Source organism: Ziziphus jujuba, chromosome 12 (assembly GCF_031755915.1).
Source record: "Ziziphus jujuba cultivar Dongzao chromosome 12, ASM3175591v1".
Lineage (NCBI taxonomy): Eukaryota > Viridiplantae > Streptophyta > Magnoliopsida > Rosales > Rhamnaceae > Ziziphus > Ziziphus jujuba.
Genome location: NC_083390.1, coordinates 21,522,188 through 21,582,408, shown reverse-complemented (window position 1 = coordinate 21,582,408; position 60,221 = coordinate 21,522,188). Strand labels below are relative to the sequence as shown.

At 31.6% G+C, this 60,221-nt stretch overlaps 3 protein-coding genes, 1 long non-coding RNA gene and 1 other non-coding gene across 5 annotated transcripts; 1 reads left to right on the top strand and 4 right to left on the bottom strand.

Annotated features, from left to right (window-relative positions):
• Positions 1-328: 328 nt before the first annotated feature.
• LOC107406627 (uncharacterized) lies at positions 329-10,831 on the top strand. Its single transcript, XR_009635102.1, has 3 exons — positions 329-1,150; positions 9,883-10,046; positions 10,442-10,831. It is a non-coding gene; the product is annotated as an uncharacterized LOC107406627 (long non-coding RNA).
• Positions 10,832-11,219: 388 nt separating this feature from the next.
• On the bottom strand, positions 11,220-11,293 carry TRNAN-GUU (transfer RNA asparagine (anticodon GUU)). The gene has a single exon. It is a non-coding gene; the product is annotated as a tRNA-Asn (tRNA).
• Positions 11,294-34,730: 23,437 nt separating this feature from the next.
• On the bottom strand, positions 34,731-36,405 carry LOC107413339 (uncharacterized). The gene is made up of 3 exons (XM_025072056.3): positions 35,472-36,405; positions 35,248-35,302; positions 34,731-35,084 (listed from the first exon to the last, which is right to left on the bottom strand). The coding sequence occupies exons 1-3, from the start codon at positions 36,229-36,231 to the stop codon at positions 34,844-34,846; spliced, it is 1,056 nt and encodes a 351-aa protein (XP_024927824.2). The 5' UTR covers positions 36,232-36,405; the 3' UTR covers positions 34,731-34,843.
• A 4,599-nt stretch (positions 36,406-41,004) lies between these two features.
• Positions 41,005-43,039, bottom strand: LOC107413316 (uncharacterized). The gene is made up of 3 exons (XM_016021228.4): positions 41,829-43,039; positions 41,597-41,659; positions 41,005-41,448 (listed from the first exon to the last, which is right to left on the bottom strand). The coding sequence occupies exons 1-3, from the start codon at positions 42,568-42,570 to the stop codon at positions 41,192-41,194; spliced, it is 1,062 nt and encodes a 353-aa protein (XP_015876714.2). The 5' UTR covers positions 42,571-43,039; the 3' UTR covers positions 41,005-41,191.
• Positions 43,040-47,959: 4,920 nt separating this feature from the next.
• Positions 47,960-49,116, bottom strand: LOC107413314 (E3 ubiquitin-protein ligase RHA2A). Its single transcript, XM_048463014.2, has one exon. It carries the CDS (start codon positions 48,804-48,806, stop codon positions 48,300-48,302), a length of 507 nt encoding a protein of 168 aa, XP_048318971.1. The 5' UTR covers positions 48,807-49,116; the 3' UTR covers positions 47,960-48,299.
• Between the last annotated feature and the right edge of the window lie 11,105 nt (positions 49,117-60,221).

Here is a 60,221-nt window from a genome sequence, read left to right as displayed (position 1 = left end):
TATTTTTTTGTGGATATTCAAAATAATATATACAACTTGAATAATTAATATTAATAATATAATAAATTAAATAGATGAACTTTTTTTAAACAAATTATTACAAAAAAATTATAATTTGGATAACTTAGAATAATTGAAAAATCGGTAAGTTAATAAAAAATTACATTTATTTTAATTAATTGCTATTAAAAAAACAAATAGTCCAATTTTATTGCCACTAAATACAAGATTTAATTTTTGTTCTGTTCGATTGGAATCTCAATTTCAAATTTAAAGTCAATACCAGTTCAGTCTTATCAAACGGGTTAAGAAAAAGTAGCACAGGATTATTTAAAACAACGAAGCATACGGATTTTAGGCCCAGTGGAATAACGTGGCGTGGAAGCAACGCGGATAGACTTTAAAGTAAAGGAGTAGCCGTTGCCGTTGGATGTTTTGGAAAATGTGAAAAGTCGTGTGGACCTGATTTTTTTTTTCTTTTCTTTCTACTTTTGTCAGTCATTAAAAATATATTAATAAATAAATGCAAAAAAAGTTAATGCGACGCGTCTTTATCATGTGGAAGAATCTTTTTTCAAATCGAGGAGCGTCACGTGATAACGCGTCCTTTGCTTTTTATTTTTTATTTGAAATTCAAAAAAAGAATAATAAAGATATATTTATATAATTGTGGATGTGAAAGAAGAACTACTACTACACAGAGAGATTTTTTTATGAGGCTGAGAAAATTATTGGCGTGAGAGACTTGGTAGAAATCTGGGTTTGTTTGGACACAGATTTAGGACTATTCTTCTTCCGAGTCCGCCCATGCCAATAATTTCCTCCGTCTTTTTCTTTCCTTTTTTTCACCAAAATTTAGACTCAATTAATTTCTCTTTTCCCTTCCTCCACCATCTGGTGTATTTCTTTTCTCACTAAAAGGATGGAAGAGGGAAAGGCTTAAGAGTGTGGGTGGAAGTGATAGGTATGGGGGGTTAGGACAGAGAGAAATACTCTCTTCTCCCCAATTTATTTTTTTTAATTGGGGGGAAGGGAATGAATTCTTTCCTACCCCTCCCATACCATTCATTTCCATCCTTTCCTTCCTTTCCCTTCCCTTCTCTCGCTATTGTGTTTTTTTGTTTTGGGTGTGTTTTTTTCTCCCAATCTGGTAAGTAAACCTTTCTCTTAATTTTATTAACAAATGTTCAACGTTATTGTATGTTTGATTTATTTTTTTATTTTTTTAAATCTACAGTGTGTTTTTCTTGCCACTATAATTAGTGTTATATTGCACTTTCTTTAATTTTAGATTTATGTTTGTTTGCATTTTCATTCTGTTTATTTTTTTTTCCATTTTGAATACGAATAAAAAGGAAAAAAAGTGTTATGTATTAATTAATTAACACCTGCTCTAAGATTTAATTAGGCAACTAGATTGTTTTTGTCTTTGGTGAACTTTGTGCTATATATTAAGAAGGGCGGGGAACAATTCGAACCCACAATCGTCTGATTAGAAGTCAGACGCCTTAAGATCATTACTTTTGTCTCTTCTTTTTTACACCAAAATGTAATTACACAATGTAAATGCAGAATTGTCACTAAGATTTGTGGATAATGACAAATATATGTCATTAGTGGAATGAAAGTTGTTATTATCTATGGAAAGTACGCCCGGTGGGATTCAACCTACAATTGCAATCGCCTGACTAGATGTAACACGTCTTCAGACCATTAGGCCACGGCGCGTTCTACTTTTTTCTTTTCTTTTTGACAATAAAATGTAAATACACAACTGCCACTGACATTTGTGGATAATAAGAAATATGTCACTAATGGAATGAAAGTTTTTTTAACATTTCATGCTTGTAATTGTAGTGATGAACTAGACTGTTTTTCTTTTTTTTCTTTTTTTGGGGAAATAATAGTGATAAACGAGCTACAAATAATTTTTTTAAAATGATCAAAATGTCTGTAGCTAGATTCTTATTATAGTTCTATTACAGAAAGTGCTTAGTAATGATTCTTATTGCGTTTATGATAAATATCTTATATTGACTACGCCGTTGCGTGTCATAATTTTTTGATGTCTCAAATACATATGTTCAGTATATTTTTCAAGATAGCAGCATTATTAAATTATTAAATAAATGGAGCAAAATTTGTAGGTAATCTAATAACTTTTTTTTTAAGAAAAATTTTTTTGTTATATACTAAACGTTTGTCATTCATTGCTGTTAATACTAAATAATAAATTTTATGATTTTTTCTACACAAATTATTGTCGAGGCGTTGAAACTTGTTCTTATTTAATTAAAAAAATATAAAAAATTAATAATGCTGTAACATTAATAAAAGGATCATTCATTGTTGTTAATATTAGATAATAAATATCCAGTAGACATATTAGGAAAAAAGGTCCAGGAGTGTTCTTTCAATTTGAGTTTCTGAATTCTCATTCTTTTCTCCAATAGTTTTTTATTTTTTATTTTTATTTTTTATTTTTATTTATAAAATATAACCAAAATGTTTTTCTGCATACTGGTTTGCTTTATCTTTGTTATAGAATTTATGTATTTTGGATATCATTATATATAACATGCTCATATAACCCAACAATGGATTAGATATGGGAATGGAGCTTAAGGTTTACCTATCATATGGAGCCCGAGGTTTATCCGGAGATAGTTGAATGGGGTTGTGTTCTGTAGGGTTATCTCTGTGTCTCTTAGGCTTGTGTGGAAATTTCAATTATCTCCAAGATTTTAAATTTTTTAAATGGACGTTGAAATTATTAATAATGCTAAGAAAAAATCCATTAGAACAGGAGATGAGTAGATGATAGATGTATAAAAAATTCATAGAATGAGGAGATGAGTAGTTGAAAGATATATAAAAATTTATAGAAGTGGATCGGTATCTTCCACCTCTAAAGATTTTTGGAAAAGGAAAACAAATCTTGCAGATAGACTTATTAGATTTTTTTTTGGAAAGCAATATATGATTGAACAAAATGATAATGTTAAAAAACATTATTGCAGCTATGCTAGCGGATAGTTTGCTGATCAACATTATTATTCAATCTACAAAGAGATTTTAGTTATAGCATTAAAAAATTTGAATTCCACCTCATAGAACATATATTCGACATAGGTTTTCAAAGATTGGACAGTTTAATTTTTTTTTTCATAAATAATAAAATTCAATAATGTAACTTGAGATTTAAGGAATGGATTACACGGTATGAGTATGAAATTGAGCATATAAAAAGTCATAATAACTTTATTCTTGATTTATTATCATTAATCTGTAATATATTCATATTTATCTATGCATATCATTTGATCTTTATAGTTTCCTCGTTCCCCTTTCTATTTTGCAAAGCCACATCACTTGATCTTTATAGTGTCCTCGTTCCCCTTTCTATTTGGCAAAGCCTAGTTCAGTTTAGAAAATTTATCTTCTAGAATTAGAAAATTTCGCTTCCGTTCATAGAATTCGTCAAGGCCAATATACTTTATTTTCTCTATTTAATCATTCTCGTTGGTCTAGAATATAAGTTTTTAGAGATTGTGTTTTAGTTTTTATAGTGTTTAATGGTATAATTTAGTATAATTGTAGCTTTTAATTTCTTTTTGCTATACTATCATTTGACAGATATATAAGTAAAGAAAGTTCATTCCTTTGGACATTTTTAAAAAAGTTTTGAGCCTTTCTCTTGTTGAAGAGTAAATGTTTGAAATCTTTTTTATAATAAAATTTGCGATATGTCTAATGACAAAATAATAATAATAATTATAATATTATTATTATTAAATAAAAAAAACATTTTTACCATATCAAAGTTATATTTTCAAACTTCAATAAAGAGGGGAGATTTGAACTTATAACCTTATTCATGAGTGTCTCATATTACATCCAGAATACCAAAGGGACAAGGAAATATTTAAACAAAATTTTATTTTTTTGATCTAATAGCTTTGTGAAATCAGCAACTACAAATCTATTCCGAAAGTCAACAGCATCTGCTCAAACAAAAATTTTCAAGTTGTCTGTATGGGAATTTATCCTTCATCATCATTTATGTGGGATTAGAGCAATCTATATTATTTTAATTGTCTTCCAATCCAAGCATCCTAACCAATTTAAATCTATCATTTCTATTACTAAGATGGTTCATCATGTTCTCCTCAATTATAAAAGATAGTCATAATAGACAAGATTAGGGCACAATATAAAGACTGTGATAGGAATCCCTATACAGATGATGTTATTGAAACTTTATCTTCATAGAACAAGAGGACGCAAATCATAAAAGATGCAGACATGAAAGGTACCTTTCAAGTCTCCCAAGATTGATGGAATTATCTTGGATTGCCATTAACTTTGGAATTGGAGAATTTCTTATCTAGTTTTGAACCCAGAGGCAGAGGATGAGATTGAAGGAAATGTTATGTGTAAATAATTATGTGCTTTAAATAAAGTTTTCTTGTATTGTAAAAAGTGCAATTAATTGTGTGTTTTGTAAAAATAGATTTCTTATGTTTTTTAGTATGTGATTTGAAAAATTAGATGTGCGCTGTTTTGTATTTTTTGATAATTATATCTTTAGGTCAAGTGCCATAAAAAGTATCTTTATAAAAGCAATTTCCATATGCTTTAACGGTTTGTCATGAAGCTAAGTTCTCTTTTATATAAGGAGAGTTAGTTTTCATTTGTGCTCAAACTATGTTTGAACATTAATAATATATCAGAGTGTTGTTCACTTATGGAACTTTAAATATTCTTCTTTCTTTTTAAAAGTTTTTCCTTATACTGAAATCAAGTTTCTTTGAGAATGAATATATGTTGCTCTTGTCATGGAATCTATGGATCTTGAACATCAAAAAGTTCAATATGTTCATGTTAATCCATCTAGTCTATGTTGTAGTTGTGTAGTGCTAAGATTTGAAATTCGTCATCTGGTAAGATTGGAAGTGGATTTTTTTGTGTAGTGATTTTTCTCTGTATTGATATTACATAGCCTTTCATGTAAAAGTCCTAATCTTGCAGCAATAGGGATGCCTTGTCAGCTGTGGGAGGGGAAAACAAATCTCACAGCTCCAAAAAGGAGATGTGTATATCTATCTTTTTTTCATGTGTTAATGAGATCTTGAACAATCTCAAGATCTATAAATTGTTCTACTTTCGAGAGGAGACAGATGTTCATTTGGGAAGGTTAAATATATTCTTTTTTGGAGTTTTTTTGAAATAATTAATTGCCTGATACTTTTTTGAAGATAATTATTTTTTTAAAAAAGTTTATAAGGATTTAAAAGGGAGAATTCAGTAGTATTGATTTGAGCTTCTATACGAATATAGGTATATTTTATTAGTTGATCAATCTTTGCTGAGTTAAATTTGCAAATAGATGGCGAATGAGTTGAAAGAATAATTGAAGAGACATTCTAAGGGGGCTATTAGAAGATGTGGATGAAGTGGTAGTGTTGACGTATTCATAGTTAGGAATTTTTCTTTACTTATCAATTCTTATATTTTTCCCAAAGTATCGACAATTATTGGTACTATGGGTATTCGTACAGATTCAAAATTACTGAAAACAAGGCTTGGATACCATGAAGGTGTATGCAGTATCAATACAGAAGAAAGTTCTATACAAACAAATTCCTTTTCAATTTTGACATGGGATAAACTTCGAGTGTCAGCTCTATATAACTATAGTGTAGTCCAAATGGATCAACATGTGCATATGGAACTATTTTTTGTGCAGGATCCATAGGCTCTGTGACAAGAATAGAGCATATTTATTTTCAAAAAGTACTTGATTTGAATATAAGGGAAGACTTTTGGGAAGAATGAAGAAGATTTACAATTTTATAGGTAAAGAATACATTGATATATTATTGATGTTCAAGTGAGGTCTGAGCACAAATGAAAACAAGCTCTTCTTATATAAAAGAGAGTTTAAGTTGCACGAAAAACCCTTAAAGTAGATGGAATTATCACAAACAATGTAGAGGGAATTTGCTTTTTTAAAGTTACTTTTTACGTGAGTTGAGTTAAAAGTACAATTATTACAAACGAAGTAAAAGGAATCTGCTTTTTCAAAGCACATAGTAAACAAAGCAGAGGGAATTTGTTTTTATAGAGTATGCAGTTAATCAGATTTTTTATTGGATAAGAACATTTTATTTAAAGCGCACAATTATTTATAGATAACCTTTCCTTTTAGTCCTATCCTTTGTCTATGGCTTCATGATTGGGTGAAAGATTCTTTAGTTTTAAAGTTATGGAATTCAAGATAGTCTCATGGATTTTGTGAGTCCTGGAATGCATCTTTCATGGCTATTTCTTTTTGCTTTGTGAGGGTGAGAGTTTCAATGACATCATCTGGATATGGGTTCTCGTTTCAATCTTTGTATTGTGTCCTAATCTCATTTATGATGACTATCTCCTATAATGGAGGGGAATGTGGTGGACCAGCTTGGTAAGAGGAGTGATAGATTTGAGTCATTCAGAATGACTGGATTAGGAGATAAAGGAGATAGTATGGGTTGTTCTGATCCCATATAAGTGCATGGTGAAGGGCATATTCCCATGCAGACAATTTGAGGATTTTTGTCTGAGCATAGGTAGATGACTTTCGGAGGGGGTTTATAGTTGTTGATTCACAATGGTATTAGAACGAAGGAGTAAGATTTTGTTTAGCTATTTCCCTGTCGCCTTGGTGTTCTGGATAAAGTGTGAAAAACTTATAAGTAAGGTTGTGAGTCCAAAGCTTATCTATTTCTGAAATTTAGAAATATGACATTGACTTGATGGTAAATGTCTTAATTTTATGTTTTTCTATCAAGAGACATATCCCAAACCTTATTGTAAGAAAGTATCTCCTAAAGCTTTGCTATCCATCAAGAGGGAGGCTCAAACTAGTTTTAAAATGTTCAAAATAATGAACTTTCTTTGTTTAGATTTATCAAGTGATGGTGTATGAAAGCTACACTCATGCTGGATTGTACTATTGAACACCATAAAAACTAAAGCATGGCTTTTGGGAACTTATATTCTGAGTGTAATTCTAATAGAGTGAGGAAAACTTCATTTATTTCGGAAATAAATTCAGGATATTTGAGAGGTCAATGAGAGATGATTAAATGGAGGAAATAGAATATATTAGTCTTAATAAATTCTATGATTTAGTTAATAGAAGTGGGATTTTCTAATCCTAGGGGATAAATTTTATAAACTACTGCTTTCAAAGGGAAGTAGATTTTATAAGATAGAGAGGAGAATCAGGAAACCATGAGGATCAAGTGATATGTAGAAGTAGGTGTGAGTATGTTAATAGGTTTAGGCCTTGATAGTAAATCAGGAATGCTGCTCGTATGACCTTTTATATGATCAATTTCATACTCATACCTTGTGAATCATTTTTTCAATCTCAGTAATTTTGTTGTAGGTAGGGTTTTATTTTTGAATTCCATTATTATTGGAAAAGATAAATTGTCTATTTTTATTAGGAATTTATGTCCTATGAGGTGTAATTCCAATTTCTTGATGCCATACTTGGCAACTAGGATCTCTTTGCAGATTGAATGCTAATATTGCTCTGCAGGCTTGAATTGTCCTCTAGCATGGTTGTAGTAGTGCTCCTTTGCATTATCATCTTGTTCCATCAGGATTGCTCCCCAATAAAGGTCTTATGCGTCTATCGACAATATTTTTTTTCTTTTTCAAGGTATCTTTAAAGATGGAAGCTTCTAAGCCTTTGAGCTATTGTACAACTTTTGTTTGTTCATTTTCCCATTTTGGTGCCCTTTTTTTTTCGGCATCATTGATAGTTTTATGTCCGTTCAGAAACTTTAAGAATAAAGTCTCTCACATAATTGACGATTCCCAAGAATTGTCAATTTTTTTGTGATGTGGGCTCCAGATACTATCTATCCATCTTTGAACTGCATACCCAAAAAATCAATTTGTGCTTGTCCAATATGCATCTTTGGCCTTAATAGCATAACTCCATGGGCGGACATTAATGGTGTAGAATTCTTGTAGAAGTTCTTTGTGGGCCTTTTTATTTTTTGAAAACAATAGTATATCATCAATGTATACTAGTGCTATGTGAAGCATGAAATTTGGGTCATTGTTTTTTGAAACAAGGATTGAGCAACTTTCAATCCAAAAGGTAGGATTGTCCACTAATATTAGGCATTTGAAACAGAAAGCAGTTTTGTAGAAATCTGCAAGGCAGATACTAATTTGCCAAAATCCTACTTTGAGATGAACTTCTGGGAAGACCTTGGCTTTTTAAAGGTGTACGAACAGTGAGTTGACCTTTGGTAGTAGAAATTTGTTGTCTTGGAGAAATTGGTTTGGGGGCTTGTTGTCAATTACAAGTCTCTTTTTTCCTTTAACTTTTTTTGATATTTTTTCCACATAAAATGCTTGACATGCCCATGAAAAGATGGTTGGCTCAATTAAACCTTGTTACAGCAGCATTTTGCTTATTTCCTTTGCTAAAGCCAAAGCCAAATTTGTAGGAGTCATTCTCCGATGTATTGCCTTTATTGGATTAATATCTTAATTAAGCTTAAATGGAAGCTTTATGAAGAATTTTTTATTCTTCCATAATGGCAAGGGATGATTAAAAGTGCTATGATCATATGCACATAAAGTGTGAAGCTTTTCCTTGGACTTCTTCAAATGATTAAAGGGTATATTGCATTTACAAATTTTTCACTTTTCCATTAAATCATTATTCTAGTTATTCATTATTGTTGGATTCAATTTTTCACTTCATTTAATTCTCATTTATATATTTTTAGTTTTGCTATTATTTTACTTAAATCTTATATTTTTTAAAAATCATCTTTAATATTTTTTTAGTTTTAAATAATAAAATATATATCAAAACAAATCCATCTATCTGTTTTTGCTATTTTTATACGTTAATTTTAATAACTTAAAGTGAAAAGGAAGTTAAAACTTTGAATTTTATGATAACTTTTAAAACTTAATACACTCTGACATATTAGTATCTTTTGATAATTTTTCAAACTAAAAATAGGTAAATGATTATTTTTAAAATATATAGGATGCAAGTGAAATATTGTTAAACTAAAAAGGTATAAATTAAATTTAAAATAAAATTGAAAGAATGGGTGAAGAAAAAAAAAATGGTTTTATTAATTAGAACTTGTTTGGTTTCAGCAAGATTTCCCTTTGGAATTTATAGAACTTTGATTGCACAAATAAGGTTTCTAATTTTCTTTATTAATTTCATACTTCATAATAATAGAAGTTGGAAATTAACATAGGAGGAACAAACAATATAAATAAGCTTCAGCAGCTCTTGACTTTTTTTGTCGTCCTCAAGCCCAGTTGTATAAAGCCCAATATCGTCGATTAATTTCGTAAATTTAACCCACTTTTAATCAATCAAACCCAAATTTGGTTTAAAGTTTTCTATGAGCCCCAAAGCTATTGAATATCAGTACATTTTGTGTTGAATCAATTACCTATGACTACATAGTAAATTCAATCAAATCAAAATATTGAAGAGACGTTCCATACCGTTGCATTGCTAACAATTTAAATGGCAAAATATTTCGTTGAAGATATCGAGTATTTTAATATATACCAACATTTTTAAGTTGAACGAGTAAAGAAAAGTGCATTAATTCGGTTTCATACTTGGCTCATTCTTAAGTTGACCTCTAATTATAAGTTAATTAAGTAGTCTCCAATAAGGTCGAAGCTTCAAGGAAGCATTTTACCTTATTCCTTACGACTTTGAAGTTGGATTTGCACTAGGAATAATAATTTATATTTTTGTTTATTATTTTGTTTTGAGTAATTAACGGGTTTTTATGACTCGTTGACTTTTAATCTTTGTCATTAACACAGAGATCGGACAAGAAGGAAAGGAAGTGAAAGAAAGACCATATCCAATTCCTAGGTGCTCCAGAAGAGAAACATGGCTTTTCGTTTCTTAAATCCTGGTTCAACCTTGATAATGATGATTTGTATCATCTGTGCCATGCAATTGCTTCTAGTTCTCGTTAATGGAGGTTCGTTTTCTCTATATTCTAATGTTAGTTGAAGAGTAGAATTTATTTATTTATTTATTTTTATTTTTTTTGAAGTACTGTCTTGATTCTCAAGTGAATAATCTCTTCTGCCTATAAACAATTAAATGATTGTCCTCTTTGTATCTATTTATAATCGGAATGAACCTGTACAGCTGCACAGAGCAGCATGATCAGATACACGACAAGTTTGTTTTCATCAAAACAATAAATACAGAGTGAAATGATTATTATCTTAATTATATTTGCTCTTCTATATATATATATTTGTAAAGAATAAAGTTTTTAGGTAGATAACACTAAAGGGGTTCATTCACATTCATCTATTTAATTATGGAGACTAATTCATTTTTTGAATTGGGGTTGAAACTCTGCAGAAGAAAATGTGAGAAAGTTTGGATTATTTGGAAGGCCACACCCATCTCCTCCTCCTCCTCCAACTGGGGGACTGATGCATGGAATGTTGCCGCCTGAAGCTTTCAACGCAAGTTCATCATCACCACCTCCACCATACTAGTCCCTAAAGAACATATATTTTATGATTCTCGATGATCATTTTGTTGGTGGTCACTGTCTGATGCATTGAGATTCAATGGAATAATAATAAAAGTTGTTATATTTTATTAGAATATCAGATTATTTTTCTGTTGTGAACCAAAGTAATTAATGTTATATATGCACAATAAAATAAATATGTAAACTAGCTGTGTATGTGTGCAAATAAGAATACTATTCTATAAATTTCTGAAGGTCTTCCTTTTATTTTATTTTATTTTTTTTGTGGCTTTGTTTCTTCATTGCTTAAGGCATTATGTACATTATACAATGCCTTTAAATTAAAAGCAAGAACTGCATGTGACACTAGTTATCCGCCGTGGAGTCCAATATATTGTATCTTTGCAAGTTTCAAGTATCAACAATACATTCATAGTTCCCATATTTACAGCTCAAAAAAATAAAAATTAAGAAACGTATCAAGATTGTATAATTCCAAAATTGTATCAACTCAGGAAAAGGAAACAGAAAAACATAAAACCTTTTTAACAACGTACCAAAAGTTTCCAAAGGCCCAAAAAGGAATAATGTAACAACTATAGAAAAACGCCAAGAAAGAACAATCCTCATAAGTGCTTCATTAAAAAGGCAACAAATTTTCGCTAGAAGGAGGGCTTGAACCTCCGACCTTGTGGTTAACAGCCACACGCTCTAACCAACTGAGCTATTCCAGCTTTTATCAATGCATAGCTTTCGTAACAAGATATCGAGTTCTTAAAATCGAATGATTCACTATTACAACTATGACTTTTCTTCGTATCACAAACGTAACGATGACTTTTACGCAAAAAAGATTGTAATGATGACTAGATGATCTAATAACGCTAAAAGTCTTGGTATAAAAGGTGTGGTATGACATTGTTACATTATCCATATGATAGATGGGAAAAAATGGTAAAAAGATGGATCAAAATGGATGGTACCTAATCCATTTTGATGCCGTATTATAGCACAATTTACTCAATAGGGTCAACCTTCTAAAGTAAGAATTGATGGATAGTATTTTCAATATACTTTAATAAATTACACGTATACATGATAACGTGATAACAAAAGAGTGGCATTCAAGAAGTTCAAACTCTTGTGCTCAAAGAGACTGACTGTTTGGACAATTATTGATTATTAATTGCGAATGATTTAAAAAGCTAAACATTGGTTGTAAAATTTTCCATCACAAACGTAATATGAAAAAGAATGCACATTTATGAGATTTGATAGAAAGGGACTTCAATTATCCCAAAGCCTCAAACTCAAATCTCCAAAAAATAAATAAATAAATAAAAATTACTAAACACACATATAACTCACCTACTCTCATTAACCACAGTAAAAAGGTGAGCTTAGCTAATGCAACGGGATCCAATGCCAAGGTTGGCATGCGTGTGCTTTTTTCCACTTGCATGCATCTCTCTCTCTCTCTCTCTCTCTTTATTTCTTTTCTTTTCTTTTCTTTCCTCCAAGTTTGAATGAGAGAAAGGAAAATTTGGGTGCATATGTAACAAAATTGCAAAAAGCGAGCGCCGTATATGGCCAGACGGAGTGATTGAAACGGTTTGTGAGAAAGACGAGAACAGAAATAGAAGAGAAGAGAAGTGAAAGGGGGAACTGGGAATGGTATTTTATGTGGGTTGGGTCCCACATTTTGCTAGCTAAGATACCCTATCGAGGCCTCACGCGCCGCTCCCTGTCCACCAATCACTGGACAATCATGGGACACATGGCGCTTTAATGTGAGATTTTTGATTTTCCACACGAGGCATTTGTGGTGTCCCTGAGGTCCTCGAGTATCCAATCATTGTTTATCTTTCCCACTACTTTTTCCCTCTTTGCCTTGCGTTTCCATGATATCGTTCCCACCTAAACCCTGCCGCCACGAACCCACCCTATTTTTACTTTTTTTTTTTTTTTCCTCCTGAAATGCTTTACATTTCAATTTGTAATTTTTAATCATTTAGTACTTAATTACTTTTTGAATTTGTAGTAATTGAATTTGTAGTATCTAACAGCAATTCAAAAAGCAACGATTTATAAGAGATTTTGGTTGTTTTTTAATCATTTATAATAATTTTATTTCGTTTATTTTTAATGTTTTAAATTCAAAACATAGTAAACAAAGATATAAAAGATATTTCAGTTGAGTCCCTTTTTTTTCTTTTTTCTTTTTTTGCTATGCCCCCATGCATCTCCTTCCCCCCTCCCCCACCCCAAGATTTGAACCCAGCGTCTACTGGCCCGGCTGTGGTGTGCTAACAGCTTCCATGCGAGTCTCCAGTTGAGTCCATTTAACTTGATATATTTTGACATTTTCACCCTCATAAAACTTTCCTTTGTTTTGGATTTTGTTATAGGATTTAGTTATCATAATCTCCGGCAATTTAGAAATTGTGCGCATTACATATAAAAAACTATTTAGAGCATTTCCAATATAATATTTATTAGTTCTGTTTTTAAAAAAAAAAAAATTTGACATATCAGCTAGATAAATAATTTTTAAAATTTTTTTTTAATGATGATGTGTAAAACATATATAAAGGTGAGACGACAAAAAAAAAAAAAATTATCTAACAGTCTCCTCTCTTCTCATCAACTTATAATTTTTTTTTCCATATACCAATTTATTCTATTTTAAATTTTAAAAAAAATTATTAAAATAAAATTTAAATAAATATTATTTATTAATAAATCCTTTACTATAAAAGATTCAATACTTTCTAAATTTTTTAACATATAAACTTAAATAGAAAAAACTATTAGAGATTGTCTTAAATATCCAATGTAAACAAAAAAGGAGCAAAAGGTTTTTTTTTTTTTTTTTTTTAAGGATTGAAAAAGGAGCAGAATTAAAGGTGCATTTATATGAAAAAAATATCTTTTCTATTTATTTATTTTTAATATAATGTTTGTTCGTGTAGGTTACTGGCGCAACTATAGGATAGGGATTCTCCACTTTCTTTTAATCTTGCTGACAGCTCATTAAATTGGCCTTAACGTATTATTTATTACTTTAAAATGTAAAATTCTCAAAGATAAAAACTTTGATGGAAAAATGACGCAACGCAGACGCAAAAATATCGTACGGCTCTAAACCACGATTATGTCAATCAACATTTTGAAACTGGACTGGACGGCTAGGATAGAACAACCAAAATTAGCAGATGGGAATTGAAATCAAATCACCTCCACTGAGGGTGAGAAATGGACAATGGGACGTGTACGTGGGTGTTGTGTTCACCTTTTTGGACTTTGTGCTGATATTGGGTCCCACCTATTATTGTCCTATCATACCTCCCACGTAAGAAAATACAATGGTCAACTCTACAAACGAAAATCGCCTCTCAGAACATCAACCGCGTGATGAACATCATAAGGCAGTACGATGTTCTAACGATTAATGAGGAATGCCACCAAAATGATGGAGACGGTCCACCCACTTTTGGTGGACGAGTGAAGAATTTTATCGTCCCGCTTAAATTTAAAATATTTAAAAAAAAAAAGAGAAAAAAATTATATTCCTGTTTATCATCCTTATCGACACAATAAAGTTTTATATTTTGTTATCTAATTATTTACTAAAATTTTTATAAATATAGCATTATTTTATATAATAATTGATAGTAGACTGTACTAAAATTTTCTTTGAACTTTTTAAAATTAAAAATTTAATATATGAAAGTGTATATATAAATAACTAATCAAAATTATCATTGTCTAATAAATATTATAGAAAAATATTTATTATTGATATGAAAATTGTTAGTGAGTAATATATAATTTTTTTAAATTAAAATTTAAACTATAAAACCAATTATTTTATCACTTACATATATGGATTCCACCTCTAATTAGTAATAAATAGTATTTTTTTATTAAAATAAAAAAATAAAAAGGAAAAATATAAGCTGAGAGTGAATAGGAAAAAGGAACGAGAGAATCTCGTCCGCTGACTTAGTAAAGGTGTATATATCTTTGCTTTTGTGTGATGAAAATGGACATATCTGTAGTAAAGTGGATTTAAGGGTCTGTTTTTCTTTTGTTTGTTTGCTTCTTCCTCTATCAACCTCAAAAGGGTGTTGCCATGTCTTTTAAATCATAACACATATGTCCCTTTTGAAAATGACTCATGCAAAACTCTTTTCTTCCAAATTCAACCCCACACCTCATTTTTTTCACTTATTATAACTAACTCCCTTTTTCTTTTTCCTAATTTATTTCATTTTATTTATTATCTCTCCCTTGAGAAAAAAGTAAAGTTGAAATCCCATGTATGATTTACTACTTTTCTCTGGTCATGATTGTGCCATATTTAATTTGGTGTACCATAAAGAGAAACTATGTTCTGTGCCACATTAAACAATCTTTTATGTTTTGTAAGGTTTTGATTGGATAATTATTCTTTTAAGTTTTGTTCTTTCAAAATGTGAAATGTTTAGATTGTTTATGAATTAGAAAGGACATAGCAACAATAACAGAATTAAAAGGGAACCTCTACTATTTCTGAAAACATACAAATTAATTAGCATATCTATGAAATTACTGTAAAACGGACAGAGCTGCGGAAACTTACCCTTGTCTCAGAAAATGTATAATATGTTGGATTACGCCATGAGAAAGAGAAGTTGAAATGACTGCATCATTTGAGAGAGGAGCTTTGAAATCACTACATCATGTGTTTTGCTGAGTCCTTGATGAACAGATTTAAAGGTTTTTATTCACCAAAACAAAAAAAACAAAAAAGATTAAAAGGTTTTTATATATAATTCACCTTTCATGTTGTTTTATAATCATTAGAACGTTTTGTCTTGGATTTTCAATCCCATGATACCCATACACTTATAAATCGTTGAACATCTATTATAATACAGGCATAAACACTCATGGTTAAGATTTATAAATAAAATCATATATAATATTTATCTATCCACCTTATTAATTAGTTGGAACGTCTCTTATCATTTATCTTTATTTGTAATTAAAAAAAAATTAATTTTGCTCATTTGAATAATTACTAAATTTTTTATTATGAAAGTAGGAAACATTTTTTAAATACGTGGCTAAAAAAAGGATGAACAAGGTCTTTCCATGTCATCTTCCCATAGATTATTTATAGGTTTTTAGACCTAACGTCACCTCATGAGTCATGAGTCATGACCAGCAAGTATTTTATTAATATTAATTATTATATTCTTTTACTCAAAATATAAATATTCATTTGCTTAATCAGCCTGTAACATTAAGCAAGTGGGGTCAATTTAAAACATGGTCCAATAGTCTGCTTCCAAATCAATGCACAATACTCTAGGGCACTACCCCCACCAATGTTCACTACTGCTAGTTCAATACGATATGCCATTTTCCCAAAAAACCCTCAATAATAAGGTAATAAATCTAAAAAGTTTGGCCATAAAAACTTTTGTCTTGAGCTGAGTGAAGGGGAAAAAAAAAAAGAAAAAAAATAGTACCATTTTGTATGCATTGAACAAGCCATGTTCAAATACACAAATTACACCTTACAGATTGTGCATAAAAACAAACAAAACCCATCAATTCCACCTTTTCTTCCCCTCCTTAATAGAGAGAGAGAGAGAGAGAGAGAGAGAGAGAGAGAGAGAGAGAATAAATATGAAAATTCCAAGAGCTTTGGAAACCGAGTTAGTGGAGTTTTTTGCATTCCCCACAAACATGCCCTTACATCCCTCAGCTTGGACCAAGAATTTCAACTCACTTTTTAGCAAGAAAATTAAAAATTAAAAAAATTAATTTATGTTATTATATTTATTAAAAATTATATTGAAAAAAAAAAAAAAATCCTACTCATGGTTCAACCAAAAGCTACAACTATGCCTTTATATATGACCCATTATGTCCCCTTTAGCCCCTGTACTCAACACTCTTTCTAGTTTCTTATATACTCTCTTCCTTTTTCCATTCTTGAGTTTATAGTCCATTATTTGCTTCCTCATTGACAATTTTCACTTACCGGAACTCCACCATGATCGGCGGCCACCGCCATAGCTCTGTAGACTCCGGTGGCAGCGGAGAAGGTAGTGTTGGTCGGCGCTGGAGGCAATGGAAGCTTGGAGTTGGAGGGTTGTTTTGTTAATACGGATGAAAGTTGATGAAGATGAAGGGGGGAAAAAAAAAAAAAAAAAAACCAAGGCTTTGCAATTTCGCTCTCCTGAGTTTCTAGCTTCGTGAGAAAAAGGGCAGAATCGGGAGAGCGATATTGTTGCATTGCGGGGAATCGAGGGTAGCGGTCCGAATTTACCTTAACTTAGGTTCTTAATTTTTCTGTTATTTCTTGTTTAACCTTTGTATCTTTAGTTTTTTACTGTCTTTGCCTTAATTTACTCTTTTCTTTTTTTCTTTTTTTATGGTTTTTGTGGGATTTTTTTTTTTTTTTTGGCATTGGTTTAAGGTTTTACGAACATGGGATGTAAGAGATGCATACGTGGTAGCTGTTTATTAAGGTGGTTTTTGGGTAAGAGTTTCGGTTTGGAATTTCGGGGAAGAAAAAAATGGTGGTAATATTGCTGCTGGGCATGCATAACTTACACCCTATCATGTACTTTGCTTTGTTATGAATTTAAGATAAAGGGAATGACTTTAGTTTCTTTCTTCTATTGATTTTTTCTTTTTTTTCTTTCTTTTCTTTTTGTTTTTCTTGTTTTGGTCTTTGTTGATGCTCTTATCTGGTGATGCAAAGTATGGACTGGAAATTTTTGTGTAAACTTGGCAGCATAGAAATTCCTTCTTTAAATTTCTTTATTTGGCACTTTTGGACTTTCATCATCTGATTTTCTACCTTTAGTTGGTAAAAAGAAAAAGCAAAAGAAAATGCAAGTTCAAATTTCAACACCATTTGTTAGTTATTTTCTTGTCACTTGTGGTTCTTTTCCTTCTATTTTGAATAAAAAATGGTCAGATTTTTCTTTTAGATTCTAAGCCTCTAGCTACAAAGAAAGAATGATGCTGGATCTTGGAATATATTTTGGGTACCAAGGATCAGTGACATGAGCTTTTCTGATTTATAAGATAAAATGTGCGCTTGACTTGAAAAAGATGCATCATTTCTCAACTTTATTTTCCTATCTCTGAATCCAAACTATTGAGTGCACAAATGGGCATGAATCATTAGGTCTATTTATATAATAGAGTAATTGGGGATAAAAGTGAAAAATCATGAGGTATATTTCTACACAATGATATTCCATAATGGCCAACAGTGCTAAAAGTGAAAAATTTTGTCTTTCCCAAAAGCAGAAAAAAATATACTTCTTTATTTTTCCTGTTGCGAAAAGTACCAATACACAATAATAAAACCATTATCATGAACGTTCTTAGTTTATACAACAAAAACAACTTGATTATAATCAAATAATTGAAGAAGCTTGTTTCTTCACAAGTTTTACCGATTAAATAAATAGAGCTATCTGTCAATTTTCTTTCATATCTTTCACAAAAATTAAGTTGTGAGTCTTCCAAAATTCATGCTTGAATCATTCATTCTTTGTGCTTAAGAGTTGATTTTAAATTGCTTAATCAATCCAATGGTTTGAAAATTAGAATCACTAAGAAAAAGAAAACAATTATTTAAATCTCTTACATGTTTTAGCAAAAACAAAAATAGTCTATAACATCTTCTTCTACTTCTTTTTTTATTTTATTTTTTTATAATCAAAATGAAGCATAAATTTCTGAAGGACTTCAAATTCCAAACACAACCTAAGAATTTAAACCCTATAAGGGATCTGAAATTTCTCCAAGACATTTGATCGATGGAGATCCCAAGTATATTTCTCTTATAATATAATCCATTTCTTTTCCCTTAATTTGGTGTAAGAGTTGTGCAAGAGGAAATTGAAAAGTCTGCTAAAATACTTACCGATGTGACAAACTAAAATGCTATTAATTTATTAGTTTAAAAATTAATATAATTTAAAAATAAATAATTGATAAAAAGATAAATATAACTAAATCAAACAAATAAAATGATAACATCTCATTGCTTCCTAAACAAATGTTAGTATTTTTAGCATTATTTATAATACGGTTAATACATCTATCATTGCAGGTTGGGCTTTGTTCATCCTTCACTCACAGTTTATGTTTACTGTTGGAGTTTAGCCCAGTAAAGTAACTACCCATGAAGCCCATTGTACTTGTAGATTCTCATAGAGCAGCACTGCAAAATGACCAGATGAACCCTGGTCTACTACCAGAAGTTCCAAGAAAAGTCAGAGGAGAAATATATAATATTGTACCATTACAAACGTTATTATGTTTTACATTATTTTTATATTTAGAGAGGTTGAGCGTACAGTAAAAGAAGTTATTACCAATCCATTGATTCTCACAATTATAATTAATTAGTTTCTTGCATAAATGGTAAATCATGATGGGTATTGGCCAATAAATTATGTCGCATATGGACCTACAACTAAATTTGTAGGATCTATAAGAAGAAAATTCAAAATCTTTATTTAGCGTGTTAAAAGGGTTTGGTAATAGACCATTAAGATATGCATAGTAGACATTGATTTTCATATCATTATATAGCTGGAAAAAGGAAAAATTAAGCAAGACTTTCTTAAGTCAATACACTTGAAGTAGACACCAATTTCTTCGGTACGAAATGGAGTGCCAAATTAATTAGACAGTAGAGATTTTCTTAAAAATTATTAAAAAGAAAAGAAAAAAAAGAAGTTAATTTTTCATTTTTCAGCCCACCAATAGATCCATTGAATTTGCAGTGCATAGCTAGAAACTGGAAGCATCATTAACTTTTGGTGAGGCAAAATAATTTGGGTTGACGAAAGAACTAGTTTGGGAGTGATTTTTCAAACATCTAAAACCACTTTTAAGAATATAAAAGCATTTTCTATAGTATTTGGCAAAAAATCATAAAAATGGGGTTTACTGATTTTTATTTATTTATTTTGTCAAATTACCTGTTTAGGAATCTATATGGTTTTCTTCTAATCGACTATATTTTGTTAAATAAATTAATAATTGTGGACTTAACATAATCAATTACTTATTTACAGAGTCTATTTATGTCATTAATGGGACTAATTTATTTTAATATTTTGTAATAGGATCCTTGGTCACACACTCTCTATAAGACTTCAGTTAGCCCATTGGACTGGAGGACCAACTCTCTTTATAAACCCAATGACTTACCCATATTTTTTCTATTATTATTATATTATTAAATTATTAGTATTTTGTGTGTGTTAAAATTTATAGGTAAGTGTAACTTGCAGAGACTATAAAAGGTCTAGGGCAAGCAAAGAGATGCCATACGGTATTTTGATATTAGGGTTTTCAAAGATCTGAGAGTGGTTTGAGAGTAGTGTGTCCATAGACACTACTTTATATTGTTTTCTATTTTACAAGATTAAAGATTTAATTTATCAATATCTGTGTTTGGAGGTTAGTAATTTATGATTTATATAATTTATTATGTATGTTTAGATCACAAATTCTAACAATTGGTATCAGAGTGTATGGTTAATATGCATAATAAACTTCGTTGTGATTTGTCTGTTGACTATGTTTCGAATATTACAGTATGCATATTGATTTTTTGTATGATCAAATATAGTTTTCTTTATTTTATTTTCCTTTCTTGCGTACATAGTTTTGTGAAGCTATTATCTTATTGACAAAGAAACTTAATATATGCCCGATTTTTGTTTCTTGACAAATCTTGATTTGAATATTATGGGATTGTGTTTTCTGTATTGAATGGAATATTTTGGAACCCAATTATGTATTGAAACACCTAATTTTTCCTTAAAAAAAAAAAAAATCTGGAAACCCTTGGCCGTATGTCATTCTCGCATTGGTGTTTAAATTTTTTGGATCTTTGGACCAAAGTGATTTGGGGAAAAAGTTTCCCAAGAAGAGATGAATCAAAAGGCACCATATTGCCCGAAAAGTGCTTGGAATTTTATGGAATTTCATGCATGTTTATTTTTGAGTTTTGGCCGAATATAATCTTGAGTTTGGGTGTTTATTGTAAGCTCTCCTTTAGCCAAATCGATCCCTTAAAATTGTTGGCCACACCAAAAGGAGAAGAATGGCACTGGTATTGTAGAAAACGGTGACCGGAATTGTGTTTTATAGGTGGGTTTGTCAAGCAGGTCGGACGACCTGTTAACTAGAAAATCGGGTCGACTACAACTCGGCTGAGGAAGGAGAAAGCTGACGTCAGCAGCCAAAATTTCAAATAAATAAATAAATAAATAAAAATAAAAAAATATTGTTTTATTTATTTGTTTGTATGCTTATTTATTTATCTATTGTTCAATATTATTGAAAAAAAATAATTGTTATTTATTTATTGTTTATTTATTTGTTTGTTTATTATCTATGTTTGGAGAATTGGATTGTGTTAGCTTTCCCTAAAAAAGCTTTGTGCCCAATTGGTATAACAGTATGGAATTTTAGGTATTCACTTGTCATGAGACTTATTTTATCTGCATTATGTGTACCAATGTAATGTATGTTGGCATAGTGGATGAAATGTTTTTATATTTGCCTATTTCATGAAATTGCCAATATTTTATTTTTTTCCCATTTATTAACCAGAGTCTATACGAATAACTAGGCTACCTTGTTGGTAGTTTTAGTTGCTTTGTATGACGCCTAGAATGGCAGTGGAAGTTGATTGAATGCCATGAATCGCAGGTTCTGAGTTACCCTGTCGGTGATTCAATTCCATGCATTTGATTGTGGCTATTTGGTTAACTGTTCCTGGCCCGCGAAAGGGTATCTTTAATGCTACAAAGACCCTATCAATATTGATTTTATGTTTTATGTTGAGGGGCTAGAAAATAGTTATTGTTATATATATATTAAATGCTTTATTGTGTTTACTATTTTCATAGTTAGTAGCACCCTAAATGTTCTGCCTATGACTGTCAGATGAAATTGGATGGAACAAACTATCAGAAGTGAAAAAAAACTTTGGTTATGAATTTGACCTTTATGAAATTGGATTTGGCCTTGGAGATAGATCCACTAGAGATACCAACTGATGAGAGTAGTACAGCAATTAGAAAACTTTATGAGGATTGGAAGCATTCTAATAAGTGTTGCATGATGATGATGGAGAATTATATGGATGAAGCTATATATGCTAGTATTCCTAAGGTTGATACTGCAAAGGAACTTCTTGAGAAGATAGGAAAGAAATTTATCAAGTTTGATATGAATGAGAAGCATTATTATTTGGACCTTTTAAATAATACTAAGTATGATAATGCTTATCAGATAGCAGAAAGGAAATAGTATTTCAATGGAAGGTGTGGCTATTGCAATAAAGTTGGACACAAGAAGATAGAGTGTTGGAATTTAAAAGAAAAGGAAAAGAAGAAAGATTTTAATGATTGAGACCAATATTATTGATGTGCCTATGAATTTTTGGTGGTTAGATAATGGAGCAACAATTAATGTTACTAATTCATTGCAGAGAATGATAAGGCAAAAGGGGCCAACCAATCTTGAGTAGCATGTTTATATGGGAGATAGGTCAAGAGTAAAGGTGGATATCATGGGAACAATCAAGTTGAAGCTTGCCACTGGACATGTTTTAGAATTATAAGAAGTTTCCTATGTACCCTCAATTAGAAGGAACTTATTATCTATCTCACTTTTGGATAGATAAGGGTTTAGTTTCTTGTTTGAACATAACAAAGTTGAAATATATAAGTGTCAGGACCCGTACAAAATCCTTTCCCGGAACCTTAGACAAATCCTGATCCCAGGGAGACCCTACCAGACTGTCCTATAGAAAATCTGGCAGCATCTCCCCTAAGGGTAGAACATGCCCAAACTTTACCTGCATGAAAATGCACTTTTATAAGTTTTCACCTTATCCCTTCCACCTTACTATAATAATTTTCACAATGGCGGCACCTCGATAACAATTCATACAACACATATGTATACGTAATAGGAACAATTTTACTAAATAAACAACCAAAATATACCTTTAAACATTCACATCCGCCCACACCACCCACTTAGTAGCATACTACATATTAATATCGTTTTACAAAGTTCCAATTCATAACGTAAGCAGGAAAAAATAGGACAATATTAATAATAGTAATATTAATAACAATAATACCATAACTTGCCCGTAGGCTTCCATATAATACCAATAATAATAATAATAATAAAGATAACAATAAATCATAATAAAACCAATAAAAGTAATAAGAATAATAATAATAATAAATATTATTATTATAATAATCACAATAACAACATTAATAACAATAATAATCACAAAATACCAATAATAAAATGGTGGCAACCATGATAATTATAATAAATAATGAAATTGCTACTAAAATAATCATAATAAATAATAATAGCAATTACCGTATCAATAATAACAATATTAGAAAACTAGATTCTGAAAAAATAAGATAATATAAGGTAAAATAAAATATACACACGCATCAGAGATACGATCGATGTTCTCTAATACAATCCAAGATAGTTGCCTAGATTGGCCGTCCAATCCCCTGGACTCGTAGGCAACATAGTTATGAGGCTAATTCTACATGGACCACATCAGATCATCGTCCACGTACGGTGTGGTATATACAACATAATATATTATAATATAACACACACACACACACACACACACACACACACACACACACACACACATATATATATATATAAGATACTTTATGCACATACTATAACAGTGGTGCCCTATGGTACCCAGCGTCCTAAGCACCGTCCGGCGGGAGATAAAAGAGAAAAACTTGCATACGATCGCTTCAGTGTTCCGACAGCACCGCTGCTTAAACTGTCATCCCGATCATGGAGGGGGGCGGCTTGTGTGCACTATATAAACTTGCCTGTCCTCAGGTCCACAGCAACTCACGGGACACATTACAACCTGCGCGCTCATCACACTCCACTTGCGCGCTAATTACATCCACAACTACAGAACACCGGTACGTGTATGATGCATCTAAAAACTATAAATTTTGTAATATTATAAAATATTAAGATTTGGTCAAATATAATTGGATTCATATGCCTTTATCAAATACATAAATAATAACAATTAATAAATAGTTAAATGTACAAATATATTCTTGATCACAATAATTTAATATAATTATTTCTCGCGAACCTTCAATTTAATTTATACGGAATTATCAGTGAAGCCACATAAAAAGTTATATATAGCTAAATACATAAGATTCAATATTATTTAATAAATCATATATATTCAAATATTAAAATCTCATAAACACAGCTGGATTAAATACTTCCTCGCAAATTTATATAATCCACATTTTCTTTACACCATCATCATAACCCTATCACTTAAAATTTATCAGTGCATGTCTATTAGTAAATCAATAAATAATAAACAAATGCAAAAATATAATTTCTGAGCTCAATAATTAATAGAAATGTTTTCATAAATCTTCTTGAAATTTTTTTGCACACAACTTCATTTAAATCACATAATAAAATACAATAAATTAAAGATCTAAAATTTATAATGGAAATAATAAAAATAATTTTAATAACAATTTTATTTAGGCATTAAACACATAAATTCCCATAACACAATATTTATATATATTTATATACACATACATATGTATACACAAGCATATATATATATATATGCACATATAAATATCTTCAATGTATATATATATATATATATTCATTCATACTTGTTCATATACACATACACATTCTTTCAGCAACTAAATAACTATATACACATGCTCATATACCCAGAAAATATATGTGCATATAGAAATATATATATATATATATATAAATATCAAACTAGCACATACCATGGAATGCACCAACACTTAAACATCCGCATATGTGTATGAATGAAACACATATATATTTACAAACATACATATACATAAACATATATACACAAAACCCGATTAGCCTTAACTCAAAAGTTGGGATTTTTCAACATCTTGAGGATTAATTTAATTTAATCATTTCTTTGGCCTCTAACAATCATTAGGAACTTAGCTGTAATGACAATTGACTGAAGACTTGTATAATTTCTGCCCAATTTCAACATAAACATAGCTTAGCTTCATCAATGGCAACTTCCTAAATACTCAACTGTAATTCACATTCTAACTACCAATTTGAAACTTATGGTAAGAGCACCAAGAATATATCTTCGATTGGTTCAACCGACACCGGAGGTGGCGGGAATCTCGCCGGGACCTTCTTGCCAAAATGGGTTTTGTCATATCTCCTAAACGAGCGAGTTTTGAGCCAATCCAAGCTTGAAAATGGATTTAAGGGGTCTGAATTTATGGGAAAGGACCACCCATTCGACCTCATGCTCATCGAAAGAAGGCGATCAGAAAATGCATTCCTCAACGGTTTTCATGGCTTCTCGGCAAGTCTAGAGCATTTCATGGCGTCATAAACATGGCTATGGTTTCCTGGGGAGGTGGGTTTCAAGTTGGTATAAACATTGTTTGGTGGGTGTCCAAAATTGAGAGGAAATTGGTGATGGAAAATGGTTGCCGTGAATGAGCGGGGAAGGGAAGAGAGGGAGAGCTCCAGAGAATTCCAGAAAGAAGAAGAAGAAAAGGAAGAAGGAACGGGGTCTCCCCCCTCCCCCCCCTGTTTTCCCACGTGGGGAAAAGGAAAGAAAAAGAAAAGGGAATAAATAAAATAAAATAATATTAAAATAATAATATAATATAAAATAATAAAATAATGTAATATTTAATTATGGCTGACATGTGTCATTTTCTCATCGTGACACACGGCACCATATACTAAGTTACATGTGGCATATACTGTTTACATATTAAAAAATAATATTAAAATAATATGATATTAGAAAAACTTTGCAGGTCCATAACTTTAAAACCACATGTCTGAATCGAGCATGCCACTAGTCTATGAACTTGTATCGACGAGTACTTCACAACAACGTATGAGTCAAAGCTCAATTTCACAAAAATAAAAAGCCAACTCAAGCACGCTCGGACAGTTCGAATATCAAGTTGTTTTGCTCATAATTTTCAAACCATAGCTCCATTTTCGACGTGCTACTAGTCTACGGACCCATGTCGATGCATACTTCATAATGGTGTCTTGGTCAACCTAGAATTCTTGCCGAATCAAAAAAGTCAAAGTTTGACCCTTCTCAGTCAACAACAATCAAGCCCCGTCGACCTTGGTCAACATCAGAAAATTCCAGCATACTTCGGGTCTTAATCCAATGTCGGGAGTCTCGAACACATGCAATAGATCTCCAATGACTTTACGTAGCAATGATGTGTGAAATATGTTACGTACCCGTGTTAACTCTACTGAAAATGCTAACTTGTACACCATAAAATCAATTTTCTCGGTAACCTCGTAGTGACCAATACAGCGAGAACTTAGCTTCTCTCGTCAGCCAAAGCATACTACTCTCTTCCATGAAGACAAGTTTAAGAAAATCTAATCTCCATTTTTGGATGCAAGATCCTTTCTACGCACATCAACGTAACTTTATTGTCGATCCTGAGCAGCGTTTAAACTTTCTCGAATGACCTTCACCTTATTTATAGTCATCCGTAGGCATTCGAATGCAATCACATTGGTCTTCGTATGGTGCTTCTCTTTATCCACTTCACTCCAACATAGTGGGGTCCAACACTGCCTTCCGTATAGAGCCTTGCTCTAAGTGCACCTGCTAACTTCCACCACAGTTGTGAAGTAAAAGTGCTAATCTCAATTAGACGTAATGGTGATCGACTGTCAGGACCCGTCCAGAATTCCTTCCCCGGAACCCTAGACAGCCCTGATCCCAGGGAAACCCTACCGGACCCTCCAACGGAAAATCCGACAGAGCCTCCCCTAAGGGATTTACTTACCACAAATTCCAGCACTTCTCAAAAGCAACAGCAGTCCAGTGCATAAATAAAACAGAAGTATCCCAATAGTATACAGAGCTTTAAGAAGTGCTAAACAACAGAAATACAACAAGGCTGAAAGAAATAATACACTGAAATGAAAGAGTACAGAAGTACTTCTCGAAACACAACAGCAGCGGAAAACTTGGTTCGCTCCGGAAGAACGTCTACCACCACTTGCACCTAAGGGAACGGAATTTAAGAGTGTGAGATGCTAATCATCTCCGTGAGTAACCCGAACTACTGAACACCTTTTAATAATAATAATAAAATAATAACAATTTAGGACTGGAACAAATACCAACAATTAATAAATAAATAATAATAACTGTTGGAAAATAATAATTTCCCTCAAAACTCTCACCAATCGCTCCGTTTGAAATGTTCCCTTTTTAAAACCTTTTCGCAAAACCCGATGTACATACCTCCCAAAAACCAAGGGATTAAACCATTTGATAAACAATAATTAAATAAATACATACCCCAAATATATAATTAAAATGTAATAAATTGTAGTAAATCATTTTGAACACCTTTGGGGTTTAAAACACTATTTGCAATTTATACCGACAATTACACCTGACGCACCACACCATATACCGGTGATGCCCTCCGATACCCAGCGTCCCGAGCACCGACTGGCGGGAGGTTAAAGAGAGAAACCTGCAGCGGTCACTTCGGCGTCCCGACAGTACCAACTGCTAAAAAAACCATCACCCGGCCAAGGAGGGGGGCGGCTGTGAGCAACAATAACCTTGCCTGCCCACGATCCAATGGCAACTCACGGGTGAAGTAAAAACCGCACGCTAAACCACATAATAACCGCGTGCTAAACCACGTGTCCATACACCATACACCAGAACACCAATACTGTATGAGTGCGTCTAAAAATAACCATAAATAACCAACTGTACCGTTTTTCCAAAAACCACCGTGGGAAGTATACCAAATTTTCACAGAACACCATCCCACGTATTTTTACTTAATAACCCGGTACGAAACATTAATAACCAACAAATCACAATTTTCTCGAAGTACGAGATGCAACCATGAAAATACCACGGGCATAATTTATAATATTTAACCAAATATTTTCATAAAATATTTAACCCAATTATGCCCGAGAAATCACATTTGAAACCACGAAAAATCAATACCGAAACATACATTGCTCATGCATAACAAATAAATTAAATTAAACCGCATTAAAACCATAATTAAACCACACAACATGAGCATAATTAAATACTAAATTAAATACCAATTAAATTCAATTAATTGCCCAAAATAATTTTTTGAAGGTGGGTCACTCACCTGGAGCATGCAAATCAACTAAGATCCTCCTCGGGATCAACTCCACTACTCGCGCGTGCACCTAAACAACCACAGTGCACAAACCAAAAATATTAATATTTTATTCGGGTAATTCCCAAATGGATACCCGGGGAGCGAACAGCAAACGACATCTAAGGGTTACGAGTTATATACCGAATCGAAGCTCGCGTGATGAGGATCACGGATTCGGTCTTACTTTCCGGTGATCGAACCCGACGGGATCGGAATCTCGCCGGAAAGCTTTTCGAGTTTCGGCTCCGCAATTCTCCCAAACCGTCGCGAATTGGCGGAAACGGAAGCCGGATTCGGATTCAGGAGATCGAACACTGCAGACTGGAGCTGGCCGGAATTTCGGGTACTCGTCGGAACAGTAATTTCCGGCGAGCCGCCACGGTCACCAGCGGCGGCGCGTGCGGTGGCCGTTGGTGGTGAAATTTTGCAGACTTGTAGATCTTGAGGAGAGCAACCCAACGGGACCGACGGTGAGCAAAACGGAGGTCGGACGGCGGAGAAATCACCGTTTGAAGATTTCCAACCCCTCGCCGGAAAACGCTCCGATCCCGGCGCGTCGGTGGTCCGATGGCCGTGATTTTTGGTGGGTCGGCTGGACTTGAGGAGAGGATCAAGGCTAGCTGGCGCGTGTACTGTAGATATGCCGGAACAGGGTCGATTTGCGGTGGCCGGCGGTGGAGGGGTAAAACTCGCCGCCAAACTCGCGCGCCGGAACAGTGGAAAACTCTGGTGGCCGACGGTGGCTCTCTCTCTCTCTTTCTCTCTCCTCTCTCTCTTTCTCTCTCTTCCCCGAGACTTTTAACAAATAAAAACCCCGGTGTGACACTGTTCATGCCACGTGGACCAATAAGAAGCTGACATGTGGCATTTCACTGTTCACCGACCCAAAAACATTAAAATAATACGGTATCCGATAAACTTCAAACGTCCATAACTTTTTAACCGGATGTCCGTTTTGAGCGTGCCGCTAGTCTGTGAACTCGTATCGACGAGCACTTCACAACCATGCACGGGTCAAAGCTCATTTCCCCAAAAAAAAAAAGTCAACTCCGGCACCCCTGGACAGTTTGGACCGCAACTTGTTTCGCCCATAACTTTCAAACCGCAACTCCGTTTTCAACGTGCTACCAGTCTACGAACTCGTGGCATCGTGCACTTCGCCACGGTACCCTGGTCAACTCGAAATTCCCACCGAGTCAAAAAAGTCAACTTTTGACCCCTTCGGTCAACGGTCAACGGGCAACCTCGGTCAACGTGCACGGATTCCGGTGCGATTTGGAACGGGGTGTTACATCGACACTTCGTGTAGACTGATAATATGCTTTACAAGCAGCTCAGCCAACTTGTCCCAATGAGAACCACTCTCGCATAGATAAGAAGTACTCTGACTTGGTTGATGATTATCCAAATATCGCTGTACCTTCTTGTTGTGGGTAGTAGTCTGAACACTAAATCCATGTTGAGATCTTCCCACTTTAACACGGTATTAGACAAGGGGCTGAAGCTGTCTTGAACGTTCTACCCAATTTCAACATAAACATAACTTAGCTTCATCAATGGCAACTTCCTAAATACTCATTTATAGTTCACATTCTAACTACCAATTTGAAGCTTACGGTGAGAGCACCAAGAATATACCTTTAATTGGTTCAACCGACACCGGAGGTGGCCTGAATCCCACTTGGACCTTCTTACCAAAATGGATATCTCCTAAACGAGCGAGTTTTAAGCCAATCCAAGCTTGAAAATGGACTTAAGGGGTCTGAATTTGTGGGAAAGGACCACCCATTTGACCTCATGCTCATCGGAAGATGGCGATCGAAAAATGCATCCCTCATCGATTTTCATGGCTTCTCGGCGAGTCTAGACCATTTGATGGCTTCATAAACATGGCTATGGTTTCCTGGGGAGGTGGGTTTCAAGTTGGTATAAACATTTTTTGGTGGGTGTCCAAAATTGAGAGGAAATTGGTGATGGAAAATGGTTGTCGTGAATGAGCGGGGAGGGGAAGAAAGGGAGAGTCCAGAGAATTCCAGAAAGAAGAAGACGAAAAGGAAGAGGGAACGGGGGTCCCCCCCCCCCCCCCCCCCCTGTTTTCCCATGTGGGGAAAAGGAAAGAAAAAGAAAAAGAAAAAGAAAAGGGAATAAATAAAATAAAATAATATTAAAATAATGATATGATATAAAATAATAAAATAATGTAATATTTAATTATGGCTGACATGTGGCATTTTCTCATCATGACACATGGCACCATATACTGAGTTACATGTGGCATATATTGTTTATACGTTAAAAAATAATATTAAAATAATACGGTATTAGAAAAACTTTGCAGGTCCATAACTTTAAAACCACATATTTGAATCGGGCATGCCGTTAGTCTACGAACTTGTATATACAAGTACTTTACAACCATGTATGAGTCAAAGCTCAATTTCACAAAAATAAAAAGTCAACTCGAGCACCCTCGGACAATTCAAATATCAAGTTATTTTGCTTATAACTTTCAAATCGTAACTATGTTTTCGACGTGCTACTAGTTTACGGACCCGTGTCGATCCGTACTTCATAATGGTGTCTTGGTCAACCTAGAATTCTTGCCGAATCAAAAAGTCAAAGTTTGACCCTTCTTGGTCAACAACAGTCAAACCCGGTCAACATTGGTCAGCATCAGAAAATTCCAACGTATTTTGAAACGGGGTGTTACAATAAGGATGGAAAAGTTGTTGGTTTGGAAACGTTATGTGGCAATTTATATAGACTTGATTTATTTAATAATGGTCTCAATTTTTCTGGTAATTCTATTGTTGCCCCTATTGTTGCTTCTAAATGTCCAAAAGTTAATGATAATTCTTCAATGTTATGGCATAAGCTTTTGAGACATATTTCTAGGCACAGAATGGAAAGATTAGTGAAGGATAGAATACTTTCCAATCTTGATTTTTCGGACTTGTCGACTTGTGTTGAATATGTGAAAGGGAAATTAACTTCTAAGGTTAGAAAGGATAAGATAGCAAGGTGTGGAGATGTTTTGGAATTAATTCATATTGACATTTGTGAACCTTTTACACCAACTGCTTTGGGTGGTTATAGGTATTTTATTACCTTTATTGGTGATTTTTCTCGTTATGGACATGCTAAACTTAACTGTGAGAAGTCATATTTTTTAGTTGCTTTTAAGGAGTTTAAGGTAAAGATGGAGCTTCAAATGAATAAGAAGACAAAGGCTGTGAGGTCTGATAGAGGTGGTGAATTTTATGGCAGATATGATGAGACTGGACGGAACCGAGGGCCATTCGCAATTTATTTACTTGAGTGTGGGATTGATGCGCAATATACAGTACCTGGTACACCTCAGCAGAATGGCATAGCTGAGAGGAAAAATCACACTTTGTTGGACATGGTGCGATCTATGTTGGCAAATTCTAGCTTGCCAGATTACTTATGGGGAGAGGCTTTAAGGGCGGCTGCTTATATTTTGAATCAAGTTCCAAGTAAATCCGTTCCTAAGACTCCTTTTGAATTGTGGTCAGGAAGAAAGCCTAATTTGCATCATTTTCGAGTATGGGGTTAGGCAAAGCTGAAGTAAGGATTTATAGTCCCCAAATTAAAAAGTTGGATCCTAAAACTATAAGTGGGTATTTTGTTGGCTATTGTATAGGATCTAGGGGTTCAAGATTCTATTGTCCATCTCACACCACCAGAATTGTTGAATCAGATGGGGTTGTTTATTTTGAAGATGATTTTGGATTTGATGATAGTAACGGTCCAAGGGAGCCTTAATTTAGAGAAGAAAATGTATTCATTTACACTGTTGTAGTTCTTAATAGAGATATTATTTATCCAGTAGTTGATAAACCAGTAGTTGATCAAGATGAACCCATCATTAAGGAGCAGAATATCCCAGCTATTGTAGATGCTGATGTGCCTTTGAGAAGGTCACAAAGAACTAGGAGGTCAGCTATTCCTGATAATTATGAGGTTTACTTACAGGAGCATGATTTTGACATAAGTGATGATTCAGATCCAGTCACTTATGAGGAAGCCATAAGCAGTTCGCACTCATATTTTTGGTTGGATGCAATGGAAGATGAAATGAAATCCATGGCATCAAATGTGTTTAGGATTTGGTTGAGTTACCAGAGGGTAGCAAGCCTATAGAGTGCAAATGGGTCTTTAAGACTAAAAGCGACTCTAATGGTCAAGTGGAGAGGTATAAAGCTAGACTTGTAGCCGAATAGTTTAGTCAGAAGGAAGGTATTGATTATACAGAGACATTCTCTCCAATATCCACAAAGGATTCTTTTAGAATCATTATGGTGATTGTGGCACATTATGACCTGCAGTTGCATTAGATGGATGTCAGAGCTGCTTTTCTAAATAGTGATTTGTATGAGGATGTATATATGGTTCAACCAGTTGGATTCCACCAAACAGGGAATGAAAATTTGGTTTGTAAGCTTAAGAAGTCCATTTATGGTCTTAAGCAGGCTTCAAGGCACTGGTATCTCAAGTTTGATGAGGTTGTCATAAAAAATGGCTTTAAGGAGAATGTTGTTGATAGGTGCATATATATGAAGGTAAGTGAGCAGTTTTATATTTCTGGTGTTGTATATTGATGACGTACTTTTAGCTATTAATGACACTAACCTATTGGCTGAGACAAAGCAGATGTTATGCAACCATTTTGACATGAAAGATCTTGATGAGACTTCTTTTATTTTGGGCATCAAGATTGTTCGAAATAGGACTAGTTATATGTTGCAATTGTCTTAAAGAGCCTATATTGATAGAATCCTTAAGAGATTTGATATACACAATTGTTCTCCTGGAAGTGTACCAGTCACAAAGGGTGAAAGATTTTCTAAGGATTAAGTCCCAAGAATGATAAAGAGAGGATGGCAATGAGAAATATTTGCTATTCTTCAGTAGTGGGTAGTTTAATGTATGCTCAAGTTTGTACATGGTCTGATATATCTTTTGCTGTGGGTGTGCTTGGTAGATTTATGAGCAATCCTGGTCCCATTCATTACCAAGCAATTAAGAAGTTCTTTAGGTATCTTCAAGGTACTAAAGATCATATGTTGATATATCGACATACCAACTCGCTTGATGTAGTTGGTTATAGTGATGCAGATTATAAAGGCTGTGTGGATGATAAGAAATCTACTACTGGATATATATTTATCATGACAGGAGGTGCTGTGTCTTGGCAGAGTGCTAAGCAGACAATGACAGCATCTTCGACTATGGAGGCAGAATATGTAGCGTGTTATGAAGCTACTCATCATGCAGTTTGGCTTCAAAGTTTTATTCGTGATTTGGGAGTGGTTGACTCCATTAAGAGATCTATTATGATGTATTGTGATAATATTGAAGCAGTGTTTTTCTCCAATAATTTAAAAGGTACCTCTAGTGCGAGGTACATTAATGTTAAGTATTTTATGGTTAAGGAGAAAGTTGAAGAATGCCTCATTACTGTTGTTCACACGCCTACTTACAGCATGGTGGTAGATCCACTGACTAAGGCTTTACCAGTAGGTATATTTGAGAGCATGTGTCTCATATGGGATTGTTAGGCAGCTGAGACTGTTGTGGGTCAGTGGGAGTTTGTTATATATTCTGCAGTAATATCCATGTTGAGTATTATTTATTATTTTGATACATTAATGTATGTGGATCATTATTTATTTATGAGATGATTTATTACACATATTATTGCTCCTATATTTACAGGCCTGTTGAGACTATTAGTTTATGTATATGTGTATGTTGATCCATAGGTGCCATGGTGAGTTCCTACTACCTAGTTTGGGTATATTGATGTATCCTGTCGATACACAATGTGCTCGGATGAAATGATATTTGTGTGTTGGGGTATTGCACGTGGTTAGATAAATCTCTACTATCTAAACTGAGTTTATGGCATGCAAAGTGCTCAGTTGAAATGGTATCATATTTTGGAAAATTTACTGAGAGAATCTCTACTGCCTAGTCTAGTATATTGTTGTGCCCTGTCGGTATGCTATATATTTAGATGAAATGGCATTATGGTTCGGGAGATTCTGTAGTAAATGAGTTTGGATTATATATATGATGATGATTATGCAGTCCAAGTGGGAGAATGTTAAATAAATTAATAATTGTGGACTTAGTATAATCAATTACTCACTTACAAGGCCTATTTATGTCATTAATGAGACTGGCTTATTTTAATATTTTGTAGTAGGGTCCCTGGTCACACACTTTCTATAAGACTTCAGTTGGTCCATTGGACTGGAGGACCAACTCTCTTTATAAACCCAATGACTTATCCATATTTTTCCTATTATTATTATATTATTAAATTATTAGTATTTTGTGTGTGTTAAAATTAATGGATAAGTGTGAGTTACAAAGACTATAAAAAGTCTAAGGCAAGCAAACAGATGCCATACGGTATTTTAATATTATGACTTTTAGAGATCTGAGAGTGGTTTGAGAGTAGTGTATCCATAGACACTACTTTACATTGTTTTCTATTTTACAGGATTAAAGATTTAATTTGTCAATGTCTGTGTTTGGAGGTTAGTAATTTATGATTTATGAAATTTATTATGTATGTTTAGATCACAAATTCTAATGTATTTTACTGAATCAAATTGTCGAAAGCAAGGGACCAAAATATATATATATATATATATATATGAAAAAGAAGCAATTAATTACAGCTTTGTTATGCTTAAATTGATATCCCTGTTCTTTCTTTGATTAATTGAAGGGGTTAGAACTAATACATAGAGATTACATTTACTTCAACAGCATTATTTTTTTCATTGTAAAACGTTCACATCATAAAAGGCCAAAAAAAAAAAAAAAAAAAAACACAAACAAACAAAGAAACAGAAACAAAAACAAAATAACTAACAAACTAAACATTTTATGCTAGCTTTTTTCCATTGACTCAGTTATAAGCCACTCGGTTGAGGAATCCGATTGGACATCTTCAATCTCTTCAATGGACATAAGTGGTGGATGCATTTTTACATCATTGACGTCCCCTTCCACCATCTCCACAGCCTTGTCGTTCATTGAATTACGAGAATCTTCTTCAACTGTCTTCTTTCTTGTACAAAACTTGTGGATAAGGAATACATATATAACCAATGGAGCAAACATGTACCTCCTACAAAAACTCAGCTCTGTTAAAAAATAAAAATAAAAAAATAAACCAAAACAGAAAGTTATCAGCTTAAAAAAATTAACTACAGTGAGTGAAAAAAAATTAATAAAAAATCTGCAACATACAATAAGAACAGAACTAATTCCCAGTTCAGAAAATTTAGTACCTAGTAGAAATGAGCCAGATATCCCAGTATATTGTGTACTCGGCCACCGAATAGACTGCAAAAGCAAACAAGCAATACAAGTTTAAGCTTTATATATGATTACAGAGCATAAAAGAGCCAATCAAAAGCCTAGTCCGATCAAATTGTACCTAGCTTAAAAGCTATTATATTATACTTAAAAATAGTCTAGTCCAGTTGAGCAAAGGTAAGGAATTATTACTAACCTTCTTCACATTGATAGGCCGAAGGATTATCCCACAAACTTGTTGAACATAAAGCACCCTTACGAATGCAATCACGGCAAAAAAGCGACCAACTGAGCTCGAAACCCGACTGCAACAGTTGACGGATGGTTTCATAAGAAGGGAATATGATATCAGCAGCAAAATCAGCAGGAGACATGGAAATCAGCAAGCATGTCTCCATTTGCTTGCCCATTTCCGGCGGTAAGTAGCCTTCGAAAACAGCATATATATAATAAGACGAATCGCGAATGTTGAAACAGGGTACTCTTGCATAAGCAGGGTGTGTAATGTTTGCAGAGCAGTTGAAGAAGCTGATGTAGGAGCGCTGGCCAATGACTGGTCCTCCCTGATATCTATAATCGCCGGTGATCGTCTCGTATACATTCTCCGGATATGGTTCGGATCCGGAAGGAAGGTTGCAGGTTCCGTTTTCGAAGTTCACATCCACCAGGCGGATTGTTTGATCATCATAGGAGATTTGCTTGACTATGTACTTCTGTGAATGGAATTCCAAGATGGTTTTGTTGTTTTGGCAAGAAAGTTCGTAGTCTTCGTCTCCGCAGCTTGTTGGATCGGTGTTTAGGCGAAAAGGGTAGCTGATGTTTTTGATATCTCCACAAGAAGAAGTGCAAATTTGGTGATAGAGGTTTCTAGCATCAACTAATTCAGTGATAAATAGAGAGATGAAGAAAACAAGGAGAGCAATAGTGGATTTTTGTTGTTGTTGTTGTTGTTTCATGGTGCTTTGTTTTAGCAAAATTGTGTTCGTTTATTCATAACACTATAACAATTGGGCAAAAATTGTTCGTCCATTCAACAAGTGGTGATATCTATGGTTTTTTGACTCTTGACCTGAAGTTGGACTTTGTACCACGACCTTTTAAAGTCTAGGTCAACATTTTCACCAATGGGTTTAATAAAAAAATTGCCAACACTTTTCGTTGTATTTCCTTTTCTGAATATTCTAATACTTTCCATAACATGAATTAACGTATAGTTTTCTTTTTGCTTCTTATTTTATAGAGGAAAAATACATAATTAATTGATAAACTAATATTTTATGTCTAATCAAACTTTAATGTCTTAAAATATATGGTCGAATAAGAGATTTTTTTTTTGTAATGTACTAAGAAATAGAAAAGAAGAAATTAATTTTTATTTTCCCAACCATTTGGATATTGGCTTCATACAGAGACCCGAGGTTGGTCGTGTCCTAGTGAAGACATAATTATTAATGACTCACTTTTGCAACTTGATGAGGAGGAAATTCACCCCAAAAAAAAAAAAAAAAAAGGACTTTACAAGGAGAAATTAGAGTCAATTTAAAGAAAATTAGGAGAACCTGTAAGAGGCGAAAATTTCATGAGTCACATGGTCTGGCACTTTTTACACGTAATATGACTTAAAATGATACTTAAAAGTGTTATTACAATATCAAAACCCTAAGACAAATATATATGATCGGCCATTGTTATATGGGATGAAAAATTAGTATATCAAACACCAACATAGGGTATTTTTGAATATCTAATTTATCGTCCCTATTACGTTGGAAGATAATTGAAAAATTGTTTATTTGATAAGCCTTTATTCTTCTACTTTTTTTCTTACTAGGTGATAATGAAATTGATATTCATACCCCGCACGGCAAGATGATCATCATTTTGCTCAGAAATTTCTTGCCCTTTTTTCCATGTTATATTTTATACATTTTTCTCCTTTATAATGCTAGACAGAAGCATTGAATTGTTTCCTAAACAATAGTGATCTATTTCATTAATTTATATTTGAGATTTAATTATTTTTCTAATTCATTTATTTATATTGAAGTTATATTAATTTTTCAACAAACAATATAATAACATCATTATTTGATAAATAATTTTTGATAAACAAATTGGTTACCTCTAGCATTAATTACAGTTTTCTGCTTGGTTATCCTTAGACGATTGAAAATTTGGTGATGACAGTTTTTGCTCTACCTTCTCAGTTTGCGTAAGAGTTTATTTTGTTGAATGTTACCTCTTTTATACTTTTCTTTTGCAATTTTTACATCTAAATCAAATGTAAAACTATTGTATTTATAATTAAATATGAAGACTTGCAAGTTAAATTTTCAAAAAATTGTGTAAAACATGGTTTGGGAAAAAAAAAAAAAAAAAAGGCCCTAAAGGGAGTTTTTGTGTCTTTAGAGGGGAGATATTCTTACGTGAAAATGATCATATAGTGTTTACTACGAGGACTTGAATTTGGTTATGCCTATCTCCTTTTAATTCAATATATATCCAAAAACAAATTATAAGGTTGTAAACATTTGTGAACTGCAAACATTATACATATACTCTATTTTTATTTTTATTTTCATTTTCATTTTATTTTATTTTCATCTTGTCAGGATATACAGATTGAGTGGCCCTTCCCACTCTCACAAAACAAAACCGGAAAGGGTCACAGTTTCGCTCAAGGGTCAGCAGGAATAAAATGGCTCAAATTTTGCGTGGAAGCGCAAGGCGTGACCATACTTATATTTTTCCATCTTATCTTAGCTTGATGAGGTAAGTTGGTGGACTAAGAAAAAGAAAACCAAAAAAATATTCTGGGCGTGAATGCTGTGAGAGTTGGACAAATTCTAATATAATATGCTGATATTATAAGTTGCTAAACACTACAAATAAGTTGCCAAAAGAGTGACTCAAAAGAGAAACAATGAAAGTCCTTTGCAAAATCATGATACAAATACACATTCACCCACTACGTAAGAAAATTAGTGAGCTTGATAACCCACGTACGTCCATATATGTATCAGGCCACTGGGTCATGCTCAAATAGCGAAAATAGGAGTGTGCCATTCTTGGTATGGGGAACATAGTATTACGGTTTGTATGTCATTGTAACTAGTGGAGATTGTTACTTCACTCGTTATTGGTATGAAGCTAGCTTTTCATTTGTGTTGGTTGGAATTCCAGTCAAAAAATCTATTACTGTTTATTTTATTGAAATTCTGTCTGAAACTCCTGGACTAATCGAATCCAATAATTTGGGATTAGTTGGTATAACTTCACCAGTTTTTTATTAATTAATTTGTAATATTTGGATGTACAACATGAGCTTATAATGAGCACGTATTTTTCAACTTCCTTCGCGGGCATGCTAAGCTGAAGACATTTTTCAAATGATAGAACATTCCAAAATTCTGCTAGGGTCATCATATGTTGTTTAACAAACTAAAAAGGAAAAGCAAAAGAAAATGAAGTTCAAGTTTCAGCACCAGTTGCTGGTTATTTTCTTGTCACTTGTGGTTCTTTTTCTTCAATTTTGAATAAAAAATGGTCAGATTTTTCTTTTAGATTCTACGCCTCTAGCTACTAAGAAAGAATGATGCTGGATCTTGGAATATATTTTGGGTATCAAGGATCAGTGCCATGAGCTTTTTTGATTTATAAGATAAAATGTGGGCTTGACTTGAAAAAGATGCATTATTTCTCAACTTTATTTTCCTATCTCTGAATCCAAACTATTGAATGGAGAAATGGGCATGAATCATGAGGTATATTTATATAATAAAGTAATTGGGGGTAAAAGTGAAAAATCATGAGGTATATTTCTACACAATGATATTCCATAATGGCCAACAGAGCTAAAAATGAAAAATTTTGTCTTTCCCAAAAGCAGAAAAAAAATATACTTTTTTATTTTTCCTGCTGCGAAAAGTACCGATACACAATAATAAAACCATTATCATGAACTTCCTTAGTTTATACAACAAAACCAACTTGATTATAATCAAATAATTGAAGAAGCTTGTTTCTTCACAAGTTGTACCGATTAAATAAATAGAGCTATTTGTCAATTTTCTTTCATACCTTTCACAAAAATTAAGTTGTGAATCTTCTAAAATTCATGCTTGAATCACTCATTCTTTGGGCTTAAGAGTTTATTTTAAATTGTTTAATCAATCCAGTGACTTGAAAATTAGAATCACTAAGAAAAACAAAAGAAAACAATTATTTAAATCTCTTACATATTTTAGTAAAAACAAAAATAGTCTATAACATCATCTTCTTCTTCTTTTTATTTTTTTATAATCAAAATGAAGCATAAATTTCTCAAGGACTTCAAATTCCAAACACAATCTAAGAATTTAAACCCTAAAAGGGATCTGAAATTTCTCCAAGACATTTGATCGATGGACATCTCAAGTATATTTGTCTTAGAATACAATCCATTTCTTTTCCCTTAATTTGGTCTAAGAGTTGTGTAAGAGGAAATTGAAAAGTCTACTAAAATATTTACGATGTGACAAACTAAAAAGTCTACTAAAATATTTATTAGTTTAAAAATTAATATAATTTGAAAATAAAAAAGTGATAAAAAGATAAATATAACTAAATCAAACAAATAAAATGATAACAACTCATTGCTTCCTAAACATGTTAGTATTTTTAGCATTATTTATAATACGGTTAATACATCTATCATTGCAGGTTGGGCTTTGTTCATCCTTCACTCACAGTTTATGTTTACTGTTGGAGTTTAGCCCAGTAAAGTAACTAGCCATGAAGCCCATTGTACTTGTAGATTCTCATAGAACAGCACTGCAAAATGACCAGATGAACCCTGGTCTACTACCAGAAGTTCCAAGAAAAGTCAGAGGAGAAATATATAATATTGCACCATTACAAATGTTATTGTGTTTTACATTATTTTTATGTTTAGAGAGGTTGAGCGTACAGTAAAAGAAGTTATTACCAATCCATTGATTCTCACAATTATAATTAATTAGTTTCTTGCATAAATGACAAATCGTGATGGGGCAACGCCAATAAATTATGTCTCATATGGACCTACAACTAAATTTGTAGGATATATAAGAAGAAAATTCAAAATCTTTATGTAGCGTGTTAAAAGGGTTTGGTAATAGACCATTAAGATATGCATAGTAGACATTGATTTTCATATAATTATATAGCTGGAAAAAGGAAAAATTAAGCAAGACTTTCTTAGGTCAATACATTTGAAGTAGAAACCAATTTCTTGGGTACGAAATGGAGTGCTAAATTAGTTAGACAGTGGAGACTTTCTTGAAATTTATTAAAAAGAAAAGAATAAAAGAAGACAGTGGAGACTTTCTAGAAAATTATTAAAAAGAAAAGAAAAGAAGAAGTTAATTTTTCATTTTTCAGCCCACCAAAAGATCCATTGAATTTGCAGTACATAGCTAGAAACTGGAAGCATCATTAACTTTTGGTGAAGCAAAATAATTTGGGTTGATGAAAGAACTTGTTTGGGAGTGATTTTTCAAACATCTAAAACCACTTTTAAGAATATAAAAGCATTTTCCATAGTATTTGGCAAAAAAATCATAAAAATGGGGTTTACTGTTTTTTATTTTTTTCTTTAAATTATCTATTTAATAATCTAAATGGTTTTCTTCTAATTGACTATATTTTTACCGAATCAAGTTGTCGGAAGCAGGGGAACAAAAATGAAAACTTAAAAAAGAAGCAATTAATTACAGCTTTCAAATGCTTAAATTGATATCCCTGTTCTTTCTTTGATTAATTGAAGGGATTAGAACTAATACATAGAGATTACATTTACTTCAACCGTATTATTTTTTTTTTTAATTGTAAAACGTTCACATCATAAAAGGCCCAAAAAAAAATAATAACGATAACCAACAAACTAAACATTTTATGCTAGCTTTTTTCCATTGACTCAGTTATAAGCCACTCTGTTGAGGAATCCGATTGGACGTCTTCAATCTCTTCAATGAACATAAGTGGTGGACGCATTTTTACATCATTGACGTCCCCTTCCACCATCTCCACAGCCTTGTCGTTCATCGACTTACAAGAATCTTCTTCAACTGTCTTCTTTCTTGTACAAAATTTGTGGATAAGGAATACATATATCACCAATGGAGCAAACATGTACCTCCCACAAAAACTCAGCTCTGTTAAAAAAATAAAAAAAATAAAAAAAGGACCGAAACAGAAAGATTATAAGCTTAAAAGAATTAATTACAGTGAGTAAAAAAACAAAAAAAATCTGTAACATACAATAAGAAACAGAATTAATTCCCAGTTCAGAAAATTTAGCACCTAGTAGAAATGAGCCAAGAAGTGAGATATCCCAGTATATTGTGTATTTAGCCACTGAATAGACTGCAAAAGCAAACAAGCAATACAAGTTTAAGCTTTATATATATGATTACAGAGCATAAAAGAGCCAATCAAAAGCCTAGTCCGACCAAATTGTACTTGACTTAAAAGCTATTGTATTATACTTAAAATAGTCCAGTCCAGTTGAGCAAAGGTAAGGAAGAATTATTACTTTCTTCACACTGATAGGCCAAAGGATTATCCCACGAACTTGTTGAACATAAAGCACCAGAACGAATGCAATCACGGCAAAAAAGCGACCAACTCAGCGCGAAACCCGACCGCAACAGTTGACGGATGGTTTCATAAGGAGGGAATCTGATATCAGCAGAAAAATCAGCAGGAGACATGGAAATCAGCAAGCACGTCTCCATTTCCGGCCGTAAGTAGCCTTGGAAAACAGCATATATAAAATAAGACGAATCGCGAATGTTGAAACAGGGTACTCTGGCATAAGCAGGGTGTGTAATGTTTGCAGAGCAGTTGAAGAAGCTGATGTAGGAGTGCTGGCCGATGACAGGTCCTCCCTGATATCTATAATCGCCGGTGATCGTCTCGTATACATTCTCCGGATATGGTTCGGATCCGGAAGGAAGGTTGCAGGTTCCGTTTTCGAAGTTCACATCCACCAGGCGGATTGTTTGATCACCATAGGAGATTTGCTTGACTATGTACTTCTGTGAATGGAATTCCAAGATGGTTTTGTTGTTTTGGCAAGAAAGTTCGTAGTCTTTGTCTCCGCAGCTTGTTGGATCGGTGTTTAGGCGAAAAGGGTAGCTGATGTTTTTGATATCTCCACAAGAAGAAGTGCAAATTTGGTGATAGAGGTTTCTAGCATCAACTAATTCAGTGATAAACAGAGAGATGAAGAAACCAAGGAGAACAATAGTGGATTTTTGTTGTTGTTGTCTCATGGTGCTTTGTTTTAGCAAAATTGTGTTCGTTTCTTCATAACACTATAACAATTGGGCAAAATTTTCTCATCCATTCAACAAGTGGTGATATCTATGATTTTTTTACTCTTGTCCTGACTTTGGACTTTGTACCACGACCTTTTAAAGTCTAGGTCAACTATTCAACCAATGGGTTCAATAAAAAAATTGCCAACAATTTTCGTTGTATTTCCTTTTCTGAATATTCTAATACTTTCCATAACATCAAGTAAAATATAATTTTCTTTTTGCTTCTTATTTTATGGAGGAAAAATACATAATTAATTGATAAACTAATATTTTATGTCTAATCAAATTTTAATTTCTTAAAATATATGGTCGAATAAGAGATTAATTTTTTATTTTTTTTAATGTACTAAGAAATAGAAAAGAAGAAACTAATTTTTATTTTCCCAACCATTTGGATATTGGCTTCATACAGAGACCCAAGGTTGTTCGCGTCCTATTGAAGACATGGTTATTAATGACTCACTTTTGCAACTTGACGAGGAGGAAATTCACCAAAAAAAAAAAAAAATGGACTTTACAAGGAGAAATTAGAGTCAATTTAAAGAAAATTAGGAGAACCTGTAACAGGCGAAAATTTCATGAGTCACATGGTCTGGCACTTGTAACACGTAATATGACTTAAAATGATAGTTAGAGTCTCATTACAATATCAAAACCCTAAGACAAATATATATGATCGGTCACTGTTATATGGGATGAAAATTAGTATATCAAACACCAATAGAGGGTATTTTTGAATATCTAATTTATCGTCCCTATTACGTTGGAAGATAAATGAAAAAGTTGTTTATTTGATAAGCCTTTATTCTTCTACTTTGTCTTGCTAGGAGATAATGAAATTGATATTCATACCCCGCACGGCAAGATGATCATAATTTTGCTCAGAAATTTCTTGCCCTTTTTTACATGTTATATTTTATACACTTTTCTCCTTTATAATGCTAGATAGAAGCATTGAATTGTTTACTAAACAATAGTGATCTATTTCATTAATTTATATTTGAGATTTAATTATTTTTCTAATTCATTTATTCATATTGAGGTTATATTAATTTTTCAACAAACAGTATAATAACACCATTATTTGATAAACAAATTGGTTACCTCTAGCATTAATTACAGTTTTCTGCTTGGTTATCCTTACTACTCTACCTTCTCAATTTGCATAAAAGTTCATTTTGTTGAATGTTACCTCTTGTATACTTTTCTTTTGAAATTTTTACATCTTAAATCAAATGTAAAACTATTGTATTTATAATTAAATGTGAAGACCTGCAAGTTAAATTTTCAAAAAAATTGTGTAAAACATGGTTTAAATGCCAACAGAAAACCCCCAAAAAAAAAAAAAGAAAAAAAAAAGGCCCTAAAGGGAGTTTTTTGGTCTTTAGAGGAGAGATATTCTTACATGAAAATGATCATATAGTGTTTACTACGAGGACTTGAATTTGGTTAGGCCTATCTCCTTTTAATTCAATATATGTCCAAAAACAAATTAAAAGGTTGTAAACATTGTGAACTGCAAACATTATGCAAATATACTGTATTTTTATTTTTTATTTTTATATTTTATTTTCATCTTGTCAGGATATACAGATTGAGTGGCCCTTCCCACTCTCACAAAACAAAACCAGAAATGGTCACAGTTTCGCTCAAGGGTCAGCAGGAATAAAATGGCTCAAATTTTGCGTGGAAGCGAAAGGCGTGACCATACTTATATTTTTCCATCTTATCTTAGCTTGATGGGGTAATTTGGTGGACCAAGAAAACGAAAACCAACAAAATATTCTGGGCGTGAATGCTATGAGAGTTGGACAAATTCTAATATAATATGCTGATATTATAAGTTGCTAAACTCTACAAATAAGTTGCCAAAAGAGTGACTCAAAAGAGAAACAATGAAAGTCCTTTGCAAAATCATGATACAAATACACATTGACCTAGGGATGTCAACGGGGCGGGGCGGGGTCGGTTTTTAAAATCCCGTCCCCATCCCCGTATGGGATTTTTCATCCCATCCCCGTAATTTTTTCCGTTTTTTTAGAAGCGGGGAGGGGACGGGGATTCCCCAATCGGTGGCGGTGCGGGGACGGTTTCCCCATTTGTTTTTTTTCATATAATTAATATAATTTTTTTTGATAAATTTATATTAAAAAAATTTCTTCTATAAGCAAAATATAAATAAAATGACCAAAAATATAATAAAAATACAATAAAAGATATCAAAGTTCAAATTTATAATTTTAATAACATACATTCTCAAAAAATACAATATAATATAATCCAAATACATAAACATAAAATTTATAAAAATACACATGCACACATAATAAAGTTTTACTTCTCATTTCCTTAAGTCTCCATGAAAGAATGTTCCGTAAGAGTTGATTGCTACAAAAATAGACAAAAATATTAAATAATATCAAAAAAATTTAAACAATTTAATATAAACATTTTTTGTAATAAATAAATTCAATTTACCTCCTCATCAATTTCTATGTCACTCATAGTAGAAGAACAAGCTCCAACATACGGTGAAGAAGATGAAGCTAACAAAAATGAGATTAATTAGTTAACAATAAATACCAAAATTATTAAACACAAAAAAATATAAAATTTAATTTTTCATACCATTAATTTCAGCCCATAACCAATCGAATAAGTTTAATTTTAATTTTCAAAATATTAAAAAAAAAAAAGGTAATATATACGGGCCAGGTTCGGGCCGGAGTCTTTAATACCCGGTCCCGGCCCATCCCCGCTTCGGGTCTAAGAGAGTAAGCCCAAGCCCGCCCCGTCACCCCGTTTTTGCGGGGAAAAATCGCCCCGTTAGAGACGGTGCACCGCAGTTTCGGGGATGGACGGGGCAAATTGACATCCCTACATTGACCCATTACTTAAGAAAATTAGTGAGCTTGATAACCCACGTACGTCCATATATGTATCAGGCTACCGGGTCATGTTCAAGTAGCCAAAATAGGAGTGTGCCATTCTTTACGGTTTGTATGTCATTGTAACTAGTGGAGATTGTTACTTCACTCGTTATTGGTATGACTCGTTATTGGTATAAGCTAGCTTTTCATTTGTGTTGGTTGGAATCTAATAACATTTTGCCACACATAATTTCGTAAACAAAATTTAATGAAAAAATTTGGAGAATTAAATATAAAATTAGATTGAGATGTTCAAGTAAACCAAGTTGGGCTTCCCACTTCCACTGGGCCTGGTTGGGCTTAAGTACGTCACATCAGTTTTGAATCGACAACAAAAGGAAAATCAAGATTCGTAACAACAAAGGAATTTTTTTTTTTTTTTTCTTGAACATCAAAACAACAGAGGAATTTATTTGCTTCTATTAAATGCTTTGAATAATAATAAATCAAGTCCTCTGGATTCTTTCACTGATGAAAATAATTATAAGTCTCCAAAAATTCATGCAGATCTTTTGTTATTTTACAACCATGTGAGACTTAATTTGACTTGGAAAAAGAAACAGATTATCTAAGTGAATAGAATGGTCCATTGGATTACGGATGGAGATGCTAGTCGTGATCCAAGAGAGAGTTTGGGTCACTACCAAAGCTTGAATGAAAAGAACCAAAATTTATGAGCTGTATCTTTTACTTCCTGCCCCCAACAATGTCCATTCAAGTGTCCAAATGACAACCAACTTGGACTGAAAATGAAAGCATGGAAAAGGGTTTATGTTGGAGGGTCCATTTGGGCAAGTATTCATTTATGTTTCACAATCATACTAATTATGTTGATAGAGCCTTGGAATATAATAATACTTGCTTTTCATTCACACCTAAATTAAAATTCAACCATTTATTATTACTATTATTATTATTATTTTTGGCTATTTTCTAAATTAAAAAAAAGGGGAAATAGTGGATGAGAAACAATATGGGTTTTCCCACTTGTAAGTATTGCTTTACATTTTACAATGTTATAATTGTCAATTTTTTTTTAAAACCAATTTTAGGGATTAACAACAGAGCGTGCCGTTCTCTGTCCGGTTTGTTTTTCCCCATCCCATTCCCTAGTTTCCCTAGTTTCCCTATTTTATTTTGAACCGACACAAACGAATTCCTTAGTCGGTAAATAAAACGGGGCGAAAATTCCTCGTTTACCCACCAAAAAAATATTAAAAAATAGATATATTTTAAAATATAGTTTAAAATATATTTTTAATTTTGTTAACATAAAAGCATATATATTATATAAATATATTATAAATAATACAAATATATACTTCTTTTTTTTTTGCTTAAAATATATACAATTTCATAAAAAAGTATAAATATATATATCTATATATATATATATATATATATATATATATATATATTTAAAATAGAGTACAATTTTCTCTCCTCCCCAAGGCAAGCAATCTTGCCCCAATCCCCATTTGACTGGGGAAGTCTGACCCCATTAGGGGTGAAATCCTCAATCAATTTAAGGGCGATTTTCGCATATTCAATCGATTCCAATTTAAACCTTTTTGCTTTTTCCAATAGGATTTCATTGTTCAATCTTTCTTACAAATAACATCTTTTTTATTTTTATTTTTTTCCTTTTCTTTTTCTTTTATAGGAATTTGATAGATGTAAAGAAGTTTCTACAAAAAAAGAAAGTGATATGAAAAAGAAGTACATCCAACATACATTAAGAACAGAAATCATTGAATTTAGAATCATACTTTATTAATATTAAAACTCTTGTGAAATTTAGAAGGCTATAATACATCTAACGTCGTTTATAAATTGGTTCTCGTTTGGTAAAAATGCTAAAAAATGCATGTGCATTTTTAGAATCTCACTTTAGACGAAATATAAAAAGAATATCAATAGTTATTGGGGGTTTTGAATTTTCCACATTATTTATTTTTATTTTTTTTTGAAGAGTTGAATTTTCCGCATTATCATCGATTAATTAAAATTTGAGACTATTCAACCCCTTGATTATTATTATTATTATTATTTTGGAGAAAAGCCCCTTGATTATTTTGACATGTTTACACCTTGAACATGCTATTTTATAAATTTTCTTTCTTTTCTTCTTTTTTTTTCCCCCTAAAAAGTTGAATTCTATGAATTTTTCTTTCATGAAAATGAAATAATAATTTTTTTTTTTTCAAGCACATGGATCATTTTATTACCTTTTCACCATCCATCTCAAAATAATATTATTTACAACAAAAATTAATTAAACGTCTGTACTTCTTCCGTTTTTTCCTTTTTCCCCCACTGTAGGCCTTGATGTTACATGAATTTATAAGCAGCGAATGAAATCCTTTCAATTTTTGCCAAAAATATTATCAACCAACTACTAAAGATTAATAACCACCAAAACATACTATTCTAATATAATAATTAATTTATATACAAAAGACACCTCTTCCTTATTCTGCCATTAAAAAGTGCAAAAATTTACAGCGGTTAAAAAGAACCCTATGGAGCCCTCAAAAAATATATAAATAAAAAAGTCTAAGATAAAAAAGGGGGAAAAAAAAAAGTCCACAGTGAAAACTGTCCATTAACTCTATAAGATGATAAAAAAGAGTAAAAAAAAAAAAAAAAAAAAAAAAAAAAAGCCCACCAGCTATAATCATAAATACGGGTGGTAAATAACCGTCGACGTCGTCATCGGGAAAAAAAGTTTTTCATTTATTTATTTATTTATTACTGAGCGGAAAACCAAGCAACGAGGTCTCCGCCGACGCGCTGACGAGTGACGGACACGCGCTCATCGGAGACGAGAGGGGAGCGGCAGAGAGGGCAATTGAAGTTGAGGTGGTCGAGCCAGCCGTCGAAGCAGTGCTTGTGGAAAACGTGGCGACAGGCGAGCATGCGTACCTGGTCGCCGTCCTTGAGCGTGCAGAGACAGACGACGCAGTCGGAAGAGCAGGAACCATCGGCGCCGCTATCTACGATGGAGTACCGGTATGAGAAGAGCCGGTTGAGGTTGAGCTGGTCAGCGAGAACGATCAATCCGGCGAGTCCAGAACCAACGGCGCCAAAAAGACCGTCGTCGACGTGGTCGTCAGAGCCGAATCGGGAAAGACCTAAGGAATGGAGAAGACCGAAGAGGAAAGAACGGAGGTAGTTAACGCAGTTAGCGATAAGAGCCACCATTAGAAGAGGGATCGAATCCGACGACACGTCGTTCAGCTGGCTATGTAATCCCATCCTTTTTTCTTTCTTTTTTTCTTTTGGTTCTCTCCGTTTAATTCGAAAGTCGGTGGGAATTGGGGGGATTAGAGAACACTCTGTGAGAGAGAGAGAGAGAGAGAGAGAGAGAGAGGAAAAAAGTAAGAAAGAAAGAAAAGGGTGTTGGAAATGGTTGGAAAGAGAGTAAATAAAGAAGAGAAAAAGAGAGAAAATTTCGATAGGAGACTTAAAAATGAAACTATTTGGAAATAGTGAAAAAAAAGAAGAAAAAAAAGGTGGTAAAATAGAGAAAAGTACTCTCTACGTTGGAACGAGGAGAGAAGGACAGGTTTTTAGCTCTCTCTCTCTCTCTCTCTCTATCTATCTATCGCTTTGGATCTTAAGGAGTGGTGGTGGGGGCCAACTCACTGCCTAAAAGAGTTTCAGCTCCTCCAAGCAATCACACTACCTCACCCTATCAAGAAGCCCATGTGTTGTGGGTCCCTCGTTACTCTTCACAATTTGTAAAATTTTAAAACCCAAAAAAAAAAAAAAAAACAAAAAAACAAAACAAAACAAAATTTGTAGATTTATCACTTAAATTTTGAGTAAACTAATCTGCTTTCACAATTTAATTAGTATGGTCACTTCAGACTGGTTGTGTTTATTTCAGGTAGATGGTAAAAATCTTATTGAATCGATATGTTTTGTAGTTTTAAAATCAAAGTACTTGATAACTAACTACTGAATGATCTAATTTATTCTTATTTGCGTATAATAATAAGTGGGACAGTTTACTTGGTATTCAAATATTTTGACCAATTATAAGTACCTGATTTTATCTATGGTTGTTTTGAATTGTTTATATTATCGGTAATTATTATGGTTTAGCTAGCCTGCCAAGCTTTAGACAGTTATTGCCCCCGACAAATTTGCATTAATTTCATTACTATTATCTTTATCTCTATTAATTATTTATTTAAAATTACAAGCATCTATGTAGATTCCCCCATTTTTAATAAAAGTAAGGAAAATATCTTAGTTTCAAACACTATGAATGATTAACTACCTTTTAGACCTTTAACCTTTGTTTTTTGGTGAGGTTTTAGAACTTGACCTTGATGTCTATTACTCACTTCCAAGTAAGTCGGTAAAGCCGTGTGGATTTAGCACCTCTCTTTTTCAGGGTTAGGTTCGTCTTCCTAATTATTGTACCTCAAAGTCATGCTTAGCAATCTTTCCTCTCTTTTTTTCTTTTCTTTTTTTTTTTTTTTTTCAGCCTGAACAATACAGTATATGTTTATTAAAACAGAACCATATATGTTTTGCCTATTTTATTTACTAAAAATAGTTTATTTTATTTTTATATCAATAAAATGACATGATTCAAATTTAAAATTATTATTCAATAAGATAGAAGTTTTGCGATGGGATTATATGCGACAAATTTTTCTTGATCAAAAGTCAAATTCGCATAAAATAATTCTCAAGTCCCTAGCTTCTTCTTTTTTTTTTCTTTTTTTCTTTTTTTTTTTTTTCCTTTCTTGGATATAAGATAGCTAGAAAAGTACGTATGTATATATTAATACAAAATAAAACATATACCTAAATTTTCTAATATACAATCTCAAGTTTTAAAGTTTGTCCTAATGAATCTCCTGGCATACCCTTAAGAGGAAGATTCAAATAATTATTTTTCGTAATCATCAAAGAAAGAAAAAGATTTAAATAATTATTTTATAGGAAAACATATATGTATATATCTACAGACATGCTTCTAGACCACAGCCATATATGTGCAGTATGTTCACTACCTCACATTTGAAGAGAAAGTTATTACCAAAAATATATATATATATATATATATATATCTGAAGAGAGAGAAAGTGTCAAAAAAGTGTTTAAAATTAATTGAATTTAGAAGGAATAACTTTATGAGCAATAATTCTATTAGAGAATATAGATATATTATATAGTATTAATAATATATAATACACGTATATTAAATGAATTCTTTTGCTCAAACGGCAATACGGGGATATGAAGTGAGGCGTGGATGTTGGTAAACCTCCTTTTTTTCTCCACAAAGGACATGATGAAATTGCCAACCTTTTTTATTTTATTTTTAACTATGGATTTAAATTACAGTTTATTTAAATTTTTTTTAATTATGATTTAAATTCGTATTTTCGTAAATACAAATAAAAATACTCCATTACTAGAATTAATTTTCTTTATCAACTTTTTTATTTTTTATTTTTTATTTTTTATTTTTTATTTTTTATAATTTTGAGTAGCTCATCCTGTCATCCTTCAAATTTTCTTTTTCTTCCCCCTTTTTTGGTGTCCAAATTTCTTCTTAGCAAAGAACCTCCTGCCATCATTTGATAATTAGTCTTCGAAACCACATAAATACTGGAAAAAATTTCAATTTGTTTTTCAGAAGAGTTAGTGTTAGTTTTCCATAAATAAAATTATTTTGGATTTCGAATTGAATATTGCCAAAATTTTATAAATATTTTCTTTTACAGCATTTCAAATTTAATATGCTGAAAAGCTTCTTTACTACTTTCGCCAGAGTTTCTTTCGTTTTAGGTTAACTGATATTGATCAGAAATTCAATAATACATTATTATTTTCTTGCACGCATTGTTTGTTTAGAAGAAAACAAAAACTAGTGTGTGTCAAAATCTCCTAGTAACATTTTTCTGTAGGTTAGTGGGATGGAACCAATAATTGAGAGGTTCTGAAAACATAACTCTCCCAAATACGACATGGAAATGTATGACATTTATCAATAATTATATTTTTTTATTTATTCTTTTTATGGACTTGACCTTATTTTCAAAGATAATTATATATATCCAGAACTGTCCGGTAAGGATATAGATATATATAGTAAAAACGGAACTTTAATGTAATTCCATATAAATTTAAATGCTTACATTTAAGAATTTATTTTTTCATAATACTTATTCAATATAAAATAATAAATATTTTAAAAAGGTTAATATATAAAACTAAATGAATTAATTACTGTAGGATTCATTTTCATTGTCTATATTATCAAGTCTCTTAAAATAAAATAATTTGGAAGATAGTTTTTAGGAGATTAGTTTATAATTGTATATTTTTTATAAGTCATTAAATTATATTTGATAAATTAAAGTATATAATTTGGATTTAACTTTATGTTTAAGTGGAAATTAGGAGAAAGGAAATAAAAGGATATAGAAAGTGGAATTAAAGAAATACTTTTTATGTTTAAAAAAATTTTCATTGCAAAAAAACAGGAAATAATGCTAAAAAAAAAAAAAAGAAGGGAAAATTGTTTTTGAGAACATACAGCCAAATAAGATACACGTTTCTATTCTTCTATTAGAAAAAGAAAACATATATATCAACTTTTTTTTTTTTTTTTTGGTGGTATTGTGCATAATGATAATTTTTAAAGAGGATAATTCATAAAAACTGTTTGTCCATAGAACACTCCCTAAATTTGTAAGGTATTTCACCAATCAATTTGAGGAGATCGTTCAAGGACTCCATAATACATCCAATCCAACATGCACATGTTTTCAGAATATAATCTACTTTGGAAAGTAAATAAATTTTGGTAGATTAGAAGATTCTAATTTAATCATCATCTCTCCCTTTCTCTCTAAATTTCTTTTCTTTTCCTTCATCTCACCTGCCAAACACGCCAAAAGCGGAAAGAGAATGAATAGCTTTTAGGTCTAAAAATAATAATAAAGAAAATAATATATAAAATACGTTCATGCGGAGAGGAAGAATGTGGAAACATGATTCGTGTCCTTCAGCCATATATGTCAAATTAAAAATAAATCCATTTTTTTTTATTTAATATAGTTATAATTACTTTGCAATTCTCATAAAGTGCTTTTGGGATTTTTTTTTAATGTGCAAATGTTTCGACAATTACAAGGGTGGTCAAAAATACCAAACTTGTACGACTTGTCGTCCATCTTCCCTAGTCCAATCTTAATCCTATCAAATTAATTGATCCAACTTTTTCAGATTTTCAAAACTTTCAACCAATACAAACACCCTGTCTCAATCTGAATGTGACCTATCCACTAGTTTTATATGCAAGATTATTGAGTTTGGAAATTTAGAAACTCTCACTCCGGGTAAAACCTCATAGGCGTGATTGGTCCACTTGCATTATTATTTTAGATGTATGATGCTGATTTCTTTTGCTCTTTCAATTGTTTTTCTTCTCCTTTAATTTTTCTTTTCAAATAAATATTTGGCAAATCAATTGGGATATATAAAAATTATGTTATAAATAATATAGTAAACTTTGAAGAATAAGTTGTCATTGTAAATATTAATGCTTCAATATTGGTGGTAATAAATAAAGAATGATTAAATGGGTTCTAAAATTGCATTTGCTAACTAGCTATTGATTAAACATATAAATATTAAAAATGCATATTTATATATTTGTAATGACTTCTAAGAATGTTTCAGAAAAAGAAAAAAAAATTAAAAAAAAGGAAGAAAGACTTCTAAAAAGCGTTGCGGAAATATCTATGCAATAAATGTTAGAAAAAGCAGGTGGGAAAAACATATTGTATATATGGAGCTCTTTGTCAACATTTGTTATAGAAACTAATGTATTATCAAAGTGGAATACTTAATGATAAAATATTATAGAAAAACCATATGGGATATATGTGCATCTTAGTTAAAGAACCAAAATACATATTGTAGTAGTTTCGAAAGATGGTCTTAGAGAAATGCTCAATTTGATGAAAATACCAAATCAAGGTATTCTCTCAAATATTATGTTTTCAAATAAGTGATTGTTATAAATTGCTCATAACTACCATGATTTTTTTTTTCTTTTTTTTTGGTGTGTGGAGCATGAAAATTTTAATAAAGAGATCGAAAGAAGAGAAAAATAAGTTGGCTATATATAGAAATAATAATTGTCAAGATTTATGGCATGCATGTGATTAATAAACAAAAATATAATTAATTAATTTTTTTTAAAGTAAAAATATAATTAATTAATTAATCAATTAGAAAAGCATAAGATGCGTTTGGGCGGTGGAGGATTAGACAATAATCGAATAACCCACAACCTACCTCTCAGAGATTTTCCGCGATCTTCGGGTGGCTTAATCAATATTCAATATTCAAAATTAGAATACTAAATAGTTAATTAGTTACTAGAGATTAACAATAAAGTAAAATAATAAAACAAACAGGAATTAGATGATGCAATCCGGGCCGTCCATTAAGATCCGCGTATCCGCCGTTCACACTATTTGTGGCCTTTAACAAACCGCAACTTGTTAAGCAATTATGAAGTTGAACTTGAAATATGCAATTTTCATTCTTACAAAAAAAAAAAAAAAGAAGCAATTTTCATTTTATTTGTCTTTTTGATGAATTGTAATTAAAGAAAGCAATTTTCTTTTTCTTTTTTGATGACTTGTAATTTTCATTTTATTGGGTGGTCCTCACAAACACAACCTCATAATGATCATTTTCTATTTTTGCACTGCACTGCATGCATGGACCTTCTAATCAATTTCTCTTTTTCTTTTTTCTTTTTTTTTTTCCCCTAATTTCTTTTCTTTCTTGAAATCTAATCTCTCATCTCACCATTTTCAATGCTGGGCCTCCACCACATACTTGAATTATCAATTGGCAATAATTTATTAATTAGCATGTTATTTTTTTAATAATTATTTTATTTAAAAAAAAAATTATTTGATTAGTTAGGTTTTGGAGTTTAGCTTATCAAGACAAAAATTGGTTTCTACGTGGGATTCTAATTCTTTAATATTCTATTCAAAACGAAATTAATTAAAAAGTGAATCGTGCTCGAAATTGTTAATAGTACGGCAGAAAATAATACTGTAAGTTAAGCTTACAATATATTTATTGTATCTATCAATCAAAAACTCTATTTGCTATAAAAATGCAAAATATACGATTCACGAAAAACCCACAAGATTTCTCAGAAAAAATAAAAATAAAAAAAGGAAAACCCACAAGATTTGCTTTTCTTTCATTGTAAAATTAAAAAAAAAAAAAAAAAAAAGAAGACTAAATGACAACAAAAGCAAAAGCAGTCATGAATCCTGCATGCCAGCAAGAAAAAAGGTTATGTAATTCTAGGGCTTAAATTACCAAAAACTTAAGGGAGAAACTGTAGATTGATTTTTTCTTGAACAATTTAAAATTTTCATGAAAATAATGCTACAATATTCAACCACATTAATGTTCAAGTTGTGAAAAAAAAAAAAAAAAAACACTTCATATGACAAAGATCCTTATTAACTATGGAGATTTTGTCATAAAAATTAGGCACTTATTTTATGGAAAAATAAGAAAAAAATTTAATATTTTTTTTTAAAACAATTAGGCACTTAAAATATTTTTTTTTCTTTTTTTTTTTTTGATGAATGAAAAAAAAAATTAAGATTGATTCGTAAATTTTGGACCAGAAATTGTTTTGTTGGGATTGGATTTTTAGGGATAATGATGCTTTGAAACCAACACTTGTTGACCTACAGCTGAAATGGTGGTTCCAATTAAGATGTTATCCAAGTAATAATTGCTTCCTATAAGCTCACTTTATGCAAAAATATGCCTCTTTTTGGTTTGAAAAGCACCTAAATTTTCTTCGTTGGTAATGGTAATATGTATATAATAATATTCTAAAAGAGGTCAATATTAAAGTCACATAAGAAAAAACACATTATAGGAACAACAATGCCGACTTGGGTACAACAACCAAGCTTAATAATTAATTTAAACCATTATTTAATAATTTATTCTTTTTTAACTTTAAAGAGCTCTAGAAACTTAGACAACATAACAAAGTCATTTTTCTGAATATAAAATTACGCGAGCCATTACAGATGCCCAAAATAGTATGCACTCCCTAATATAGAAATATAAGAACGTCCCAAAGGAAAATGCACGCCAATGGTACCCCTTCTATCTTTCTTTCCCCCCACTTCGAAGAAAATTAATGTTTTATATTTATTTAAAATTATTATTTGTCATAAGCCAAATTTATGGTCCCTCACAGGTGCCAATAATACACATTTAAAATGACCGAAGGTTCTCAGAAGAAATGTAGAAGGGTCCAGATAGAATTTGATTGATTGGTGATGAATGTGATTGATGCAGACCCACTTTCACACACACACACACATAACCAATGACACACACACACACACACACAACCAATGAATTTTCGTCCAAGACACTGCTTGTGAATTTAATTAAATTAATGATAATGAGATTAAGAAAAATTTTAGAATAATTAATCCCACTGCAATGGACTTAGTCAATAAAAATTTTAATACAAGAAAATCAATAAGAATTAAGTGCCACTTCCAAACATTGTTTATGAATTAATTCATAGTATACCTTTTTATATAATTTAAAAACCAATTAGGTATTAAAAAATGATCTATTGTACTTAATTTATTTATTTTGATAAGACGCCATTTCATTGTACTTAGGACGTCACAAAAGGAAAAATTAGCCCCTGTACTGTGCAACCGTAAGCAAAACTCAAAAGTCCAAACCCTTTTTCATTAGATTATATATATATATGTGCGAAACCTTAAATATTGGGTAATTTTAAACAGTCATGAAATACTGATTTGGAGTTTTGTGTTTTTTTGGTTTTGTCTTTTTTTTTGTTTTTGTCTTTTTTTATTTTTATCAGAGTTAACTAGTATTTTTTTAATCAAATTTTGGATTATTTACCCCAGAAAAAAAAGTCTTGGATTCAGAACGCTTAAATCCAATGATTAAAAAAAAAAGAAAACAAATAAAAAAGGTTAGGTAGTGTGTGTATATATATATATATAAAGAAAACAAATAAAAAAGGTTAGGTAGTGTGTGTGTATATATATATATATATATATATGCATAGTATACAATATCCCTAAATCCTTAAGTAATTTATTACATTTTTAATCAATTTGCAAAGCATTTAGTATAAATTATAAGATTATTAGTGTTTTTTGTTTTTGTCCTAAATTTCTCAGAACTTGATCACTACGTGTATGCTATTTCCCTCATCCCTATTAATTAATACAAGTACACGCATCTACCCTTTGTAAGGTAAAATATATTAACCTCATATATATTTAGCAAAATATATCAAACCCATTTAAATATATGGTAACTAATTAGCTGACGTATTTTTCGCACAAAAACCAAATACCCTATGGTAGAGAATATATTAGCTAGACATGGGGGCATACTTATCCGACCGCCATTATACCATATTTATAATATGAATAGTTATTTGAAATTATCAATATACAATATAATAAAATGACAATTGTATAATTCAATACAAAATATAGCACTTTTTGATAAGTAATTGGTTTATTAAAAAGGGGAATTAAATCTCATTTTTACGCTTTCATGCATTGAATCACTCGTGGTTGAGATTAGGTGGGCATATTTCTATCTCACACTAAAACCAAAAAAAAAAAAAAATTCAAAAATAAAATTGATAAAGTTATTGAATTTTTCTTCTAAAAAGCCATTGGTATTATAGGGACAGGTTTGAAACACTAATTTGGAATTTGGGTAACCTGTCAGGTTAAGTATTATGTACTTGAACAATATTGGTACACATATTGCAAAATTAGGTCGATAATTTTGAAGACATTGCATTATTTAAAGAGAATTAATTAAGAGATTGAAATATTTGAGAGGATTTAGAATGATTTGTCCGCTTATATATGTGTCTCGATATGATCATTCTATTAAAGGAAAGGGCCTGAAGAATCCAAAATGGGGTAATTGACAGGTTCATGCATTTGCTTTGGGAGTTCAAACTTCAAAAATAAAAATACAAACATATATTTTTATTATTGCTAAGACATAAACAAATTTACAATAATTTTCACCTATAAACTTCTAATCATAAATATAAATAAATTATCAACTTAATCAACTTCATTTAATAATTACAAATAAATTTACTTAATTACAATCATTATGTCATATAAATAATTGCAATAAGTAACACACATATTACCAGAAAAAGAAGTTACACACATAAAGAACTATTTTTCAGGATCCATATTTGTGAATATATATATATTTTTTAAAAAATATATTATTATTGGACATAGAAGTTTCACAGAAGCCTGTTTATGGATTTGCGTAGCAATTATTACTAGCAAAACATCTATTAGAATTGATAAGTCAAGATGACATATTTTTATTTTATTAGTTAAAATTTGATGAATATTTTAATAATTTCAACATTATTGATATGGATAAATAAGCTTTATAAATTGATAAATATAATTTAATATGAAATGATAATAAATATATTGGTAGATTAGTTAATTATTTTAGCATTATTCTTAATGAAAAAAAATCACTTATATGGTCAAGCAAAATGGTAAACCGGTTGATTATTTGTAACTTCTGAATTTTTTTTTCTTAATTATTTTAACAAGAAAGACAAAAAAAAAAAAAAAATCAATCCCTAATGTAAATTTGGAATCTCAAACCGAGATCCGGGCTTTTTTGAGCATTCGGTTGGCTTCCCTTTCGTAAGTTTTCTTGTTTTATAGTTTTGTTTTAGAGTGTGGAACTCACAGATGCATTCGGTGCGGTGTGGAGAGATTAGTTTCACGACTTTGTCATTTTCTCAAACACCTTATCTGACATTTGGACCGCAATCAAGAATTTTTGTGGTGTTGGGGTTTCTAGTACTCTACAACTCCATACTGTAATAATAAATCCATTTTGGAAACTAAATATAACTAATTCTTAAATATTCTTTTCCGAATGGTATAGAAATCCCGTACAGGATGGAAAGGAAAAAAAATAATAATAAATAAAAAAATTCACTAAATTATGTTTTTTTAAAAGCTTTTTGTATATTTTATTTTTTTAGAATCCGTTTAGTATAGTTGATAAAAATATAATTTTTATCCGTAGAATTTTATATAATAGATTTTTTTAAAAAAAATAATTATTATTAAAAAGCTAATATGTATTTGGCTGTAAATAAAAAAATTTTATTAAATGCTTAATGAGTTTTCATATAAACCAAAATAATTGTATTAAATACTCATTAAGTTTCCATATAAAATTTTTTTTTTTTTAAAAATATAAAATTTAAGCTGTTTTAAAACAGTTAAATTTTTTTTTAAAAAAAAATTTAAAATTTAAGCTTTTTTAAAACAATTTTAAAAAAAAAATTTTATCTACAAATACTTGTTGATTTTTATCAAATATTTTTATTTTATAATAAAATTTTTTTTAACTTTTAAATTGATCTCAAAAAAATTTTACACACTTAATCTCCTTTTACCTTTAGTAATCTTTAACTTTGAGTGTCATAATTATTTTATTCAAAAAAAAAAAGTGTCATGATTACTTTACTTAGATAAAAAATAAAATAAAATATATGTATAAAAAAATAAAATGAAATATATGTATATATATAAAATGGAATGGTTAATCCATCGAGGGAACCATCATATTTTCCCTTCTTGTTATTTTATATTTTTTTTCTGTAATATATTTTCCTTATTCATGAAAAGAAAGAAGTGGTTTATTCATAAAATCTAATACAAAATAATAATGAAAATCTAACAATCAAATAATTTTACAGAGGTTAAACAATGAAAGAGATCTTAATTCCACAGCTCGAGTCTTGATCGCCAAATGATAAAAGCCAACAAGCAATTTGATCAATAAACAATATCGTTTATTCTCACCATTACAGAAGAAACAAGGTCGTTAAGCAAGATACAAGCAAAGCCGACTTGTTTCTCTAGATTAGAACAATAAAAATCATCTATTAATAGATGACAACAAGCTGGGTCATTGATGCACAAAACAAAGTGACAACATTGGTTTGCCAGGACTTTAATAATTTGGACCTAAATGAAAAAAATGAAATAAAATTGATAACTTCGAATACAAGGCAATTTTTCATTCACCATGATTATGACAACTAAAAGATCAATCTAAAAGGCAAAACTTACTAAAAATCTACTGTTACTAAATGATTTCTTTATTTTTTGTTTTTATTATTTTTGCCAAGTTGCTTGTACCAAACGATATGATCATTATCTTGTTGGCTTATTTTATATATAATTTTAAAAGGATCAGATGAGCATCATTATCCACCACTCAAGTTGCCTTGATAGAAGATAGACATCATTTTCCCTTTGCTTGGTACATACAGGACAGAAAGATTACTCTATGCATATTATACAGTAGAACTCCACCATGTTTAAATTGAAAATAAATAAGATTATATCATTAATATAAACAAGTCCTTATTTTTAACATTTTATTTAATTGGCTCAAATAATCTGCATTAATACGAAATAAATAAGTCCTTATTTTTACTATTAATTTCTTATTATTTTTACCATTTAATTTAATTGGCTCAAATAATCCGCAATA

Coding starts and splice junctions, on each gene's coding strand:
- LOC107413339 (XM_025072056.3), bottom strand. CDS start 36,231: ATGAAACAACAACAACAACAACAAAAATCCACTATTGCTCTCCTTGTT. Junction 35,303..35,471: donor GGCCTATCAATGTGAAGAAG/GTTAGTAATAAT, acceptor TTGCTTTTGCAG/TCTATTCGGTGGCCGAGTAC. Junction 35,085..35,247: donor ATCTGGCTCATTTCTACTAG/GTACTAAATTTT, acceptor GAGTTTTTGTAG/GAGGTACATGTTTGCTCCAT.
- LOC107413314 (XM_048463014.2), bottom strand. CDS start 48,806: ATGGGATTACATAGCCAGCTGAACGACGTGTCGTCGGATTCGATCCCT.
- LOC107413316 (XM_016021228.4), bottom strand. CDS start 42,570: ATGAGACAACAACAACAAAAATCCACTATTGTTCTCCTTGGTTTCTTC. Junction 41,660..41,828: donor GGCCTATCAGTGTGAAGAAA/GTAATAATTCTT, acceptor TTGCTTTTGCAG/TCTATTCAGTGGCTAAATAC. Junction 41,449..41,596: donor TCTTGGCTCATTTCTACTAG/GTGCTAAATTTT, acceptor TTTTTTTAACAG/AGCTGAGTTTTTGTGGGAGG.